This window comes from Podarcis muralis, chromosome 7 (genome assembly GCF_964188315.1).
Source record: "Podarcis muralis chromosome 7, rPodMur119.hap1.1, whole genome shotgun sequence".
NCBI lineage: Eukaryota > Metazoa > Chordata > Lepidosauria > Squamata > Lacertidae > Podarcis > Podarcis muralis.
In genome coordinates this window covers 75,009,315-75,079,250 of record NC_135661.1, presented here as the reverse complement: position 1 = coordinate 75,079,250, position 69,936 = coordinate 75,009,315, and the positions used below count along the sequence as shown (strand labels likewise).

The window sequence follows — 69,936 nt, the reverse complement described above, 5'->3', positions numbered from 1 at the left end:
CAACCCATTTTCACATCACATTGTAAATTATCTATTTTAAAATAAAACGTAACAAGAACTAACATGTATCCACAACATACATATATAAACACATATCTTAGGTCAACATATGCATTGCTAAAATACATATTTTGATGTATATGTGCTGATTTTTAAAACAAGAGGCTTCTATTGATGTCCTCCATGGGCACATGGAATCCTAAAACTATTGGGGTAGTATTGGATTTGATCGTAGGAAGCAGCCATGCAGATCACCTTGCCAACAAAGGTCCATATAGTTAAAGCTATGGTTTTCTCAGTAGTGATGTATGGAAGTGAGAGCTGAACCATAAAAAAGGCTGATTGTCGGAAGAATTGATGCTTTTGAATTATGGTGCTGGAGGAGACTCTTGAGAGTCCCATAGACTGCAAGAAGAAGAAGAAGAAGAAGAAGAAGAAGAAGAAGAAGAAGAAGAAGAAGAAGAGGAGGAGGAGGAGGAGTAGTAGTAGTAGTAGTTTGGATTTGATATCCCGCTTTATCACTACCCGAAGGAATCTCAAAGCGGCTAACATTCTCCTTTCCCTTCCTCCCCCACAACAAACACTCTGTGAGGTGAGTGGGGCTGAGAGACTTCAGAGATGTGTGACTGGCCCAAGGTCACCCAGCAGCTGCATGTGGAGGAGCGGAGACGCGAACCCGGTTCCCCAGATAACGAGTCTATCGCTCTTAACCACTACACCACACTGGCTCTCTCCATTCCGAAGGAAATCAGCCCTGAGTGCTCACTAGAAAGACAGATCCTGAAGCTGAGGCTACAATACTTTGGCCACCTCGTGATAAGAAAAGACCTCGTGGTTTTTTCCTACCTCATAGCAATCATCACAACTTTAGTGGTCTAGGCCAGGGGTTGGCAACCTAAGGCCCATGGACCACAAGCCACCCTCGGGGGTCATTTAACTGGCCCATGAGCCACCCCCGAACTAAGCCGCCCACTCGGTGAGTCCCCACGCACTGTGCAAAACTGGCACAGCACGGTGTGGGGACTCACTTCCGCAGTGCCAGAAATTGTATCTGCACAGGCTCAGATGCTGAAAATCACCTGAAATAGCGGCCGCACACACTCATACATGCACCTAATCTGGCCCACAGATGGATCTCCACTGGAATGAACCGGCCCAAGCGAGTTAAACCTTGCCGACCCCTGGTCTAGGTATTGGATGCTCCTCAATCTTGGCCGGGCAGGGGAAAGGTTGTAGTCTTGGCCTACCCCTCCCCAAATGTAGGGTATCCCATTAAAGGGGTCCAGGAGGAGTTGCTTCTGGCTGTATGCCCAGGCGGGGGCTTGGACCTCAGCACTCCTCAAGGTGGTGACCCCCATGGGAGTCCCCCTATTTGATGTAAGTCATAGGAACCCCTGCTGCTGCGTTGACCCTTGGTGTCTCTTCCGGCAGGCGGGTTGGAAGTAAATGGTTGACTGATGCCTATGCCAAACCTCTTGCCTCTGATGTCAATAAAGTTGTGGCCTGGATTGATCCCATTCAAGCTGTGCCATGTCCTTCATACTGTTATTCAGAGAGTTGGGGGAAGTGCAGAGCCTGGTCGTGCAAGTCAGGCATTATGGAGTCCTTCTGGCATAGTGGGGAAGAGAGGGTGCTGATTTGCAATAGGTCCTTTCATTGCTGTTAAGGGAGATGCAGGATGTGGTCCTATGAGATAAGTGTTCTACCCCACGGGGATTGATTTTGGACCCCCTCAGATATGGGGGGTCCTTATCCTTCATGCTATTTAACACCTATGTATATACTAACCCCATAGGGAGCACACACAAAAATCATTTTTCTTAACCCACAATCATTTGTGCTCATCCTCAACATGCTGCTTTCAATCTAAATTAATTCTAGATCCTGGCATCCCACCCACAAGGGTGGGTGTGGTGACATAAAACCTTTCACCTAATTAGGGTATCCATATTTTTGCTTCCCTGCCCATGCCTCAGATAACTGAAGAAGGAAGCGCTCTTGGTATATACCAACCCACAATGTCATTGGCAGGTATGGATGCGCACACACACACCTGCTTTCATCTGTGTTCAAATGGACACACTGTAGAGCAGCCCCAGACTTAAATAATGCAGCTGACAATGCTACGCGAAGGCAAACTTTTAAATAAAGACGTGCATTTTCAGCATTTCCCATTTGACACATACTCACCAGTAATAAGGAAGAGAGGAAAGGAGGCCCAGCCCAAGCCGAAAGACCATCCATAAGACAATTCAGGACCAAACACTGTTCCCTCACACCCTGTGAAAGTGGCCATGGCAATCAGGACACAACCAGCTAGGAAGAAAAAATACATCAGGATATCAGGTTACTTGTAAATTAAATCCTTGATGCTGAGCTGGAAGCGGCAGCTAGTGCAAAATGGAGAGGATCAACTATTCACTTGGGGTGAAATATGACCAACATATATCCTTCTGCTGAAAGAAATGCACTGGCTGCCAATCCGCCGCTGTGCAAGGTTCAAAATTAGTGTACAAAGCCCTATATAGCTATGAACCAGTGTGACTAAAACATCATCTCACCCCTTACATCCCAAGCTGACCACTGTGCGCTGCAAGAAATGGCATCCTGCAGGTCCCAGCCTATGAGGAGGTCTGTTCCACATGATGTCAAAATCGGGTCTTTGAGGTGTTGGCACCTACACTTTGGAACTTCCTCCCTTTATATATCAGACAGGCACCTTCTCTATTGTCTTTCTGGTGCATGCTAAAGATGTCCTGCTTTCAACGAACGTGCTAAAATCTTTATCCCAGCTGGTATCTGTTCTGAATCTGAGTTGATTGTAGATTATTGGCTGCTGTTCTGAACAGTTTTTCTATATTTATGGTTACTATATTTCAAATTGTTTTCAAATGGAATTGTTTGGCTGTTTTTATATATGTATCAGTTACATATAATGAAAAAGTAAAAGTGTCATCACCCTGCAGTTCACTTAAACACAGACAGGTGGCGATGTGAAATAAAGTGTGATGAGCAGTGGTGGATGGGTGGCTCAGGCAAGGGACTGCCACAACATGCGGCAGCCGTTTCTGAGCAGCAGCCCTTCTCTGCTGGCCACCTTTCAGCCTTGCTCCTCCTGCCAGCCAAGCTGTTCATTCTACTGCCAGTGCAGGCAAAGGTAGAAAAAGGAAGATTTTAGGAGCATGCCTTGCTAAATAAGGGGGACATAGTTTTTGTTGGATGAACTCCACTTCTACTTGCAGTGCTGCTTTTGAAGCTGCTCTATACAGATCTTTTCCATCTCCACCATTGCAGTTGGAAAAGAGCCATTTCTGGGGAGGCTTTGAAGAGCCTTTGTGATCCTCTTCTTCTCCTTTGCACCATAATATTGGAAGTGCAAATAAGAAGGGGGAGGAGGATCATGAAGGGTTTTACGAACTGGCCCTTCTCCTTTGCATTGATGGAAATGGAAGCGGAAAGATGTATTTAGGGAGATCGCTAAGCCCTTTTCTAGGCTCCTACTTTCAACTTCTGATGTTGCAGGTGTTGCAGAAAGAAGCATCAGAAGTTCACCCTCCTGAGAGGCCTACAGCAGATTCATACCTTCCAGATGAACTGGGTATGCAGTAGTGGCTCCACCACACTCTAAATACCTGGGATGGAGAGTAAGGGTTTGAATTGTACCTTTTATCATGGTAATACATTTCAGTGGGTCTACTCTGAATATGACTTAGTTGGAGTCCACCAATAGGATTCCGTGTGGACTTTTCCTTTCAGCTCAAGTTTTCTTGGCGTAGGATCTGTGGGATTTGTTCAGGCACAGTCTACAGCTCTGAGTTTGGGGGCTTGAGGAGACTGTGGAATCAGATGCATATGACCCCAAGGATACCTGCAACAAGGCTGGCTATGGCTGAGGTCCTGGCCCGGGAGAGGAAGCCAAACTGGAAGTCAAAAAATGTTCCACAAAGAATAATGCAAGAGACGACTCCAGCGATCATCCCGAGGAACATGAACGCTCGGGTGGCATGGATGAAATCTTGAAGGAAGGAAGAGAAATGAAGAAGGGGGTTAAATGCCCAGAACAGCCAGGGAGACCAACAGTAGGCAGTGCCAGAGGCCATGTCAGGCAGAGCCAACCCCTGGCAGGTGGGAGTTGGCAGTGCCCCATTTGCCCTATTGACCAGGCTCCTATTACTCAGCAGCATGATTATTTTACAGTCATACCTCAGGTTAAAGATGCTTCAGGTTAAATCTTTTCAGGTTGCGTCCTACGGTGACCCGGAAGTACCGGAAAGGGTTACTTCTGGGTTTCGCCACTTGTGCATGCACAGACGCTCAAAATGACATCACGTGCATGCGCAGAAGTGGCGAATCGCGACCCGTGCGTGTGCGGACGCACAGACGTGGGTTGCGTTCTGCTCAGGTTGCGAACAGGGCTCCAGAACAGATCCCGTTCGCAACCAGAGGTACCACTGTATTTATTTATGAATATCCATACCCCGCCTACTAACCAAAGTTCTTGAGGCAGCTTACAATAAAACATTTAAAATATTTTTAAAAAGCAGCAGCACAATCATCAAAACAGCACAGAGTCTCCCCTAACCCCTGTTCTTCAGCATTCCAAGAAATGCCAGCCTGCAGCTGCATCGCTTGTCTGTTGAAGCAGCTAGGCGTTATTTCCAAACAGGTCAATATGTCCTCACTCAGTGGCTGCTGTTGTCTCTTACAGCCCCAGCCCTCCTGGCAGATGCAGGAGTTGCTGGTTCATGTACTTGACATTTCAAGCACTGCAGTAGTTCATTTGACGGTTCCTTTTCCTTCCTTTCTGTGCAAGGAATGAGTTTTTGACTGGAAGGAGCAGTGCAGTGTCTTTTGGCTAAATCTCGGGCAACCCCTTGGGCAGCATTCGCCACAAATTTCAAACTCTAAATCAGGGAAGGAAAACACTTCCTGGCAGAGAAACAGCTGTGTTCCAAAGGAGATGTGGGAACTCGCATCCTCATGCCCTCACCAGCTCCTTGTTTACACTCCAAACATGGCCAGAAGCTCATTGCGACTGCGCCAAGTCTACCCATAACCCTCCCCATAGCAGTGAAGGCATCCTGTCATTGGTGATGTTTCAGGTGTGACGCAGCAATGCTGGTGTAACTTGCAGGTGGCAGCTACCGCAAGCAGGAAGCTACAGAAGAAGAATCACTTTCTGTTTTGCCTCAAGTGCCAAAACTTCTCAGTCCAGCCCTACATATATTATACCAGGCATAGGCAAATTCGGCCCTCCAGATGTTTTGAGACTACAACTACAATAATCCCAACTAACAGGACTAGTGGTCAGGGATGATGGGAACTGTAGTCCCAAAACATCTGGAGGGCCGAGTTTGCCTATGCCTGTATTGTTGTTGTTTAGTTGTTTAGTCATGTCCCATGGACCAGAGCACGCCAGGCACTCCTGTCTTCCACTGCCTCCCACAGTTTGGTCAAACTCATGTTGGTAGCTTCGAGAACACTGTCCAACTATCTCATCCTCTGTCGTCCCCTTCTCCTTGTGCCCTCAATCTTTCCCAACATCAGGGTCTTTTCCAGGGAGTCTTCTCTTCTCATGAGGTGGCCAAAGTACTGGAGCTTCAGCTTCAGGATCTGTCCTTCCAGTGAGCACTCAGGGCTGATTTCCTGAAGAATGGATACGTTTGATCTTCTTGCAGTCCATGGGACTCTCAAGAATCTACCATAGCAAAGGCAGCAATTGGACTCACTGTTGCAGATTACTGTCACCTATTTCTTTGCTTCCCACAGCAGCCATTTCATGCTGGCCCCCACGGCACCTTTATTAAAATATGATTCCCAGCACCTAACACAGAGTAAATGTGTTATCCCTAGTCACACCAGACTTTCAGGGAGTTGAAGTATGATCAAGTGCCCCACACACTGCTGCATGCCTTAGAAGTGAAGATCGGCCCAGTATACCTGAAGGAGCGTCTCCACCCCCATTGTTCTGCCCGGACGCTGAGGTCCAGCGCCGAGGGCCTTCTGGCGGTTCCCTCATTGCGAGAAGCAAAGCTACAGGGAACCAGGCAGAGGGCCTTCTCGGTAGTGGCGCCCGCCCTGTGGAACGCCCTCCCATCAAAGCGATAAATAACTACCTGACATTCAGAAGACATCTTAAGGCAGCCCTGTTCAGGGAAGTTTTTAATCTGTGATATTTTACTGTATCTTTGGTTTTTATGGAAGCCGCCCAGAGTGGGTGGGGAAACCCAGCCAGATGGGCAGGGTACAAATAATAAATTATTATTATTATTATTATTATTATTATTATTATTATTATTATTATTAGTTCAGTCTGCTGTTGAATGCCTTAAGTACTCCTAGCAGAAGACAGAGAAGATCTTACCTGACACAACCATCTCCAAAGCTTGGCAATTAGGTATGCACATATTACAGAGGCCCAAGATGTAATTGTTGGTGACCACCCAGTAGTCTGAACCCAGGGCAATGAACTACCATCACCTTTTAATTTTTTTGCTGCCCACAGCTGCCATTTTGTGCTGCACCCAGGGCACCTTTATCATAGCATGAGTCCCAGCACCTAATATTTTACCCTACCCCCCCCCCCACAAAAGAGGACAGGGTAAATGTGTTATCTCTAGTCACACTGGACTTTCAGGGAGTTTCAGAAGGATCAAATGTCCTGCCACACTGCTGCATAACTTAGAAATGAAGATCGGTTCAGTCTGCTTTAGAATACCGCACCTTAAGTACTCCTAGCACAAGACAGAGAAGATCTTACCTGGTTCAGAACCCATCGGATATGAAATACAAGAATAGCTTGAACCGAAATGGCTGCAAACTTTCCAGAGGCCATAGTTCGCATTGCTGCCTACCATCCAGTAGTCTGAGCCCAGGGCAATGAGGAGGAGTAGAAGGCTGATGAAAGCACAAATCACAGCGCAGATCTGCAGTATACGCATTGTGAGAACGGTCAGATCTGAGACTGAGGAGCACAATAGGGATGATGAACCTGGGGAAAGGAGACATCCACATTATTCCACATCAGTTGCAGGCTATGATTAGTTTTTTCTGTAAAGTTGCACACGTCCTGAGAGGCCTACAGCAGATTCATACCTTCCAACATTTCTCCGATGAAAATAGGGATGTCATATGCAATAGTACTATTATTATTATTATTATTATTATTATTATTATTACTACTACTACTACCACTACTAATAATGTTTATACCTAGCCCATTTGACTGTTTTCTCCCAGTCACTCTGGGTGGCTTCTGACATATATACAGGGCTGTCTTCAGATGTCTTATAAAGGTTATAGTTACTTATCTCCTCGGCTCGGGTTCATACCCTCCAACATCTCTCCAGTGAAAATAGAACATCCTACCATACCCTTCAACATTTCTCTGATGAAAATAAGGATATCCTAAGGGAAAGCAGGACATTCCAGGTTTGGGTACAATTCTTTGTGTTTGGATAAGTGAATTTGTGGATAATGAGCAGACGGATAGCATAATGTAGTTCAGTGAATTCCTTCAAATATCTCTGAGTTAGACCTGAAAGTAGTTTTCAGGTTTGCTGAGTGAACTAAAGATAAATTAAGTTTATTTTGGGGTAGAACTTTGTGCAATTTATAGTTCATCATCACTTTCATCCTCCCACACAGCAGGAGGCCCAGACTTTTAACTTCCTTTAAACAAAACAAAAAAAGTCAATGGGATAGCTATAAAGAAAGTTGAAAATCAAATGTGGAGGCAATGTTCTTATTATAACCTATTTATCCTAGTGCCGATGACCACATCTCATTGATAAGATTTTTCATGCATTTTTGTACCACAGAGTGGACACCTTTGCCCAACTCAACATTCAAAGCAGAAAATCTAAACCTCCCTCCAACCTTCCTCTCTTGAAAATCGGGATGCCTGTCTTTTGGTGCCATGCTCTTGTGATAGAGGGACAACACTGCAAGTGTCAGCACTGGCTTCAAGCACCGGCTCATCCTCCGCTCTGAGTTCAGCAGTGGTGGTGCTGGAGGGGCAAACAGGGCATTCTGGGATCAAATCAGAAGCTGAATTGGCTTCTTTAATTCCAGGATGTCCCGGGAAAATTGGGACAATTGAAGTGTATGTCATTGCAATCAATCAACCTACTCTGACAAGGACTAGTGTTGGATACAACCCTATCCTACCAGTTTTCATATCTCCCATTTTAAAATAAATATGCAAAGTGACTCAGAACAAAACAATGCCGCCCCCCCCCCAAAAAAATGAATTTTCACAGCAAAATAGGCATCATAGGAATATCGACGAACCCAGAAATATGGGACTCCCAACAGAGCTATGCCAAAGTTTTGTGATCATTTTGCAGCACCAACCCCTCCCTTTCATGGCCTCTCAAATTGAGTATCTGATGCATCAAACCAGGCTTCATAGTTAACACCCCAAAACCTAGCATTGTCCATTTCAATACGAATCATTTTGCAGTAGAATCCCTGTGTTTCGCGGTGCCCACAAAACTGAGTAATGGATACAATGGCAAAACTTTGGAGTGAATTAAAGCAACGTTGAATTTGGGGTGACCAGTAAGGCCCACCCACTGGGCAAGTCAGCCACACAATTTTGGGCGCTGCCAAACGTGGGGGTTTGTGCTGCAAAACAAATTACAAAATTTTGGCTAAGACAATGGGCTTATCCACACTTCCTCTTGTCCTGTTACTCCCCCCCCCCCCGGGAAAACCGCTCTCATGTTTCCCCCGGATTGCCATTGGTTCAGATCTACTTCTAGAGAGCAGGTTTTCCCTTGGGAAGGAGTGGGGCAGGGAGGAAACTGCTCGGACCCTTGCCTAGAAAGCCGTTAGGACCTGTACTTTCTAGGCACGGCACAAGCAGAAGTATGGATGGGCCCAATGTTGAATTTTGTGTGGTTAATACACAAAATAGGTTAATACACAAAATAGGAAGCCCAGTTTGATATATCAGTTACTTTGTATGGGTATTGGGGGGTTGCAAAATGTTGCAAAATGATTGTAAACCAGTGGCTCAGGTTTGGAGTGAATCAGGCAATGTTGGATTTTGGGGTGTTAACTAGGAACCCAGGTTCAATATATTAGCTACTCTGTTTTGCCCCTTTCTCCCACAGAAACCTAGAGATTTGTCATCTCACCTGGCTCAGAATCACTTCCTCCTTTCTCCAGGTGAAGCCAGCACTCTGGAACAAGTCCCTGGCATGCTCTGACTTCACCACCCCTTAAAAGGGGTAGGAAGAGATTGGCACCGCCTCTCAAAGGAACTGCCCCTCTGTGGTTGGCCCCCATCTCTCTCAGCTGAGCTTTGTGTACTTTTCCTCCTTCATATATTCTCTGAATGGCTGAGCTTCACCTGCTGGTTTCTGCAGACCAAACCACCGCTAAAGACAAAGGAGGATGTCAGGCTATGAATTAGCACCACCCCTCGCCATCCACCTGGCAACCCTATGCCCTCCAGGTTTCCCCTGCCAGCACCACCCCATTGTTGAATATCGCTTTTCTGCCAGAATCATTGGTCTCAACTTACTAGTAGACACGGGTGGCGCTGTGGTCTAAACCACTGAGCCTCTTGGGCTTGCCAATCGGAAGGTCAGTGGTTCAAATCCCCACAACAGGGTAAGCTCCCTTTGCTTTGTCCCAGCTCCTGCCAACCTAGCAGTTTGAAAGCATGCCAGTGCAAGTAGATAAATAGGTACCACTATGGTGGGAAGGTAAATGGCATTTCCATGCACTTTGGTTTCTGTCACAGTGTTCCGTTGCACCAGAATCAGTTTAGTCATGCTGGCCACATGACCCGGAAAGCTGTCTGTGGACAAACGCCAGCTCCCTCAGCCTGAAAGTGAGATGAGCGCCGCAACCCCATAGACGCCTTTGACTGGACTCAACTGTCCAGGGGTCCTTTACCTTTTACCTTTACTTATTAGGGCCTTTGGGATGCGGGTGGCGCTGTAGGTTAAACCACAGAGCCTAGAACTTGCCGATCAGAAGGTCAGTGATTCGAATCCCCATGATGGGGTGAGCTCCTGTTGCTCGGCCCCTGCTCCTGCCAACCTAGCAGTTCGAAAGCATGTCAAAGTGCAAGTAGATAAATAGGTACCACTCCGGTGGGAAGGTAAACGGCATTTCCATGCACTGCTCTGGTTCTCCAGAAGCGGCTTAGTCATGCTGGCCACATGACCTGGAAGCTGTACGCTGGCTCCCTCGGCCTGTAAAGCAAGATGAGCACCGCAACCCCAGAGTTGGTCACGACTGGACCTAATGGTCAGGGGTCCCTTTACCTTTACCTTTATTAGGGCCTTTAAATGGTGGGAAACTGCAAAGTTGAATATGACAAGAAAGTGGTGCATCCAGCATTGGTCCATAGCCCTAATGGAAAAATTGACAAAACGTGTTAGAAAAAATATATACAGAAATGTGAGAGATAGGTTCCATGAATGGTGGCTTAGATTTCTCCCAGAGAAAACTTGATTCAGCCCTCAAGTCTCAGAAGGGCTTTTGCTATGGAGTGGGAACCTCTACCGAACCTATTTATATCACCATTTGGGGTTTTTTGGGTTGTTGTTTTTTTAAAAAAAAATGTTTTAAATACCACTTAATTATTCACATTTCTAAAAGCAACTAACTGGAAATGAGATAATCATATACAAGGATACCTCGGGTTAAGTACTTAATTCGTTCCAGAGGTCCGTTCTTAACCTGAAACTGTTCTTAACCTGAAGCACCACTTTAGCTAATGGGGCCTCCTGCTGCCACTGTGCCGCTGGAGCACAATTTCTGTTCTCATCCTGAAGCAAAGTTCTTAACCTGAAGCACTATTTCTGGGTTAGCGGAGTCTGTAACCTGAAGTGTATGTAACCTGAAGCGTATGTAACCTGAGGTACCACTGTAATAATAAAATATACCCTCAGGCAATTGGAAATTCCAGGGACCACCTTTTAACAAGGAGTCTGTTTCCTTGTCCGGTGAAAGTATAGAGAGATCTGGTGACCTTGGTCCAAAGGTGCCAACGTTCTTTTAAACAGCGTAAGATTTTCTGGAAAGGGGATTAATTTGCAGGAGTGGTGTGGAGACAGCAAACACTTGTGCAAGAAATGGGTGTGTCGTCTTTGAATGAGGAGCTTGAAACATTTCCTTTATTTTCCCTATCACTTTTCTCTTCTTTATGCTACTGCCTTTCCTTTCCAGCTATGTAAACTGCTTGGGTGAGGCTTTACAAAACTCTGTATGCATTCCTTTCACCTGCTTTCCAGCGTTGTGTTTGTACAGTATTTAATTAACCCTGCGTCACATCACATATTCTATGAACCAAACATTCGCTTGGGTCTTTGTCTGAACATGCAAAGGCTCTGAATGTGCCCAAGGCAGGGTCACACACACAAGCCCAACCTTCAGCATCATTGCATGTGTTGCATTTCCTGCTCCCTGCCAACCTGCCTGATTTCCAACTTGATGTGCTGTGAAGATCTGCAGGGAGCATTCTGCTTGCATTCACGTGACTATGGGAAGGCTCCTTTGTAGAAATGGACTCCTTGCTTTATTGGAGTCCCTGCTGGTAGAGGAGGGTCAGGGTTTCCCAAACTTGCTAGCTAGGGGTGATGGGCGTTGTAGTCCAAAAACAGCTAAACCGAGGAATTTTGCTCCAATTGGTGGTCATTCATTACGTATATGACAGGCCAATAATGAGAATGGCAAGCCTTGATAAAATGTGCCTTTCTTTAGTATTCGTAACATTTGTTTTGCATTCTCTGTGTTTCAGGTTGGTTTTTGCTGTAACATCTAAGTTATTGTCTAGTCCAGTGTTTCCCAAACATGGGTCTCCAGCTGTTTTTGGACTACAATTCCCATCATCCCTGACCACAGGTTCTGCTAGCTAGGGATGATGGGAGTTGTAGTCCAAAAGCAGCTGGAGACCCAAGTTTGGATAACCGTGTAGAGGGTTCTACTTCGCCGAATAACACGGGGAAGCTTGAGGTCTGGGGAGGGAGCATTAAACCTAAGAACATTGAGGGTGGGACTTGCGTGTCTTCCGTGTAGGCCTTCCCCACAGAGTTTTGGATGGAGATACCAAGTCCCAAGAGTAACTTAAAGAGTTGTTTTGGAAAGAGTAAGTTCTGTAGTTGTTAGTGGTCCCAACACCCACTGAGAAGTTGAAGAATGGACAGCATATTAATGAACATTGCTTGGAATGGGGGGGGGGGGGCAAAAAAGAAAATTGTCAGAAAATGTTGCTGAAAACCCTCATTTGATGCTGAACGAAAGTCTGTTTGTAGTCCATATTACTAGACAAAGGAAGCCATGGACCAAGAGTCGAGTGCTGGAAGGTGGAAGGGAACAAGCACTTTAATTTCTTCCAGGAACCTAAATGCAAGTAGAGAAGAAAGGGTAGGGGTTCTCTTGCAGCCAGTGTGGTGTAGTAGTTAAGAGCAGTGGACTCGTAATCTGGTGAACCGGGTTCGATTCCCCACTCCTCCACATGTAGCTGGTGGGTGACCTTGGGCTAGTCACACTTCTCTGAAGTCTCTCAGCCCCACTCACTTCACAGAGTGTTTGTTGTGGGGGAGGAAGGGAAAGGAGAATGTTAGCTGCTTTGAGACTCCTTCGGGTAGTGATAAAGCGGGATATCAAATCCAAACTCCTCCTCCTCCTCCTCTTCTTCTTCTTCTTCTTCTTCTTCGAGTGAGGCAGAATGTTTTGCAACTGTTTGAGGGAAGGAGGAGAGCTGAGGAAGGAAATTCTCAAAGAATTGCTCAGAATATTCTTTCTTGAGGATTTTATTTTTCAGCCCTGTCCTAAAACCCTTCTCTGTCAACAGCCATCTGGCTCAGTTCTGAAGACACCCCTTCCCTGAAATTTCAAGAGAAATGCCATTTCTCAACTGCTTGCTTCGAAGTGAGAATTTATTTGAAGATTGTGGTGGATCGGTGTTTAAAAGCACGAGCTGGAAAAGGAACAATCCGTTACAGGACGCAGGTGCATTCTGCCAAATGGGATTTGCCAATTTGCTCAGCATGTGAATTAGTGGATTCTTGTGATGTCTTGTTTGTTTGTTTGTTTGATTGATTGATTTCTACTTTCCTTCATCCGAGGATCACAAGGTTACTTATTTTATTTATTTATTTATTTATTTATTTATTTATTTATTTATTTATTTATTCCCTGCCCATCTGTCTGAGTTTCCCCAGCCACTCTGGGCGGCTTCCAATCAAGTGTTAAAAACAATACAGCATTAAATATTAAAAACTTCCCTAAACAGGGCTGCCTTCAGATGTCTTTTAAAAAGAAGATAGCTGCTTATTTCCTTCACATCTGAAGGGAGGGCGTTCCACAGGGCGGGCGCCACTACCGAGAAGGCCCTATGTCTGGTTCCCTGTAACCTCACTTCTCGCAATGAGGAAACCGCCAGAAGGCCCTCGGTGCTGGATCTCATGTGCGGCTGAACGATGGGGGTGGAGACGCTCCTTCAGGTATACAGGACTTACAATATAAAAACACAATAATACAAAGCATAGCAACAAATGGAAGAAAAAAAAACAATAAGCCCCCAACACACACACACACACACAGAGAGAGAGAGAGAGAGAGAGAGAGAGAGAGAGAGAGAGAGAGAGAGTTTAAAAGTCCTGAGAGAAGAGGAAAATCTCTGCCTGTTGCCTAAAGATATGTAATGACTGTGCCAGGCAAGCCTCCCTGGGGAGAGCATTCCACAAGCAGTGAGCCACTGCAAAAAAGGTCCGCTCTCGGGTTGCTCCCCGCCAGACCTCACGTGAAGGAGGCACATGAAGAAGGGCCTTGGATGGCGATTGCAGGGTCTGTCAGAATCGGACCCCGTCTCTCCCCCCCCCCCAATTTTTTTTTATTCATTTTATAACACAAATAAAGAACACAGAAAAACAAACAATACAAACAAATTCTTGTCATATCCTTATTTTCCTAAACATTGTTAAGTGGGTTTCCCCAGGTCCCACCTATCTGATTTTCATTTTACTTCATCTTTAGCAGTTTACATATATCATAGTTTCTAACCATCTTTTTTTAATCACACTTAAGATAACTTCACATTTTATCGCTTACAAATATTATTTTAAAATACACTATCTTCTGCTTCTAACCCTACAGCCTATATCCACTTCCAAAGCTATTCTAAGATTTAAATATTAACATATTTTTTCCAATATTCCTTAAACTTCTTCCAGTCTTCTTCCACCGTCTCTTCTCTCTGGTCTCGGAGTCTCCCGGTCAGTTCGGCAAGTTCCATATACTCCATCATCTTCATCTGCCATTCTCCAATAGTTGGTAAATCTTGTTTCTTCCAATTTTTCACTAGCGATATTCTCGCAACTGTTGTGGCATACAGAAAAAAAGTACCCAGAATCGGACCCCGTCTCTACTGGCATCTAGTAGCAGCAAGCAAAAGATGGCAGTCCCAGAAAGGAAAAAGTCTAGAATGGAAGCAAGCGAAAAATGGTTCCTAGGGCTGTGTGCCACTAGGTAAACGTCCTGGTTGCTTGTTTTAGTATGAATTGAAAACTACAGATAGGGAATAGACGAATCGGTCCATTTCAGTTTCTTGACATTTCTCATTTTTCTGATCTCCCCTTCAGCTCACCACATTCCCATATCCCATTTATGATTTCTTAAAGAATAGTCCTATCAAAAACTCATTCACATTTTAGTGTTTCTCCCAATAAGCACACTTTTCTAGGCAATTTTGCTTCATATACATATCCTTGCAAGCAGTTCCCGTTAATATACTGTAATGCCTTTTAATGTTATTTTCATGAATACTTGTCGTTTTATATACTGGATATGCTCAGTTTTGTACACCTTTTCAGGGCAGGCGAATTGCATCATGAAACCGAGAGAAGTGCAGATTTTGAAGGACAGCTTTCTTTCCAGACGTGCTAATTATAGAACCTAATATTAAAATGAGCTGAAACAACTTCTTTCCCCCACCCACTGACTAGGTGACATTAGCCTTTAAGCTTTGGAGGTTTATTTTGCGCAAGATGAGAAACCAGACACAAAAACCACACTTGGAGCCAACAGGTTAACCTCACCCATGGGAGGGATTTTCGTTTTCGTCGCATTTTAAGCTACCCTTTGTCAGGGCTGTCTTTAGCAGATGCGGCACTGGGGTGCAAATATCCGCCCAGCGCTCCCAAATTACCACAGATAGTGTTTTGTTTTTTAAAAAATAATATTTATTGCTTTTACAACAATTTAAACACTTACAAAAGAAAAAACAATACACAATACATTACAATACACAAACACTACATAAAAATCAACAAAACAAAACAAAAACAATTTAAAAACACATCAAAAGATAGAAGAAAAAAAAAGAAGAAAAAAGAAAAAACTTCCAATATCTTATCTTTCTTTCCCATATTTCCACGGCCTCCTCACACCTCCCTTTTTGTATTCCACTTCTATTAATTATTTCAGCAATTCCTTACCATCTTCCCCTGTTTTCTATCCTATAATTATCTTAACATCTTTTAACCTTATTTTCCTTTAATACTCTATTAATCTATTTATACTTAATTCCTTATAACATTTCTACTAAAGCCATATAATTTCATTCCAACATTCTTCTAACATTCATCAATTTTACAATATTTCTATAAATAGTCTTTAAACTTTTCCCAGTCTTCTTCCACCGACTCTTCTCCCTGGTCTCGGATCTTGCCAGTCTTTTCCGCCAATTCAATCTAGTCCATCAACTTCATCTGCCATTATCCAACACTTCAATGCTTTTAAAAGAGAGCCATTCTCTCAGCCAGCAAAGGCAGATGATTCACAACAAAGTTTAGGTGTCTGGCAGGGCAGGTCCACCTCCTTCTTTAACATCCGTCAATATCTTAAGTTTTACTCGAGGCTTCCTGCCCTGCCAAACCAATCCAGGAACATCCCTCTGCCACCTCCTGAAACAATCCCTCCCATCCAAAACTTGCACTTTTTGATACAAAAGCAACATCCCCGACAACACAGCAACCCTCATCCCCACCACAGCAGCTCGGCCCGACCATAACAACTTCAGATTTATCCATATTTCCCAATCCCCCTTCTCTTCAATCCAACGTCCTTCACAGTTAAGGTAAAGGTAAAGGTACCCCTGCCCGTACGGGCCAGTCTTGCCAGACTCTGGGGTTGTGCGCCCATCTCACTCAAGAGGCCGGGGGCCAGCGCTGTCCGCAGACACTTCCGGGTCACGTGGCCAGCGTGACATCGCTGCTCTGGCAAGCCAGAGCCGCACACGGAAACGCCGTTTACCTTCCCGCCAGTAAGCGGTCCCTATTTATCTACTTGCACTTTGACATGCTTTCGAACTGCTAGGTTGGCAGGCGCTGGGACTGAGCAGCGGGAGCGCACCCCGCCGCGGGGATTCGAACCGCCGACCTTTCGATCGGCAAGTCCTAGGCACTGAGGCTTTTACCCACAGCGCCACCCGTGTCCCCCTTCACAGTTACCCTTAAGTAAATTCACATTTTTGGCGGTCCTACTGACCCCCAAAAATCTTTCTTTCTCAGCCGATGTTGATCCTGTCTCCTCCTGAAGCTCTGTCAAACTTTCCTTTCCCAGTTCTGGTGGAGTCAGCTTATATTCGTCAAGTTGCTTTTGAATGTGTGGGGCTCTTACCACAGATAGTGTTGGGGTGGCCGTAGCTGCACACTGCCAGTCATGGCGGGGCAACTCTCCCCCATGCCGCTGCAGGAGAACGATCCCCGCAGAGGCTTGGGGGTGAAGTTGGGCACCTACCAAGCCTCCTCGGGAGGAGAGTGATCCTTGCAGAGGCTTGGGAGGGAAGCTGCATGCCCGCAAGTCTTATGGTTAGTGGGGCGCAGCTGGTGGATGTGCAGGGAAAGGGGGAGGCCGCCGGCAAAGCTGCACAGCTCCCCCACTCGCTGGGGCACCCCTGAAAGGTGGTCATCGCCCTGGTGTGATGCACCACTAAGCCCTATGGGAAAGATGGCTCTGCCCTTTGTTCTGGAGTGTCTCCAATACCTAGAAGCAACAAGCAAAGAAATGCAATGCAATGCGAGGAAAGGGCCAAACTGGAGGCAAGCCAAGAAAAGTTTATTATTTCATAAAACTCATACACTGCTTGATTGTAAAAACAAACAAACAAACCTCAAAGCGGTTTACAAAAGTTAAAACAATAACGTGAAGGGAAAAATTACAACCCTGCTTTAAAACATACAAAATTTAAAATACTAAACCAGATTAAAATTACCTCAACTTTCTAAGCATTGGGGTAGGGCTGTCTAAACAGGAGTGATTTTAGCAAGTGCCAGAAGAAATACTGAAAGCACCGGTTTGATCTCAGTAGGCAGGGCAAAAAATACCAGCTACAAAGACTTACAGAATATTTTATTGTTTATTCACCACCCATCTGGTTTGGTTTCGCCAGCCACTCTGGGCGGCTTCCAGCAAATTATAAAAAATAATAATTTTATTATTATAAAAATAATAAATAATAATAAAATGTCAGACATTAAAAACTTCAGATGTTTTCTAAAAGTTGTACAGTCGTACCTCAGGTTAAGAACTTAATTTGTTCCAGAGGTCCGTTCTTAACCTGAAACGGTTCTTAACCTGAGGCGCGCTTTCGCTAATGGGGCCTTCTGTTGCCGCTGCGCTGCTGGCATGCAATTTCCGTTCTTATCCTGGGGCAAAGTTCTTATCCTGGAGCAACCACTTCCTGGTTAGCGGAGTTTGTAACCTGAAGCATCTGTAACCCGAGGTACCACTTTATAATTCTTTATCTCCCCAATATCTGATGGGAGGGTGTTCCACAGGGAGGGCACCACTGCCAAGAAGGCCATTCCTTGTTAAGCCCAACTACGGTTTCTTTGCAATGTAGCCCTGACAGCTAACTTAGGTTGTGGCTAGCCTTGCATTAAAAAGCAGAGACATCACCTTGCCAACAAAGGTCCGTATAGTTAAAGCTATGGTTTTCCCAGTAGTGATGTATGGAAGTGAGAGCTGGACCATCAAGAAGGCTGATCGCCGAAGAATGGATGCTTTTGAATTATGGTGCTGGAGGAGACTCTTGAGAGTCCCATGGACTGCAAGAAGATCAAACCTATCCATTCTTAAGGAAATTGGCCCTGAGTGCTCACTGGAAGGACAGATCCTGAAGCTGAGGCTCCAGTACTTTGGCCACCTCATGAGAAGAGAAGACTCCCTGGAAACGACCCTGATGTTGGGAAAGATTGAGGGCACAAGGAGAAGGGGACGACAGAGGACGAGATGGTTGGACAGTGTTCTCGAAACTACCAGCATGAGTTTGACCAAACTGTGGGAGGCAGTGGAGGACAGGAGTGCCTGCTGTGCTCTGGTCCATGGGGTCACGAACAGTCGGACACGACTAAACAACTAAACAGCAACAAGCCTTGCATTGCAATGCTTAGCTTTAAGAGGCGGCATTTGCCCTACGTTTAAATTGATGAAGATGTTGCCTTCCAAGCATTTGGGGCTGGCCCATGACATGCTGCTGTCTGAGGCTGAACAGCAAATGGTGGCCCTCCCCACATGGCACATGCAGGTCTTGCTATCTGACCACAATGCATTCTCAGGAAATCATTTGTTAAGCGAGCGTTCACATAACAAGTCAACAATTTCCATTGAGTCCTATGGGAAATTTTCCAATGCGGTCCCGGCCATGGAATTTTGAGTCCCAAATGACAAAAAACAAACCTCCCAGAAAATGCTCTGAAACCTCTGAAATGCTCCCTTATTTGTCCACTCTCTCCAGCCCACCTCCCCCACATGGTGTCTGGCAAAACAGCTGCCACAAACCAGCAAAACATCAAAAAGTAAGGCTGGTTTAAGGCTGCTCATTTGTTTATTGTACTACATGCAGGTCCAGCTATTTGGATATCTGAATCTGCGCTGTGTATAGCGAGGTTAGGGTACATGTTTGGATAAGTGAATTTTTGTATAACAGGCATTTGGATAGCAGGACCTGCATGTAATATAAGGGGATTTTTGCCAGCTGAAAGCAGAATACCAACTTTAGCCTTCCGAACTCTTATTTTCTGCACCTGGAGAACACCAGTCTTTTGAGAAGCTTGAAAACTGAGACAGCTCCCGGAGACCTTGACTATAGCTGTTTGCAGGGAGAAACCTATTTATTTGGAGGCTGCTGTTGCCTCAGTATTGCCCCTGCCTGACACCTGGAATTATCAAGGGAAGTAACAGTGCTACATGTCAGAACTGTTGCTTCACAGGTAAGCTACTTTGGTCCTCTTTCTTTCAGTGGTGCATTTCCTCCTTTGGGGCAAGGCATAAGGGGCACCGTGCCTCTTAACACCCAGTGATAGTGTGAAAGTGAGATTAAATCACAAGACAGCACAGGCAATAGCCAATAGACTCCCTCCATGGTCAGTGTTTTACCGGGTCCTTGCAGATTGCGTGTGTAGGTCCCCAGGCCACCCCTCAAATAACTTCACACATAACATGTAATTTTTGTTTTGGTTTTTGGGCACTATTTTGGCCACAACTTTATTAAAATACAAAATCAGTGAGTGGTTGTTTAGACATTGGTTATGACTATCTGTCCCCCCGCCTGGGACAGAACTGACATCACGAGGTCCGATCGGTAGCCAGTAGAAGAGAAAGTCAAACTGGGGGTCATTTGAGCTAAGCGTCGGACCCACGCCGCTCACCCCAGCAGCTCCCCGAAAGCTTGCCGGCCCTGGTCCCATGACAGGGATTCCTATGACAGGGATTGGCCTGCCCTGGTCCCATGACAGGGATTGGACGAAATCGTGGCAAGCCCCAGGATTCCTTTAACAGAATTCCCTTCAGCGCAATTGGAGGGGCAGGCACAGCCTATCCTGACCCCTCCACCACCAGCATATTATAACCAATGCCTAACCACAACCTTACAAGTTGTGACGAATTGCTGAGTAGTAGGCAAAACCAAATGGCACAGCCAATCACCAAATGGCAAATTCCTACTAGGCCCCTGCTCCAAAGCAGACGACCCCATGACAGGCAAAGCAAGGTCAACCGGAAAGAGGGCGGGTGGGCGGGTGGTCCGATGCACTCTGCAAAGAGAAAGAGAAACCAGAGTGCACCAATATTTAAAGACTATGGTCCCACCCACCCAATTTGCAACATACAATTTGCCCCAGCAATCCGGTTACCCAATCATAGTGCCAGGCAACAACTATTAACCTGCCTGGCAACAAGAGGCCTGGCCTGGCGGCCCACACCGCAACACGTGCTCTCATTTATTGGAGAACACGCTTTACCAAAACTTACTCCAGTACAGAAAACAGTGCAGTTGTACTGAATGCAGTGAGAACGTTTTTCATACCATCACTAAAGCTCCAAAAATGTTCACATTTCTTCAGTCCATCTTCTGCAGTGTAGACATGCCAAAAAGGAAGCAAACCAAATGAGGGGTGAAGCAATGCACTTTATTTATCACGTCGGTTTTGTTGGTTTGTTTTGTTTATCTGGGTCATTCTCTACGGAGGCGTGTTTCTCCTCCCTGCTTTTTCGGCCCATACAACCATCTTGCGAGGTAGGTCAGGCTGAGAGATGGTGGCTGAACCCATGCCGCCCAGCAGCCAAGCATCTGAATTTGGGTCTCCCCAGACAAAGTCCAACACTCTGTTTATATAGCATTATACTTGCAGGGGAAATCATCACAATGAGTTAGCACTGAAAATAGCCTTTTTAATCTCAAGAGTGGATAAGTCAAGGTCTAGTAAGATATGCAGGACAACTAGCAGGTTCACACAAGCAGGTCAGCCCCTGGCTTCCAGCTGAATTGTGGAGGCAAACCATCCTTTGAGTAAGTCACAGTTTGCCAAAGTGTTATGTCATGGCAAGCCATGGTTTGTTCATGGGAACTGGGGCAAACCAGAAGCCCACTGATGTAAGTCAAACCATGGTCCGGCCATTACATTTGCACTGAGACAAGAAAGGCACTTTCTATCATTGTGTCCTACTCCATCGTGGTACCAAGAATATGGCTATACTTAACCCAGAGAAATATCCCACATCTGAGATTTCATGACAGGAGAGCAGCCATGCTCTTATTGGCAGTTCTTCTGGTCCCGGTGGCAGAGCTGGGCCCCCAGACCTAGTAGGTAGATGTTTTGTGACTCAATATTTGTAGTACAGCTAGGTGGAAGAAAACAGGAGGGGGGGGGAGAGAGAGAGAGAGAGAGAGAGAGAGAGAGAGAGAGAGAGAGAGAGAGAGAGATTTTAGCTCCTAAAATACAAAACACCTCAGGTCCTGATAGGAATCCAATTCCTCATGCTTCTCTGGTCATCAGATCATTTGATGAGCAGAGAGGAGTGGGGGGAAACCCTCCTCAGCTAGTCTGCACAGCTCGTTTCTTAAAGTCCCCCCCCCCCCATTCCCCAGACATGCTGCAAAACAAATTATGCATTTCCTGGGCAATCAGAAAGTCCAGGAGAAGCAAATTATCAACCTGAGTGGGAGCGAATTCTGGATTTCATCCCTTAGTTTGGTGTTATGAGTTCACATGGTGTGCGCTTTTCTGAGCTCTCTCTCCCCACCCTCATTTTTACCACTAGAAAATTAGAATTTTCTCTTTTAGGATTATAGCTGAATTGCTGGGTTTTTTTGCTAGCTTTTGAAATACTGTCTCAGCTGCCCCTTTCTTTACTCCTTCCAGTATAAATATAGATATAACAATCTACATATTTGGCAATCCCTATTCCTCTTCACTGCAAAGACATGTAAGACTCAGATCCTCTCACCTGCTCTTGACTCCTCCATTCTCTGCAGCGTGAGAAAGAACCTCAGAGTGTGAAACTCTGAGCAATGTCTGGCAAATGTTCACACCCAATAAATAAATAAAAACTAACACGTGAAAGAAAGGAGTTTGTATAAGCCCATCGGTTCTCTGAGATCCCTGAGCAAGGGCCAGACTTAGTCAATTTTAAATTCAGTTCTCTACATTTCTGCAGCAATCTGAATTTTTCTTTTTTTAAAAAAACCTCATTAAAACCATTCAGCTTTTTAGTGCAATTTTTCACAACTAAATAAATTGTTGTGCCCACTTTGGGCTAATGTACACAATTTTGCAAACACTTTCCCCCCAATACAGTGGTACCTTGGTTCTCAAACACCTTGGTACTCAAACACTGCAAACCCAGAAGTAAGTGTTCCGGTTTTCAAACATTTTTTGGAAGCCGAACGTGCTCCATTTTGAGTGTAACGCTTCTCTTTTGAGTGCCACACTTCCATTTTGAGTGTTATGCTGAGGTCTGTCTGGTTTTTGCTATTTATTTTGTGATTTTGTTTTTGCGGCTCTTTTTGTTTTTGTTTTTTGTGACTGTGTGGAACCCAGTTCAGCTACTGATTGATTGTGTGACTGCAGTACATTGTTTATTGCTTTCATTTTATGAATCAATGGTCTCGTTAGATAGTAAAATTCATGTTGAATTGGTGTTTTAGGTGTTGTTTTTAAAAGTCTGGAATGGACCAATCCATTTTGCATTACTTTCTATGGGATAGTGCACCTTGGTTTTGGAACGATTGGTTTTGGAACAGACCTCCGGAACGAATTAAGTTTGAGAACCAAGGTACTACTGGAAAGTGAATTTTGTATGTTCCTTTCACTAATATAGTCGTTTTGATGCACCTTTTCCCTTAACATATGCATATATATTTTTTGCAAACATTGGTTGTAGAACTGCAACACAAAATTTGGAGAAGTGCGAATTTTGAAGGATGGCCGGGTTTCCGTTTTCATATTAGTTTGGAAAGTGTGATATTGGTAGTTTTGCCTTTAATGTGAACTGAATCAAATTTATCCCCTGTCCCAACTTGCAGGGAGGTTTTCTTTAAATTACAGTGGTACCTCAGGTTAAGTACTTAATTCGTTCCGGAGGTCTGTATTTAACCTGAAACTGTTCTTAATCTGAAGCACCACTTTAGCTTATGGGGCCTCCTGCTGCTGCCGCACCACCGGAGCAAGATTTCTGTTCTCATCCTGAAGCAAAGTTCTTAACCTGAAGCATTATTTCTGGGTTAGTGGAGTCTGTAACCTGAAGCGTATGTAACCTGAAGCGTATGTAACCTGAAGCGTATGTAACCAGAGATACTACTGTAAAAATAGAGAGGGATTCATCCAAAAATGGTACTGTTCCCTTGCAGTCTGAACCAAAACCACCCAGAATGTCTGCCATCTGATTCTCCTCCATTTCTAGGCTCAACTCTAGCCTTTCCCCCTCTCATCATTAAGAAGTGACAAGGCTAAGGCCACACCTGCAGATGTTTGGGGCCCATGTGCAAAGCTCGACTCACCTGTAATGAGGTGCATAGGAACGGAAGCCCAGCCCAAGCCATAGGACGAACCGAATGCGAGTGAATAATTGGTGTAAGGTTGCGAGTGCCTCTGCACGTATGTAAATATCGCCATACCAATCAAGATTAAGAGAGCTGGGGGCAAAAAAAGGAGATTTTAAAAATGAGGATATATAAATTAAAAGCAAAACAACATAATTGCATAGGAAGAAAATAATATAAAACACTAACATACAAAAAAACAACAACAACCTAACCCCAACACACATGCCCAATAGTCACAGCTCACAGTCCATCAAAGGCCTGGAAATAAAGGTAAGAATTTACCTGAAGAAGATTCTGGCGAGGGGTGTATAAATAAAACAACAACAACAACAACAACAACAACTTATGCCCCGCCCATCTGGCTGGGCCTCCCCAGCCACTCTGGGCAGTTTCCAACAGAATATTAAAAATACAATAAAACATCAAACATTGAAAAGTTCCCTAAACAGGGCTGCCTTCAGATGTTTTCTAAAAGTCAAGTAGTTGTTTATTTCCTTGACATCTGATGGGAGGGCATTTCACAGGGCGGGCGCCACTACCAAGAAGGCCCTCTGCCTAGTGTAGCCAGAACTGGCACACACCAGGGCAAGCTGGGGATGTGGAAGGTGAGGTTGGTGCAGGAAGCACTCCTGGGGTGACAGAGGATGACGAAGAGATGGAGGGCAGTGGACAGGAACCGGAACAACAGAACCCATCACCAGAGCCAAAGGGGACCCTGTCTCCACAAACATGGCAGGCTCTGAGGCATAGGGAGCAGCGAGTGGGGCACTCCAGGAGACTGAAGAAGGCAAGGGCCCACAGCCCAGCTCCCTAGCTGGCCAGGTGGGGCTCGCTAGCTCTGGGAGGAGGTGGGCGATTCCTCAGCTGGCGTAGGCTTGGAACAGGTGAGGATCCCATGCCTTGCCAAACCCAAATGCCGCAATCAGCATGCAAGGCATAAAATGGCAGTGGAGCTGAGGTGCTGTGTCTACTCCACTGTCCATTGTTGATGGACCACAGCTTGGGTGCTCCAGGATCTCTGTGGGACTGTGCTTCGGTTTGGACTTTGGACCTGTGGGGACTGGGGATTTGACATATTTGCCACCAGGTAGGCCAGGGTTTCAGGACAGGAGTCTTCATTCTTGGGTCCCCAGGTATTGTTGGCCTACAACAAATCCTGTCCTACCCAGGCAGCTTTGTCAATGGTCAATGATGGATCTAGGGACTCAAGGTTGAAGAATCCTGACTAGCTAACAGCAGCTCTTTGGGATTCCCAGGAAAGGAGTCTTCTTTCTCAACTCTAATGGAGATGGTGGGGATTGAACCTGGGAGCTTCTGTATGCAAAGCAGGTGCTCTACCAGTGAGCCACATGGGCCCTTCTGGGAAAAGAACCCGCATTGGGGTTACCTGAAACGAGGCTGAAGGTGACGGCGGCTCTCAGCACGGATATGTTGAATAGCAGGTCACGTTCAAACGAGATGCAGACGCACAACAGAGAAAAGAAGCTGCAGAAACATGCAATCACCAGGAAGGCTCGGGTGAAGTGGATATGTATGGCTGCGGTTCAGAAAAGGAAGTGTTAGGAAGGGCAAGGATTCCAGGTAGAGTGACTGGGTGGTCGCCGACAAAGTAGTGCCACCGAAATCAGCGCACCTGAGTTAGTCATGTCCATGAATTTTAGTGGGTCTACTCTGAGTAGGCTAGCGGTCGAGGCAACCCATTCTTGCTCCCAGCTTAAAGAAGAAAATTAACGTAAGAATTTAAGAGGAGTCTTGTTGGATCAAACCAATGGCCTATCTAGACCAGCATCCTCTTTGCCGCAGTCCCTATGGACACTGGCGGAGAAAGGGGGGTGCAGTGGATGCGGTCCGCCCTGGGTGTTATCCCTGAGGGGGGGGGTAACATCACTGCCCCGCCCTCCTGGGACGCTTGCCCTGCCCGCACGGGTGCCTAGTGTTAGGATTCTTTTCCCGTGCTGCAGTCATGGGATTGTTCTTATCAAATGACTGTGTATGTTTTCATTCCACATTGTGGGAAGTCATGGAGACAGGATGTTTGTATTACCGAATTTCCGTGATGTAGGACGTTTGTCCTTTGTCCTTTCTCTTTGCTGTCTGATGCTGAAGAGGAAGCAGCTGAGTTACGATGCTCCGAGTGTGTATATGTAAATAAACGCTACTGCGCTACTGAGTCTGTATGCTGACTGCCTATACTCTGCTGATCCTGAAGTGTGCTAATGCCTCTAAGGTATCAGTTGCTGTGATGTTCGGGCTGGAGAAAGATTTTGAATCTCCCAAACGAATGACCAGGAGGGAGAGAACATGCTGGTCAGGCATGTGTCTCTGCCAGACTCCTACTCGTGTGTAGGACCGCCCCGGGGTGTCATCCCTGAGGGAGGTGACATCACCCCCCCACCCCCCTGGGATGCTCACCCCGCCCCCGTGGGTGGCTAGCCCTGCTCCCGGGTGCACAGCATAGGAAGTCCGTAGTCAGGATGTGAGCACAATGACCCTGTCCAACTGCTGTTCCCCAGGGACTGGTATTCAAAGACATGCACCTTCTGATCTTGGAGGTTTGAATGCCGTCATCATGACGCGTAGCTCTTGTCAGCTACACCCTCCACAAATGTGTCTTACCCCCCCCCCCTTTAAAGTCAAACGTTTTGACAAACTTGATGTCACTTCTGTAACATTAACTGGTAGAAGCAGCACTTTGGGGGTACATGGCTTCCTCCAAAGAATTCTGGGAACTGTAGTTTTACCGCTCACTACAGTTCCCAGGATTCTTTAGAGGAAGCCATGCTCTTTAAACATATGGTGTGGGTGTCATCCATGACTCACAACATGGTCGTTCTGTTCGTAGAATCCTAGCGCTGGTGGGATTTCGGAGGCCATCAAGGCTGGGTACACGCCACATATTTCAAGCCCATGACTTTCCCCAAAGAATTCTGGGCACTGTAGTTTAAGTGCCACAGAACTACGGCTCCCAGAAAGTACCCTTAACTAACTATATCTTTTGCACAAAGGTGGAAGATGCGGCAGCTATCAGTATGGTACGAGAACATTTGGAATCCATAGGTACTGGCTCCCTGCATACCCGAGAACCCACAAAATTCCCCATGAAGGGGCCGGGCATCCACAAATTTTGGTGCCAGGGCCATGCACACTGCATGGCACCCACGGCCCCAGACAGCCACAGTCATGGGGCCAAGCTGGCACTCCTGTTGGAATCTGGCAATTGCTGGAGAGAAATGATGTATAATTTGAGGGTCTCCGATCAACTGGAAAATCCATTTCTATGTCATATGGTGGAGGCCTTTATTTCTTACACTATTTCAAAATATCTTCATAACACTCTGCCTCTTTTAATGTGTGAAATATGGGCATCTTTAAGACTCTTTTTTTGAGTTCTACTCCCCATTGCTGCAGCTAGGGGTACTAGACCTCTAGGGTTGAGCTGGAGTCTTCAGGTTTGCTTTCCCTCCTCCAAGTCACAGGTGGAGAGCACAAGTCACCAGGTCAGTGAAAGCAAAGAAGAAGAAGAAGAAGAAGAAGAAGAAGAAGAAGAAGAAGAAGAAGAAGAAGAAGAAGGACACTGCATCCTGCCCCCCTCCCTTCCCTCCTTCCCTCTCGCAATTAAGCTTCATCTTTGCAAATGGTCTCAGTGACTGTGGTTAATGTTTAATGACATCATAGGGATCACCCCATGACATCACCAATGGGACACCTCTGCAAATAGAATGTTTTATGTGCATTGTACAAATGTGACACTAGATGGTGATGGTGAGCTTATGGGAAATTCAATATATATATATTTAAACATTTTTTTAAAAAAGCATTTTCACAGTGCGTATATATATATATATATATATATATATATATATATATATGCAGGTTTTGGTGTCCTCGGGTATCTTCCCGTGTAAAAGTTGGGGTGTCTAGGCGACGTTTCGACGAGGTCTCACTCGTCATCTTCAGGCTGGTGCTTTCGGCTTCTTGTTACTGGAACAGAGCAGGATCTCAGTGTTTGAGTTCCTATAAATACTGTTGAGGAGGTGTGGCCTCCTATGTTCTGGGCAGAGAGGAAGTTCCCAGGCTAGTGTGCCTTTTCTTCTTTTGTTCCTTAATTGCTTGAGGGATATCTTGAGTGATTTCTTGAGTGATATCCTGAGTACCACTTAGGTGGGTCATTAGGTGTGGATTAGTTGCTAAAGCCTTTGTGTCTTGACCTCTTGAACTTTGTGAAGAGTTTTTCTGAGAAGATGGGTGTACTACATTTAGTTGTGCTCTGGCTTGGCTTCGTGTATAGGGGCGAGCTGTGGTTTTGTGGCCTGTGCCAGCCAGATCTGTGTAGGGATTGCAGGGGGGTGCAGCATCCGGAGGTGCCACCATGGTTTGGCTACTGGATGGTGTCTGTAATTTATCTGTGGAGAGGGTCTGGGTTTGGGTCTGGTGTGGTTGATTGGTGATGGCGTTCTGTGTGTCTATATATATATATATTCAGACTAGGTCTCAGGTTTGAGCTCTGAAATCTCAGGGTTTAGGACGTTCCTGACCTGGTAAACCCTGCCATAGCCCTATGTGTTGATACTACCTGAGCAATCATACATGCCATTATTTCTTGTCCATTGTTGTGTTGTACTGCTTATATATAGCAGAATCTGGAGGCCTGTACATTGAGTGGAAACGTCGCTGTCTATTCCTAACTTAAAGGCAGGTCCAGATACTTGGAAACCCAGTTTTGACATGCTTACATTTTATAGAAAGATACAGAAGTGGGAAAGACCTTACCGAGTAGATTGAACCAATACATGGTGCAATCTGGACCTACGCAGATAGTCCAGAGGCCACTGTGTACCAGGCCTTTTTTGGTACTTTGCAGTACCCAGTAGGGAGTACTCAGGGAAATAAACTCCAACAGCAAGCTTCCAGCAGAGCAGATGGCGCTGCTGATCCTCAGCGGTTCCATCAAGAGATCGAGGCGTGCTAGCACTCTTAAGGACATCGTGGAAGTGGGCCTGCTGCGTGGAGGACAGGAGAGGAAACACTACCATCAGGGATGTGAAAAGGTGCAAGGCAAAAGAAAGGGGCAGTCGGACATGGTTGGGGCAGAAGGTAGATAAGGAGTGATGGATACATTTCTGGGTGAGTTTGAGTAGATCAGTAGGGATTTCCCTTTCCCAACACAGCAAGGGCTATAGAACTCCACCCACCCTGCAATTTAGGTTGCTGAAAAAAGAACTCTTGGGGGAAAACCAGGGACTCAGCTACATTAGTCAGAAAACAGCGATTTCATTGTGTTATAAACATGCAACACCAGATGGCGCTGGAGAGCACAAAACGTTTCTACAGTTGGTACCTTGGTTCTCAAGCGCTTTGGTACTCAAACAACTTGGAAACCAAACACTGCAAACCCGGACGTATGTGTTTCGGTTTGCGAACTTTTTCTGGAAGCTGAATGCGGTCCATTTTGAGTGCCACACGTTTTGAGTGTTACGCTGAGGTCTGTCTGTGTTCGCTGTTTATTTTGCGTTTTTGCTGCTCTTTTTGTTTTGTTTTTGTGACGGTGGAACCCAGTTCAGCTACTAATGGATTAACTGATTGTGTGTCTGCAGTACATTGATTATTGCTTTCATTTTATGGATCAATGGTTTTGTTAGATAATAAAATCCATGTTAAATTGCTGTTTTAGGGGTCGTTTTTAAAAGTCTGGAACAGATGAATCCATTTTGCATTACTTTCTATGGGAGAGCATGCCTTGGTTTTGGAACGCTTTGGTTTTGGAGCGGACTTCCGGAATGGATTAAGTTTGAGAACCAAAGGGACCACTGTATAGTGTTTCTATAGGCTGTTTTTCTTTTGTTATAATGATTTAATGTCTCAGTTATTTATAGTGCCCCCCCCCCCCCCCGTGTGTAGATCAGGCACACCCAAACTCAGCCCTCCAGATGTTTTGGGACTACAACTCCCATCATCCCTAGCTAACAGGACCAGTGGTCAGGGATGATGGGAATTGTAGTCCCAAAACATTTGGGGGATGGAGTTTGGGGGTGCCTGGTGTAGATCCACCCCAGGACCTTGCTCTTGTCTTTCAATTTCCTCATGCCTTTCAAATGAAATTGGGCAACACTTGTTGGGGGCACAATATCTCACCCGTATGGCACCCTCTGCACAATAGGATCTCAGCCTCACCTTTGTGCCATTTTTCGCTGTCCTTCGTGATGAGGATGAGATGGAGAAACATCTACTTCTTCTGAAATTCATCTGGTTGCCTAGGCGACTCTGGTGCTCCAGATGCTTCCAATCCATGTGAATTCTGACCAATCAGATTCTTGGGGCTTTCCATACTCAAAGATTCTAGCCAATTGGTTCCATATTGTCCAGCAACAGGAAAGGTTGTTGCTGTTGTTTTGTAATTTTGTGGAGAAAACCTTACATCTTTCCATGCAATTTTGCATCCTTACATGAAGCAGAATCCAGCCTAATTCATGGTGCTGCTAAAATAGGCCAGCATTATAAGTTTCACCTGACTTTTGTTTTAATCCATGGGTTTAATCCAGGTTCCAATTTATCCAGGTGGGCATTTAGGCATCACCCAAAAAGAGGACAATTGAGACGACAGATTTGCATGACATTTGCTTACCCTGGCAGGAGGCCCTGTTGCTGGACACTGAAGCGTCTGTTGACCTCCTGTGCAGGGTTTGTCCCAAGGCACTTAAGCACTTGCAGAAGTATAGCGTGGACCCTTCTCTCCACATGCCAGAATAGTTTGTGTTCCTCATTGCCCACACCCTGACCTTCTCAGTGGGGCTGAAGGTCCAGGATACCTTCCTCAGTGAGTGGGGGTGTCGAGGTGCTGTTTTGTGTGGGGCTGCTGTTGATACAATTGGCTCTGGGCTCCATGGGATAAAAAAACCTATGCAACTGTACAGAACTAGTAGAGACCCTGGAGAAGCATCTCAGTACCCCGGCTCACCTCCTGTGAAGAATACGCATTCATGGATTAGGTGCTTGATGTGCCCATCTCAGGCCGTAACTTGGAAGGTGAATGCAGAGCCCAGCTGAATGAGCAGTAGGCCCCACAGCATGGATTTCAGTACGGACCAGAGCTTCCATCGCAAAGGCCATCTCTGATGCACTGGAGGGTATACGTGGAATGTTGATGAGGATCCCAGAAGCAATACACCTACATTTACCACCACCCCCAGATCACAGCTGAGCCACCCCTCCATCCACCCCACCCCACGGAGAAGGTGAAGCAAGAGAAGGTCCCCATTCATATATGGGAGCGGCACTCTGAGCATGCGCAGCTTTGGCTGGAAGTGTCAATAAAAAGGGGAATTATCGTTTTTGCAAATGGCAGACCCCTGACCAATGAATGCTGCCTGAAAATCTGCCAGGACTGCAGATGGACTGTGTCTGTGACCACGCCATTGAGAGAGAGAGAGAGAGAGAGAGACTAACTTAAAGTGTGCCATTACAGCTGCTGCTTTAACGATTGTATATAGTTGCTACCATAATGCTTTTGTGACTGGTCAAGTAATAAAACCCTTGGCCAAGATTTCACAGCGTTGGTGAGTGTTTCATCTCTAAGAGTAACTTCAGTTGCAGAGCCCTGCTAAACAGTTGAAAGCATTTAACGAGGTACCTTCACATGAGTATTTCCGAGCAGAGAAAGTGTGATGGGCAGTGGCCTTTTAATACAGACTCTGTAAAAAGGAAGTCTTCCTTCTGTGTAGAAATGTGGTTCTGAACAAGGGCACAGGGGAGCCAAGCCTCACATGATCAAACATGGTACACAATGCCAGGGCTCGATACTTCCTCATCTGGAAACCCTTCTCCTTAAGCCCTGGTGTGTGGCAGTGCATGAGTTAATAGCAGACAGGGCCGGACCACCCTTTAGACAAGGTCAGGCAACTGCCTTGGGTGGCACGATTCACAGGGGCACCAGATCCCAATGTAGATCTTTATTCTCCACTTGTTCCTGATGTAGAGCTCCACTTACCGCTCCTTCCCTGGCCAGGAAGGTGGCTGTCATTCTGTGGTGTGCTTCAGGTGCCAAAATGTATTGAGCAGGCAATAGCAGCAGGGAAGGAGATCCCATCCTCCCTACTTTCTCATCCAAGGTAGCTGGTCAGTTGCAGAATACCAGCAGAGAGTTGGGCAAAACCAAAGCTATGGTTTAATGCTGGGATGCTGATTTGGAGTCTACTAACATTCTCTGGTCCATGGGGTCACGAAGAGTCGGACATGACTAAACAACTAAACAACAACAATAACATTCTGAGGGCCACAACTCATATCATCCATGATGGTTGGCAGTGCTGACTGAGGATGATGGAAACTGGAGTCCAAGGGCATCTGCAGAGCTCCAGGTTAGCCACCCCTAGTTTAACATGGTAGGCTAACCAACACCATAGTTCATGAATAACCACCAAACCAGGATATGAAACTATGCTTCGCAGTTGGTTTGCAAATCATAGTTTGGGCAAACTGTTGTTTCGTTTCTGAACCAATAAACCATGGTTTGGAAGCATTTCTTCACTTACAAATTCTTTTGTTTAGGAGAGCATTCAGGGACTCTCAGGGAAGGCAGGTGATGGAAGCCATACAAGCTATTGCAACCCTGTACATATGCAACAGGGACAGGTGGCGCTGTGGGTTAAACCACAGAGCCTAGGACTTGCCGATCAGAAGGTCAGCGGTTCGAATCCCCGCGACGGGGTGAGCTCCCGTTGCTCGGTCCCAGCTCCTGCCAACCTAGCAGTTCGAAAGCACGTCAAAGTGCAAGTAGATAAATAGGTACCACTCTGGCGGGAAGGTAAACGGTGTTTCCGTGTGCTGCTCTGGTTCGCCAGAAGCGGCTTAGTCATGCTGGCCTCATGACCCGGAAGCTGTATTTCAGCTCCCTCAGCCACTAAAGCGAGATGAGCGCCGCAATCCCAGAGTCGGTCACGACTGGACCTAATGGTCAGGGGTCCCTTTATCTTTACCTTTACATATGCAACAGAAATAATGGTTTGTGATCGAAATCATGGTTAGTGGGAATGATGGTTTGGCAATATCACTTAAACCTGAGGCTCTGAAAGTAGCAGGACCAACACTTCCTCACTTCTGCTATATGACATGGCATCACCAAGCTAGGAAGCTGAAGACAATAATGACAACAGTTTGGACCAGAGTTACCAGTGGTTTTTTTTAATGGATCAAGGCTTTCAGCAGCTCCACAATGTGCACTGAAGCTCTTCTTTGACTGCTTTGCTTCCTTCCCAGGAAAAGCCCCTTCTCCAAACATTTCTTGTGCATCACCATACAGTAAGCCTTACAACAACCCTGTAAGGTAGGCCAGTGTCATTATTACCGTATTGCAGGCAATGAGGTTGAGTCACCCAGGGAGTGCATGGCTGGGCTGAAATCTGAACCATGGGATTCCAGCTGAGCTTCTTTGCCTCAAATGATGATCATTTCTTAAAGAGCCATTGCTCTTTTTTTCACACAACACCATTCTCTACCTCTCACACGTCAGTTCTTTAAACATTGCAGAGCCATGGTGGGTGCCGAAATCCTAGCGGTTCACAGCCAGTTGCTGGCATTTGTGCATCTTGTAGGCACACATGTAAAATATACCTGCACATTGGAGGAGAGAGAAAAGAAGATGCAATATATAATATAATATAATATAATATAATATAATATAATATAATATAATAATAATATAGCAGTTGGTTAGAGCATGGTGCTGATTATGCCAAGGTTGCAGGTTTGATCCCCGTACGGGGAAGCAGCATATTTCTGTAACGCAGGGAGTTGATAATCTTCAAGGTCCCTTCCAACTCTACAATTTTATAATTCTGTAATGCATTTCCCATTGGACGCAACATAGCAGAATCCTAGCAAAAGTCAATGCAAACCTAGCATGACAAAGTGAACTGAACTTTATTTATTTATCCATCAAATTTATATCCCGTCTTTCTCCTGCAAGCGCTCCCCAAAGTATATTGATTCAAACAGATGCACATAAAGCAAATCAAGTGATAAAAATATAGAAACAGTGCAATGCTAATAGGTTCCACTGGATTTAAAAAGTGAGAGCTCCACCCCCACAACCCAGGGAGTCCTGGGAACCAACCAGGACCCTGTGATCATCTTCTGAGGCCCTTCTTTATGTGCCTCCTCCACAAAAGGTCCAGAGGGGAGCAACACAAGAACGGGGCCTTTTCTGCAGTGGCTCCCTGATTGTGGAACGTTCTCCCCGGGGAGGCTCACCTGGCACCTTCATTACATACCTTTAGGAGCCAGGCAAAAATGTTTCTCCTTAACCAGGCCTTTGGCTAATTGAATAACCTATGGCCTTTTAAAGTGTGTGTGTGTGTGTGTGTGTGTGTGTGTGTGTGTGTGTGTTGGGAGTTATTGTTTTCATTTGTGTCTATGTAATGTTCTATGTTTTTAATATTGTGAACCACCCTGTGATCCTCAGAATGGGCCATTCCTTTCGTACTCACCCATTTTTCTCCCCCCCCCCCCCCCGCAAGAATCATCACCTGCAAAGAAAGTCATCAGGAGGGCAACCCAGCCCAAGATGTAAGACCAGGAGAAACGCCACTCGCCAAATCGCTTGCCAAGGAAGTTGACCGTGACCCCGGTGTAGATCCCCATCGCCAGAAGGACAAAGAGCGCTGCGACATGAGAGGGAGAGAGGAGGAGGGAGGGAGGGAAGAAGAATTAACATGATGAACAGATGAGCCAACAAGAAGAATGTGAAAAGAGTCCTGTTGGATCATGCCAAAGGTCCATCTAGTCCACAGAGGGGCCAGCCAGATACTCAATGGAATTTCGTAAGCAGGATCTTAGTGCAACTGAGTGCAAGTCTAACTTGCAGTTCCCAGTGACTGGCAATCATTCATTCATTCATTCATTCATTCATTCATTCATTCCCCAGCTTTCTTCCAAGGAGCTCAAGGTGACATAACATACTTCTCCTCCCCTCCCTCAATTTTATCCTCACAACAACCCTGCGAGGTTGGTTAAGGTGAGAGCAAGTGACTGTCCCAAGTTCACCCAGTGGGTTTCATGGCTGAGCAGGGATTGGCACCCTGGTTTACCCAGGTCCCAGTCCAGCGCACTCCAACCATGACACTATGCTGGCTCTTAAAGAGGCATTTCCTGTTTCGGGTCCTATCAATATTAGACATACAGACATATAGGCAATGTATGTCTATATGAGCTATCTGTTCACGTCTTGCAAGAGTTGCCGTATCTTCTATCCATTGATTAGAGGGTGGGGCATAGATTGATCTTTCCCGTGGATCAATATGAGTCTTTCAGCTGTAGTTTGGGCACAAAGAATGCATTTACGTAGACCAGTTCCAGTGCATTTATTTTTAAAACATAGTAGATTATAAAGAAATGTATATATATATTTACAACATATATTTCACTTGATATACCGTTGTTTTAGGCAAACATGTGTGGAATTATGGTGGCTGGTTTTAAATCTTATTCTTTTTGTATTTTTTATGCATTTTGTTTCCTTTTGCATTTTTGTTTCCTGTTTTTCGCATTTTGGTTCCCTTTTTTATTTTTTCACTTAATGTTGTTTAATTGAAATATTTTCATTCATTAATAGATATATATACACAAACACACACACACACACAGAGAGAGAGAGAGAGAGAGAGAGAGAGAGAAGGAGGGCTTTTTCTAGGGGTATGCAGGGGTACACGTACCCCTAAACATTCTGTGAATCTAAGTTTGGCCTCATTGAGGGGTAGTATTTCAATATGAGCAGGAAAATGAGAGTACCCCTAAACATTTTTTTTAGGAAAAAAAGCACTGTGTGTGTATACACACATCTACATACATAATGTGTGTGCATATATCTTTGTTTGAAATTCCCCGCTTTCCTCCTTCTCCACCCCCACCCCATCCCATCTTGGGAGCCCAGGTGTGGCACCTGGGCCCTCACCTGAATACTCCTGTGTTTTTGCATCTGAAATCACAGCATCTGCCTCTAGGCATCTGCGCTGCTTCGAGTTGTGCAGCTTTGAGAAAGAGCTCAACCTGTGCGAGAATCATAGAATCATAGAGTTGGAATAGACCACAAGGGCCATCGAGTCCAACCCCCTGCCAAGCAGGAAACACCATCAGAGCACTCCTGACATATGGTTGTCAAGCCTCTGCTTTAAGACCTCCAAAGAAGGAGACTCCACCACACTCCTTGGCAGCAAATTCCACTGAGAGAAGAGGTACTTACTGGAAACGAAGAACAGGACGCCGGCCGCAAAGGATCTGTTGAAGCGCTGGAAAGCGGAGAACTGGGCGAAGGAAAAGATGCCAGTGATGATGCCAGCGAAACAAGAGAGGGCAGAGAGGATCATGAAGGCCCGGGTGGCATTCCAGTAGGCTGCAGGGAATAAGACTAAGAGAAGAGAGAGCTACTGAATACTATGCCTAGCTAAATGCAGAATAGGGTGAGCAGAATAGGAATGGCCCACAGAAATATTTTGAATAATTATTTAATTTCTATACCATCCTTTCATTTGAGGATCACAGGGCAGTTTATAATACAAAAACACACAAATACATTACATAGTAACAAACAAACAAAAACCCAACACAGAGAGTTTAAAAGGCCATAGATTATTCAATTAGCCAAAGGTCTGGGAGAAGAGGAATGTTTTTGTTGCCTGGCACATATATGTGAAGAAGGCACCAGGCAAGCCTCCCTGGGGAGCGCATTCCTCAAATAGGGAGCCACCACAGAAAAGGCCTGTTCTTGTGTGGTCACCCTCCACACCTGTCGTGGAGAAGGCACCCAGAGAAGTGCCTCCATTTATGATTGCAGGGTCCGGGTAGGTTCATACAGAGAGAGGCAGTCCTTGTGTTACTGCAGTCCTGAGCCATTTATGGCTTTATAGGTCAAAGCCACTGCTTTGAACTGGGTCCAGAAACCAATAGGCAGCCAGTGCAGTTGGGGCAGAATCCGCATTATATGCTCAAACCATCTTGCCCCAGGGAGCACCCTGGCCAGTGAATTCTGCAGCTGAAGATCCCAAACTGTCTTCAGGGGCAGCCCCATGCATTGCAGCAATCTAGCCTAGAGGTTAATGGTGCACTGAATGGCCATGGCTGGACCCCTCAAGTACAAATTTTACACCCCCCAAGTACTAGTACGTTTAACACCCCCAAGTGCTAGGAGAGGGGGTGCCACCATCTGGGGCTGCCTCGTTGGTGTTGACCCATGACACAGCCTTTTCCCCTGCCAGCTCCCCAGTTGTGGAATTCCCTCCCTAGCATTCCCTCCCATCATTAAATTTCAGGAGGAATTTGAACACGTTCTTGTTCACCCAGGGCATTTAGTGTCTAATTTGTCTAATCCTCTTTCAAAGCCGTCCAAATCGGGGGCCACCACTGCATCCAGTGGCGGTGAGTTCCACCGTTTAACTATGCACTGCCTGGTTAACGTAGGTCCAACCCTGAGCAGAGCTTAGCTTGTGAAATAATCAGATCATCGCCACTGAGCTTCTTCACTGTGCGACGGAGGTCCATGTGGGATGTGAAACACAAGAGCAGTCAAGTACAACATTCCTAGAGTTATACACATGGGGAGGAATGTTTGTCCAGCAAGCAGGTAAACTTCCTGTTTCCTTCTGGGCTGGGACAGACTTCCTCTGCATGTGACTAGAGGTGAGTGTGGCCTCACCTGTGCAGGTAACGACAAAAGCACAGGGCAGGGCAGCCACCTCTCTCTCTATGACTATTTTCGTCGAAGAAGCAACATCTGCTTAGCCAAAGATGCTCTCTTGGTCTCCAGCCAAGAGAGGACAAAGGGACTGTCTCCTTATGAGATAGTTTCCAGGTGTATGTAACTTTCCTAAGCTAAGTCTGCCTTCTGGGATCCGATTGTGAACAGAATGTGAGTGAGTAAACTCTTTTTATACTTTTATAGAAGACTGTGTTGTGCCTTATCTTTTATAAGGGAATAAGGGGGAAATACCAGGACAGTTATTATAGAGGCTTTAGTGAGCCTGAAATAACACATCCGCTGTCAATTTAAAAGGGGGAATGTTACTCTGCTAAATTGTGAACTTGTTTACACAAGTTGGAAAGGCTATAATCAAACAATATATCCTCTCCTGCATCCCTGAACATTCCCAGTCCACACACACACAGGCTCCAAGCTGTCTCTTACCAATGCTCTCCAGCTGCATGTAGCACTTGCCAGGAAAGCAGTATCTCCAGAGTCCCTGGTGAGCAAAGGCACCTGCCAATCGGTATTGCATCCAGTAGTCTGTCACCGTCGACACCACCAGGAGGATGTTCCCCAGAGAGGCACAGAACAAGCCCCCACCCATGAAACTGTACATCCTCGTCCAATTCTGAGAGCAGCAGCTGGAAGGAATAAGAGTGTGGCTTAGCGATTAGAAGGCGGCAAAATCTGGGTTGCTGTTGGAAAGGCCAATGTGGTGTAGCGGTTAGAGCAGGCATACCCAAACTCGGCCCTTCAGATGTTTTGGGATTACAATTCCCATCATCCCTGACCACTGGTCCTGTTAACTAGGGATGATGGGAGTTGTAGTCCCAAAACATCTGGAGGGCCGAGTTTGGGGGTGCCTGGGTTAGATTGCTGGGCTAGGACCCGGGAGACCAGGGTTCAAATCCCAGCTTAGCCATGAACCCTTGGGAAAATTGAGATAGAAATGCAGAAAATATATAAGCAAGGGGGCAGGGGTGAGAAATTGCAGCTAGGAATGATGCAAGAGATGTGCGGGGGGGGGAGGTGGAAGATGTAGAATTGTAGCGTTGGAAGGGACCCCAAGGGCCATCTAGTCCAAACTCACCCCCCCTCCCAAAAAAATGCAAGACTCTCAGCTAAAGCATCCATGACCGATGGCCATCCAACTTCTGCTTTAAAATCTTCAGGAAATGAAAGTCAACCACCTCTAGAGGGAGATTGTTCCACTGCCGAACAGCTCTTATTGTCAGGAAGTTTTTCCTGATGTTTACTTGGAATCTCCTTTCTTGTCGATTGAAGCCATCGGTTCCAGTCCTACCTTCCAGAGCAAAAGAAAACAAGCGTGTTCCTTCTTCTATGCGACAGCCCTTGAGATATTTGAAGATGGCTATCACATCTCCCAGTCTCCTCTTGATCACCTTGGTTGCCCTCCTCTGCATGTTTGTCAACATCCTTCTTAAATTCTGGTGCCCAGAATGGGACATAGTACCCCAGGTGTGGTCTGACCAAGGCAGAATAGAGTGGGACTCTTACTTCCCTTGAACAGGACACTATATTTCTGCTGATGCAGCCTAGAATAGTGTTAGCTTTCTTTGCTGCTGCATCACACTGTTGGCGCATGGCGTGCTCTGGTCCATAGGGTCACGAAGAGTCAGACACAACTAAACAACAACAAATGACTCATGTTGACTTGAGGGGTTGACAATCACAGCATCAACACAACTGGGAACTGAGGACTGGGGGAAATTGTGGAAAGTAGATTTGAAATTTACAGATTGTTCTCTTTTGAAAGAAAACTATATGAAAATGATGTACAGACGGTATATCACACCAGTACAGAGAGCAAAAATGTATAAAACCGGTTACAGATAGGTAGCCGTGTTGGTCTGCCATAGTCAAAACAAAAAAATTCCTTCCAGTAGCACCTTAAAGACCAACTAAGTTAGTTCTTGGTATGAGCTTTCGTGTGCATGCACGGTATAAAACCGGGTCAAACATATGTTGGAAACTACCCTAAGGAGTCTCAAAGCGGCTAACATTCTCCTTTCCCTTCCTCCCCCACAACAAACACTCTGAGGTGAGTGGGGCTGAGAGACTTCAAAGACTAGCCCAAGGTCACCCAGCAGCTGCATGTGGAGGAGCGGAGACGCGAACCCGGTTCCCCAGATTACGAGTCCACCACTCTTAACCACTACACCACACTGGTTCCCTACATGAGGTTGCAAAGTTCCCCATTTGGGGTAGGTTGCGTTCTGTATATTCAACAACCCCACACCTCTGCCCCAGCCACACGTATCCTGTGGGTGGTCTCAGCATCCACCCCTTTTGCCTACCTGCAGACCCCAGGAGCCTCTTCCCTTGCTGCTCTTCTCTCTCGTCTTAGCTGAGCCGAGCCCCTTTTTTCAAAACACCTCCGACAGCTACATGTGGCTGACTCGGCCCAAACGTCTCCAGCGCCTTACTGAAAATGACCAATGATGGGGAGCCGGGGTGGGAGCGGAGGATACAGATGACGAGAGACGCTGTTGGTTCGAGAAGGGAAATGTGCACAGGCAGCAAACTCCTTTCTGGTACTCTGAATGCAGTGAAACCTGCTGACTCTCCAGCTCTGGGACCAGGGCAGGAGCTGCAGGAAGGCCTCAGGGTCAGAGACCCCGTGAGGATTGCCTTGCAGAGTGGAAATAAAAGGGGATTTAAGCCACCAGCCTGCATTTGATCCCCTTACATTTAGGAACTGCACAGCGGAAGATGAAGAGGCGCTCACACATTATTTCCTTCAGCCTGCTAGCAGTTTCTTTTCACATCGGGGCTGTATAGCGTCCGTGGTATTTTTCTGAGCAGAAGACAATGCTAGTCCCACTCAGAAAAGACCTATCGAAATGAATAAACACAGTCCATCTCGGTCCATTAATTTCAACATGTTTGCTTCAAGTAGAACTTAGCTGGCTACAACCAACGGTCCCCTGATGAATGAAAAGCTGAAATTAAGACTGGGAAAGAGGAGAAAACAAATTTGACAAGAGCTACCAAGCCCTAGAGCTGCATCATAGGGTGAGGTAGTAGGTCCCCGTTTTCCCCTCATGAATTCAAGGTGCCAAATGGGCTACAGGAACGTCCACCAAACAGAATATACAGTGGTACCTCTGGTTACAGATGCTTCAGGTTACAGATGCTTCAGGTTACAGACTCTGCTAACCCAGAAATAGTACCTCGGGTTAAGAACTTTGCTTCAGGATGAGAACAGAAATCACGCAGTGGCAGCAGGAGGCCCCATTAGCTAAAGTGGTACCTCAGGTTAAGAACAGTTTCAGGTTAAGAACGGACCTCCAGAACAAATTAAGTTCTTAACCCGAGGTACCGCTGTATCTTCCATGTAAAATATCAATTTTAGTTATTTTACTGATTCCCCCACTCCTCCGGCTAGCACATTAACTATCATCTTTAATGTGTTTCCTGCTGCTATTTTTTTTACACTTTTTGTTAAGACTGCCTGTTGGGTGTATTGAATTTCAAAATTTGCTTTGTAACAGCTTAATTTGATGAAGATGATAATTTTATTATTTATATGCTGCTCATCTGACTGGGTTGCCCCAGCCATTCTGGGCGGCTTTCAACAAAATTGTAAAAGCATGCACACAAAAACACCCTCAGACATAAAAAACTTTCCTGCACGGGGCTGCCTTCAGGCGTCTCCTAAAAGCCAGCTGTTTATTTCCTTGACACCTGATGGGAGGACCATGCTAAGCTTTTGTTAGGTTGCTGGAGCATAGGAATACTGAATATAAACAAAGTAGAGGCCTGTCATGGATGCTTTAGTTGAGATTCTTGCATTGCAGGGGTTGGACTCCACAATTCTATCATTCTGAGACTTAATTTTTTCAAGATGTAGTGCTGCGATGGTTCACAAGGGGGAACTAGCGGGTTATATTTCACGGGAACAGGCACTGCAAACAAACCCTCTCAAATCAGGGCAGAGTATGCAATACCTTTCAGTCTGGCTCCTGTGTGCTCCTGCTGCTGCCTGTTGAATCCCGTGTACGTGTGACTTTGCCTATGATGCAGAGCCAACCTGTCCTTGAGAAATTCTGCCATTTCCCTCAAAGCAAGCTTCAATCCAAAAGGAAAACTTAAGCCACATTCACTTTACACTTAAGATGAATTGTATACATTTGAAACAGCCATTTCCCATGATTGATATTTTGTGTGTGCATGTGTGCACAGGGGCAGGAAAGTCAAGCAGGTAACACACATTGGTAAAGACATCTGGTGTGTGTGCAACAGCGTGGAAATGTGACTTGAAAAACGGCAGAGAGCAACCTGTGTTTTAAGCTGCTAATGCGTACGTAGCCCAAGATTATGAGACGCGGGTGGCGCTGTGGTCTAAACCACTGAGCCTTTGGGGCTTGCTGATCAGAAGGTCGCGGTTCGAATCCCATTGCTCTGTCCCAGCTTCTGCCAACCTAGCAGTTTGAAAGCATGCCAGTGCAAGTAGATAAATAGGTACTGCTGCGGCGGTAAGGTAAACGGTGTTTCCGTCACGGTGTTTCATTGCGCCAGAAGCTGTTTAGTCATGCTGGCCACATGACCCGAAAAGCTGTCTGCGGACAAATGCCGGCTCCCTCGGCCTGAAAGCGAGATGAGCGCCACAAACCCCATAGTCGCCTTTGACTGGACTTAACTGTCCAGTGGTCCTTTACCTGTTTTTACCTTTAACCCAATAGTCTCTCCATCCCAGCCCCCATTTATAGAGTATGGATGGGGGAGAAATTAATTTCCATTCAGTTAAAATGTGTGTGTGGAAACTGTAGAGAAGCAGATTTTGAGAAACTAGAGCAGCCCGACTGTGGAACTGTCAGGATGCGACTCGGCTTGCATCAAAGACTGATATGTCTGCATGGGAAAGAAAGATCGAGAGGAACCTCCCTGTTTCCTAGACTGCCTTTTAACCTGTGCTAACCTTCCTTCAAGATGCAGGTGGCACCGTGGTCTAAACCACTGAGCCTCTTGGGCTTGCCAATCAGAAGGTCGGCAGTTTGAATCCCCACGACGGGGTGAGCTCCCGTTGCTCGGTCCCTGCTCCTGCCCACCTAGCAGTTCAAAAGCACGTTGAAGTACAAATAGATAAATAGGTACCGGTCCGGCGGGAAGCCAAAATGTTTTGCTGCAAGCATTTCAAATTTCTGTTTTGTAAAGCTACTGTAATAACATACTGCTTTAGTGATTAATTGCACTCTACCGGGGTGCAAAACAAAGTTGTCCCAACTGCTGTCTGATGCTGTCATGACTATCCACTTGGTGGCTCATTTTTGTTTTAAGTGAGAGAAACGTGGGAAGCTGCACCCAACTTAAAGTGATGTGCAAGTCTGCCTAAAACAAAGGTCAAGATACACAAAATAGAGAACATTTTGTGCAAAAAGGAAAATGAATTCATCTACTTCAGTCAGAAGATTGGGAAAAAAATTGCCTAACATAAAGCAGCTCAGTTGGATGTCATTCTAGAGTGAATGTTTTGAATAATGTATTTTATGTAACTGTTTGGTAGAAAATCCGAAGTCCTTTTTATTTTTATTTTCTTCTCTTTTTTGTGGTTTTCCTTTGGTGTTTTCTCTTTTTCTTCCTCTGGTTTTTTTAAAAGATCAGTTTCTTTTATCTTATTGCATTATGAAAAAGCTTTAGTAAAATCTTATTTTTTAAAAAAACAAAAACCTTTTGAAAGTGTTGTCTAGCCACCCACAGCCTAAGTCAAGAGTGTGCCATGTATAAACATAAATCAACCTAATGTTGCTTTTGGAGAGAACTGTACAGAATAAAAAAGCATGGCTGACCTCATCTAAACTCTGGTTCTCTTTAAAAAAACAAACAAACAAAACTTGCCTTCCACTCCTGATCTTCTCAAATGAGGAATCCCTGATTATCTTCCCAGATGCCTCAGAACTCATGTTAAGAAAGCAACTGGTTTAACCAAGTAACTACTCAGAAATAAATCCAAGATTTCAACGGGCTCAACTCCTAAGTCAGTGTGTATCTGGATATAGCCCTGGTATTCTCACTCATGTGTTTCCATTCCAATGTTTTAAAAATGGTATCCCTTGCCAAGCTCACTTATGGAGGGAGGCGAGTGATAGAACGACACCTGCTTTACTGAAAAAACGACAACAGACATGTTGCTCTAAAGTGTGTTAACTTCCTCTTTATTGCAACGAATTCAGGAAAAACCTCATGCAACTGAAACAAACATAGTAATCTATGCAGCTTGAAAAGGTGAGAAGGCTGAACCAACAGAAATTGAACTATTTGGAAGCAATGATGGGATTTAAATCACAAACTCGCATTTATCTCAGGCTTTCCAAAGTAACCCAGGTTCACTATACAAGATATATAAGGATTTTTCAAAACAAAACCTTCCTAGAAAACCCCAACATAACCCTTAAGTGTTTTTAGATTGCTAGTTTAATGCACCTAGCCATGGTACTAAGTTAGCTTCACCATCCTAGAGCAGATACACTTGTGCAGAGAAATTGGGCAACGTAGAATTCTTGAGATGATACTGAGAAGGCAGGTGAGGAACTGCATGTTTGAATGCTTCTTCTGCATTAAATAAACCTCCCTACCTGTTAAAAACTGGCACATTAGAGAGAAAGACTGGATTAGACTCTTCTATTTAATATGCAGGACTTGTTTTCCGACAGGAAGGGTTTTAGTTTTTACACAGGGAAGCTATTCGCGCATAGGATCCCCCTATCTGGAGTCTGGAATGGCAGTCTCAGAATCATGAGATTGACCTGCACGCAGACTCGCCCTCTGATTTTTTCCCCCATTCTGGATTTCTAAATCAAAACTTTGCAATGCTGATTGTCTGCAAAACAGCAGATTCCCTTCAATATAACAGTTACTAAATGAGCAAAGTTCCCTTTGCTTTCTTCTTTCTTTGTAGCTTGCTCTTAAGTTAAATGCAAACAGAACCAAAACCTTAACGCTTTGTAGTTAAGATGAACTGAACAGCTGCAACCCAGTCAAAAATGTAAAGTTGTGGCAAAATTCCGCCCTGGACCGCTGACGCTCCCATTGCAATTCTTTAGTCTTCAATGGGATGCAAATTGTGCTGTCCATTAGCTGCATTGGTGGGCTTTTCCTAACAGAATCTGACTACAATGTCAGAGTTGCAGTTCATGTTACAACTGCAAGGGGAATTGCAACGCAAAATGGTACCTCTGCTGCAAGTCACACCCACGCAATGGGCAGATCCTCATCATATATATATATGATGCACACCCAACTCAAGTTTTGGGTCAGTGTTTCACAAACTTGGGTCTTCAGCTGTTTTTGGACTACAACTCCCATCATCCCTGACCCCAAGCAAGAGATGATGGGAGTTGTAGTCCAAAAGTAGCTGGAGACCCAAGTTTGGCCAACACTGTTTTAGGCAATGAGTTTCCCCCCAAAGAATCATGGGAACTGTAGTTTAAAGACGGTGCAGACTATAGCTCCGTGAAGGAAAAACTGCTATTCCCATTATTCTTTGGAGGGGGGCGTCATATGCTTTAAATGTGCACTGGGTGTACTTCAGATGCAGTGGTGCAGACCTGCCCAAGCTGTTAATGTTTAGAATGGCTGGACACATTTGCCCTGTGAATTCCACAAATGGGGCAGGAGGACAAGCTCACTAGGGTCTGTCCACCTCCAACAGCTCTCTGGGAGTTTTGGGGGGCTACTGTGTGAAGTGGGGCTCACTCCAATAGGGTCCCTGCACAAATACGAAAGTCTGATTTCCCAGGGTTCTTGCCAGGAGGTTTTGCCACTTCAGGCAGCTGCCTTTGAACTTAAAGCGGGCAATAATGGATCTAGGGAACAGATCGCCTGTGCTCATCCAGCACTCCAATGCATCCAACCCAAGTCATACCCAACAGTGGACTCACCGAAATTAACAGACGTGGCCACCTTAGGCTCATTAATTCCAGTGTGTCCACTTTTGAGTACAAGTTTGAGTACAACACCCATGATGGGTGTGGAATTCCCAGTTTGCAGTACCAGCTGAATTAAGGCCACTGGTGGCCGCCATGCTGTCAATCAGGATTTCTGGCACTCAATCTCTTCCTCTGCCCCTTTCCCCAGAGTACTGTGTGCTTTGCTCAGTTCCCTCAAGGAGAGCCAGCTGCATTCTCTCGGGACTGCTCCTCCTCATCCAGCGTCAGGGGATCAACAGCTATGCCGACGGCGAGATCTGCGTCGCCTTCGGAGCTGGGCTTCTCCGGCACATCAGAATAAAGGTTCTTCAGGTAGGTGGCAAACCTGTCTTCCTTGCTGCTCCAATCCGCAGCACATTCCTTCCCCCTGGCATCTGATGTTCCCTGGTTCATCACATCAGACCTTGGAAGGGGAGAAACAGAGAGCTCTGGTTTGGGTGGATGGGCAGATGTAACACATTCACCTCCCGCATCATCGCTTACTTTGCAAGAGTCGGACTTGTCATCCTGGTGGGAAGCATCCGGAGCACCCTCTGTAGCAGCAGGGACTGCTGGCTCACTCTCATACTCAGCCTCCCAGTCTTCCCCATCCTCCAGAGCTACGGATTTGGCCGGTCCAGCATCCACAGCCTTGCCTACGAAGCCAGCAGAATCCCCAGTGCCTTGGGTCTTCTGCCACTCACGGGCGCCAAACATACATCTTTTCGCTTCTGGGGCATCCTGCGCATTCTGCCAGCGGCTCCCTTCCTGGTTCCTTTTCATGCTGCTAGCGCTGGACCCAAAAGAAGACCCTCCTCTCCTCCACCCTTGCGGCCCTGAGTTCCAAGAGCCTGATTCGACAGCGCCTTGCCTCCGGTTGCCCCAAGCCCTGTCAAAATCCTGCCGCTTGTCTTGCCAACGACCCCCATTCCCATGCTCTCCTTCTCCTCTTTGGCTCCCCCTCCAGCCTGTGTGGGGCAGGGCTCTGTTCCAACCCCCTGCTGCGTGTGGCTGGCTGTAGTCAGACCTGCTGCTCCCACCATTTCTTTCGGCAGCGCTGTTCCAATGGCGCCCATCGTTTTGTCGCTCTAGGACTCCACCATTTGGCCCTCTGTGGCTGCCGTATCCTCCAGGAGCCGCTCCGCACTGCTGGGCTCCGTTAGGCTGGTGCTGCCCACTGGCGCAGCCTGGCACACAACAGCAAGCCGGTCGGTGGCAGCAGTTCATGGCGCACTGAGCAGGTGCCTCGTGACATGTGGAGAAAGAGGCCTGAGCGCCGTCATGAATGGGTGCTGGAGGAGGGAGGCACTGTGCCCCTCTGGCAGCGTTAATGAGGACATAGAGGATGTCCAAGCGCACGGGCACCGTGAGGGAAAGGAGGTTGCTTGGTGCGCAAGTGCGGCCCAGGAAGAAAGGCTGGAGGCTGCCGGAGAGCCCCGAAGAGGTGGGCTCATTGGAGGATGAAGTAGATGAGACCAGAACTGGCCTTCTCTCTGGCGAGCGGCTAGTCACTCTGTCGTCAGCCATGAGGTCTGCCTGTGTGATCCCAGCAATGGTTGCAGGTAGGTAGAAACTGCAAAGGATGAAACAAGAAGCCAAGTTTAGAGACCTCCCCTTATTTGCTAGAGCAAGTAATTTTAACAGCAGGAATCCCGATTCTCTGGCCTCTATTCTCTGAAGGGCAGAGACCATGAGACAGAGGTTGCTAACCCCCCGTTTGGGGTCTGATTCAGGTCCATGAAGCAAATTCTTCTGCCCACCTCATGCTGAAGATGGTGGGAGAATAGTTTTGGTGGTGGGAGGATAAGAAGAAAAAGAAGAAGAGTTTGGATTTGATATCCCGCTTTATCACTACCTGAAGGAGTCTCAAAGCGGCTAACATTCTCCTTTCCCTTCCTCCCCCACAACAAACACTCTGTGAGGTGAGTAGGACTGAGAGACTTCAGAGAAGTGTGACTGGCCCAAGGTCACCCAGCAGCTGCATGTGGAGGAGCAGAGACGCGAACCTGGTTCACCAGATTACGAGTCTACCGCTCTTAACCACTACACCACACTGGGTAAAGAAGTACTGGACAGGAGCCTGTCATCTTAATGGGGAAACAAATCTTCGTCCTGCCAGTCCTCACATTAACCAGAAATAGGATGATAGCCTCTCAGTCCCCAAATAGGTTAGACGCCCATCCTGCAAAGACAACTTGAGAGTAAGTCCCAAAGAGCTCAATGGGACTTATTACTGAGTAAACATATCAAGGAGTTCAGTGTAAATGTCGCTCTACCTCCAAAGACAACTCACCCCAATATGAAGCTCAGGTTGCTAGGAAATTATGTTTAATTCCCCTGCATGCAGATAATAAAAATAAGCAGACCACCAGGCTCTCCTACTCCACAATATCTGTGTTGAAGGAGGCAAAAGATTGAGTTGGCAAAGATGGGAAAGTGTTTGATTTTTTTCTTTGGAATACATTCAGATACCACCAAGTTAATTTTTTAAAAAACTGTATTTTATCATTTATTTCAACCATTTGTATGCTGCTGAATCACAGTAGCCTCTAAGTGGTGTATGTAGCAAGAGACACACTTGCATATGAGGTGCGTGTGTCCACAAAACATTTTTATCCCGTTGGAACTAATGGCATAGAAACCAACCCATGCAATCATTAATAAAGAAAACGCCTTTAGGCATGCACTGAGCGTCTTTCCTCTTGGGTTTGTCTTTGCACGCAGCCCACGCAGAAGAGGGGGTTGGGGAAGGAGAGGGTCCTAGAGAACAGTAACTTTGCAAGCTACTTTGAACCTTAGCAGCCCCACCTGCCTTCCTTACAGTGCATTCCCACGCCTGCGACTATTCCCAAAATGCCTTTGTGCAAAAGGCATTTATTGCCTTACAAGCAGCCGCTGGGCCGCTGGAGCAAAGTGTCTGGGAAGAGCCGTGAAGGCATCAAATTTGCTGGCTTGCAGAGGAAAGGAGCCCGGGTGTCACTCTGCCTATTTCGATAAAAGGTTTTCATAACGGATGTTTTCCTCCCCCCGAAGAGCCTCTGCTTGGGGACACAAACCCACCCAGGGCGCCTTCCTCCCATGCACCCGGCTGCGACCAGTTCCCGCGCTTTACCTGCAATCCGCTTCGCTGTCTCGCGCCCAACAGCAACTCCTGCTGCACGAGGACCCGGGCAAAAGAACGCCCAGGCATGCGCAGTTGCTCCCGCTGAAGGGCGGCTCCCGGAGACTTCGTTTCTATACATAGAGGGGGAGGACCAATTGGAGCGCTGGAATTAGCCTACGGGGGAGGGGCCTAGAAACTTAGGAGAAGGGGCGGGGCTTCAAGAAGCACATCGCGAAAACGCGGGAAGAGCGCGAAAAGGGGGAAGGTAGCATACTTATTATTATCATCATTGATAATCTAGTGGTGCTAATAATGTTTATCATTGGTATTAACAATGCTGCTAGGGTAGTGTTACTACTAGTATAGGGGTATAGTAGCATTAATAATATACTAGCAGTACTTCTAGTATAGTACTACTTGCAATGCATAATGTATTAACATTTGTAATACTCGGTGCTTTTTTTCTTAAAAAAATGTTTAGGGGTACTCTTATTTTGACTCAAGAAAAGCACCATTTTATAGCTCAAATCGGGAAAAAGAAATACAGTAAATGGACAAAAGTACAGAGATTCACAAAATGTTTAGGGGCATGCATTTCCCTAGAAAAAAAGTACAGGTTTCCAAATAAATGGTTGAGAGTGTAAATAACTTTCTGTGGACAGCTAGTGCAGGGGTTAGAGAGTTCAAACCCTGCATCTCCACATAACTTGGTTAATTATGCATATATATGCATATATATTTAGGAGTCTGATCCATTAAATTCAGTGGTTCTTACTCCAAAGTGCGTAGAGGATTGCTCGGAAGTAAGCCCCATTGAGCTCCTCAGCCCCAATTAAGCATGTCCTTGGGATTGAATCCTGTGAAATCCTGTATCAATTTATCTAGAAGTCCCATTGAACTGAATGGGACTTGCTTCTGAGTAGACAAGCATAGGATGATGCTGTAAGTCACCATCTTTTTGCACTCTTATGTGTACATTGGGGGTGGGGAGTTAATATGGGAGTGTAAGTGGGGTTTATTCTAAGCTCTGACCCATCCCCCACAAGCAGCCAGCATACTGCTCATCCCCAAAATGAATGAAAGGAAATGAAAGAGGGAAGAGAAAATAAGAATTGCAGTAACACAGAAAGAGGCAGGGAAGAAGAAGAAAAACATCAGAGGAAGAAGACTTGAAATTTGGGGAAATGGCAAAGACAATGAGGGAGCAAGAAAAAGCAAGCTTTCATTGAAAAGAATGCGGTAGTAAGGGGATTCACCCTACCTCAGTTTCTTTCTTACCTTTTTCTTTCTTAACCTGCAGTTTGGCACCAAGACTCCCTTCCTGCTCAAAACATAACTATAAAGCTGAGCCCCCACCCCCAATCCTATTTTTTTGTGACTAGGATTTGTAGTCTGTTACAAAACGACTATTCTCCCTGTAAAATACATTGGGAAACCCGGAGGGGGGGCCACAGAGATCTTTGCACCACGGCCCTGATCCTTTTAATTCATTGCATTAGGGTCGGGAGGGTTTGCTTCATGCCTTTGACGAGAGGGGAGGGAACTACTGTACTTACTCGAATCTAATGTTCACTCCCCCCCCCCTTTTTTCTTTTTTGCCAAATCACATTGCGAAAATTAAGGCGGCCATTAGATTCGATGGCACATTTACATTTGCCAGCAACTACTGTTGGCGCTGTGGGTTAAACCACAGAGCCTAGGACTTGCCGATCAGAGGGTCGGCGGTTCGAATCCCCGTGACGGGGTGAGCTCCCGTTGCTCGGTCCCAGCTCCTGCCAACCTAGCAGTTCAAAAGCACTTAAAAGTGCAAGTAGATAAATAGGTACTGCTCCGGCGGGAAGGTAAACGGCATTTCTGTGCGCTGTTCTGGTTTGCCAGAAGCGGCTTAGTCATGCTGGCCACATGACCCGGAAGCTGTACACCAGTAAAGCGAGATGAGCGCCGCAACCCCAGAGTCGTTCACGACCGGACCTAATGGTCAGGGGTCCCTTTACCTTTACCTTTACTGTTTTTGGTTTCAAGGTTCTGAAAACTGAGCTGTGTATTAGATTTGATGGTGCATTAGACTCGAGAAAATCCTGTAATTTGCACAAGCAAACACGGACACAGTTTGCACAGCGAGGAGGTCTGACGTGCGTAAAGTATTACCGTATACCAAGTTAATACCAGTGATATCCTCCGCTCTCCCGCTTTAGCCAGCTCCCCACCCGGCTCCCACCTGCCTTGTTACTTATCATCCAGTCCAGGAGGTGGCACTGCCCACCAAGCTTCCTAGAATTAGCTGTTTCTGCCTACATACAGTGCATTCAAAGCATGTCCAAGGCACGTTTAAGGCACATGTCTTCCCCCAAAGAAAGCTGGGAACTGTAGTTTAAGGGTGCTGGGAATGGTAGCTCTGTGAGGAGGAAAATACAGTTCCCAGGAAATTCATGTATTGAGTGTATGGAGTGGATCCCCATATAGTTCCATCTCCACTTTCTGTTGAGCACCCCCTCCACCCTACTAGTCCTACACATCACTGGTTGTTGAGTGTATTCTGTAGACATGTTTAAGACTTTGTGCATCTGATTATGTGGAATCTAGGCCATAAAAGCAACATGCCAAAATTAATCCCTTATGCTTTAAAACTTTCTCCTGCGACAGACTATCTGTCCAGAAACTGATGCGGAGGAGGCTATTTATGCACAGGCTTTGCCCAAACCAATGCTGTTCTGCCCCCAAAGGGTTCAGTTATTTCATGATAGCAAATCTGTGTGCAGTCATACCTCAGGTTACAGCCGCTTCAGGTTGCGGTTTTTTGGGTTGCGGATCGCCAAAACCCAGAAGTACCGGAACGGGTTACTTCCAGGTTTCGGCGGTCATGCATGCGCAGAAGCGCTAAATCGTGGGTTGCGAACACTGCGGGTTGCGAACGTGCATCCTACACGGATCACGTTCGCAACCTGAGCGTCCACTGTATTAGTATTAGGTGGGAGGAATAACAATGCTGTGCCTTTAAGAAAAGATAGTGCCTTTCCCCACCCTTTTAGCCTGGATGGAGCACAGGGAAGCTTACATGTGTTGCTCCACCCACTTTTGCCCCTGGCTCCACCCACCACTGCCCTGTGACTCTTGGGTGGTTGATCAGAAGGGGATGTGGTTGTGGTGTTCGTACAGAGCCCCCGGTCGTTTCACGGACTATTGACCTGTACACCACTACTTTATTCTTCCGCTGCCACCAATTTTGTGGGGGGAAACCCAAGGCTCCCCAGTGAAGTACAGTGGTACCTCGGGTTACATACGCTTCAGGTTACAGACTCCGCTAACCCAGAAATAGTACCTCGGGTTAAGAACTTTGCTTCAGGATGAGAACAGAAATCGTGCTCCGGCGCCGCGGCAGCAGTGGGAGGCGCCATTAGCTAAAGTGGTGCTTCAGGTTAAGAACAGTTTCAGGTTAAGAACGGAGCTTCGGAACGAATTAAGTACTTAACCCGAGGTATCGCTGTACTGAGTCTCAGTCAGGTAGAATTAACAATGAAGATTAAAGTTTATTTCAAACACAAACAAGTTTTAAAATATTCGAAACGCTGCCACTCTATTCCCTCTCAGTCTTGTCCCTGTCTCTAACTCACTTTGACTCCTCTATCTCCCCTCCCAAAAGAACCAACCGAACTAACTGTCAAAACCTCTGGGCTGAGCCTCAAAATCAGGTAGGCTCCGCCCCTGTGCTTTCTTATTGGTCAACCTATTAACCGTTTCTCTCTCCCCAATACAAACATATCCCCGAAGAATGAACTAACACCACAGTGGTCCTCAGGGTGAAAGAAGCTCCCAGCCCCTGCTTGGGCTGAAGGATGGGGTCACAACGTCCTTCCGCCTTTGCTTCTGCAGTGTTTTCTCAGGAAGCAAGCTCCTTTTCGCAGCTTCCCCTTCTCCCTTTGATCAATAGGACCAATGAGGTCTCCCCCTTGCCTTAAATGTTATTCCTGGGTAGTCAAATGGGTAGTCAAATTGTGCGAGTACTTGGAGCTCGCAAAGCTGACAGATGCAATAAGAGATAAGCATAAAAAGCTGGTGAAAGAAGAATGGGAATGTTTAAATAATTATTTGGGGGACAAGGGCTCAGCAAGAAAGATCTGGCTATGTTTAGAATGATACCGCATAGAGAAATGCTCCCTGATACCAAGATGAGGGATTCCTTTGGAATGCAGATAGAGTTAATTGATAAGAATAATGATCTGTTGTGAGCTTGACATGTACAATTGGTTGCGAAGTGTACAATTGATGAGCTTTCCTGCTTTGGCTCATCTTTTTTTTCTTTCCTTTTTTCCCCCTTTTCTTTTATATTTCCCATAGTTGCTTATGTTCTGTGTCATGTACTTCGATACTTTTTGTAGTTTTTGTAGTTTTTTCCCATTACCATTAAGGAATTTTCCTTTGTAATTTTTGGTTGTTTATATTTATATGTACCTGTTTAATAGCAAAATAAAAGCTATTTAAACAAAAAACAAAAAATGTTATTCCTGAGAGGCAGTGGGGCCGGCTCCCAGTGGCCCTTGGTCCCCTCTCTGACCGCAGAGGCCCAGATGTGCCCATCCATGGTGATGCAAGAGACGTCTTCCCAAGAGCAGCTGCTAGCACAGAGCACAAACAAATAAATTGACCTAGTATAAAGCCAGCTTCCTGTGTCCGAGGGGCTGAGTAGGGTAGGGAGATTCCCCATGCAGAAAAAGCTGTGGGTAGGCTGAGGTGCCCATCAAAAGGTCCTTTATATTGTGCATCCACAGATGCGCAGTTGGCATCCGTCTGTCTCCGGGAGACAATGGAAGATTGCGCCTTCAGGGGTGAAGTCAAACCGTTGGAGAATTACAGCGCCTGCTGTGGCTGTAGATACAGGAGAGACACGTTCTATTGCAGGTAGGGCAGACAAAGGCACCCACAAGGATTTGTGCTAATGTTGGGGCACATGATCCTGATCTCAGGACTGTTTGCACCTTCAAACATTTCAGGGCTACATTTCTAATCGCTTACACGCCCTGTAGTAGCTTCCTGTTGGAAGTTCAGTAACTTTTCATACCTAACAACCCCTGGGGGAATGTTGCGCTATAGAGCAAGAACAAGGTAACACTAATGAGGCATCGCAGAACAACGGCAGAATGATGTGCGGACGGTCTAGTACAAATCTACCACTAACGCCCTAATTTTGCATCCGCAACCTGTTGCAGAATACACCTGTTGAGATGGTGTCCTTTGGCCTCCCAGTAGATGCCTCCATTTGCAGGACAGGTGAAGCCAAGTAGACATCACGGGGCCCCATTTTCTCTTGTTTTCTCCTCCCCCAGGAGGACAGTGATCTGTTTCTTCAGTAGCTCCGCTCTTTCCCGAGCTTCCTGGCTGGCTCCCGGATCTTCTGTTTCCTCCAGAACTTCCAGAACAGAACGCAAGGCGTCAGCATTCTTGACTGACTCCATCTGTTCCTGGTCCGCTTTGATCTCTTCCACCCAGTCCAGATATGCCTGCAGCAGCCCCATGTCGGACAGGAAACTGCTTATGATCTTGAGCTCCGGCTTCCTGCGACTCAATTCGGAGAGGACTTCTCTCCCAGCTTTGCTCAGGCGGTTCCCCACAATGCTGAGAAAAGAAGACAGATATTATAAAGGTACCCTAGGGGAAAATGTGGATAGACATGGGGTTGGGTCCAAGCTATGTTAGGCGACATGTGCACTATACACTGAAAGCGTTATGATGCCACTTTAAACAGTCACGACTCCCCTTGCACCAAAGAATCATGGGAACTGTAGTTTGTTGAGGGAGCTAAGAGTTGTTAGGCGCCCCCTTTCCTCCCACAGAGCTACAATTCCCAGAATAGGTTAACAATCAATCCTTCTTCCTAAGGAACTCTGGGAATAGTAGCTCTGTGAGGGCATTGGGGTCTCCTAACAACTAATTTAGTGTAATTAACTCAGCCAGCATGCAACCCATGATAGACATAGACCTTGTAATAGGAGAGCATGCAGATCGATTTCTCTCTCTCTCTCTCTCTCTCTCTCACACACACACACACACACACACACTCGAGAAACAAGTGAGGAGGGTTTCAGGGTGAAACACTCAAGGGGAGCACTCCCTCAGAACTACACAGCCAGAATATGTACTACCTCAGCAAAGGTCATGCCATTCTGACTGGTTGCTAAAGCAACACCTCCACCAGTCTCCCTCTTGGATAGCTGACTTTAACAGAATTAACCCTTAAGCTCCAAACTGAATGATCCCTGCTGTTTCACTTCCAACAGCTCGACTCCCATCCAAACCCCCAGGAAGCATGGCCAGTGGTCAGGGATTATTTGAGTCATAGTCCAGCAAACATCTGGAAGGCCACAAGTGTCCCACCCACCTCTGACTTAATGGCTTTCCCTTCCTCCTCACTGCAGCTCAACTGAGGAAATTCATTCCCCATATTTAAAATTATATAGTTATTTTATTTACAAATACAGTGGAAAGGAAAACCAAATCTGATAAGTATATCTATGCATGCACACTTTAAATATTTAAATTTTGGGGAGGAAAAAACTATACTCATGATTACATATTCTGCAAAACACACTATAGAAACTGCAACACTTGTTTGATTAAGAAAATAAAAATTGTAGAAATTTATGAAGGTATTCTCTCTCTCTCTCTCTCTCTCTCTCTGTGTGTGTGTGTGCCTCCTGCCAAAATTCTATTCTGGTAGGCTTGTGATTTCATTTCCAGAAGTTTGCAAAATATTATAATGCAATATCATCAGAGCATACTTACGTCAAAAGCCTGAGCGTTCTGTTGCCCATCAAGGAATCCATAATATTATCCAAGCCGCTATCTGTGATTCCTGTGATATCCAGATAGAGCTCTTCGAGGGTGGCGTTCTCCTGGAGGGCATCCCATAAACCCCTCACCCCTTCAGAGCCCAGGCAGTTCCCACAAAACCTTAAGAAATTGGGGGTGGGGGTAGAGAGAGAAGTTTAACTTAAAGCAAAGAGGTACTCCCATAATCAGTGGAATTCAAATGAACACATTGCGAATTCCTGTATAGGAAAAACCCAGTCCCAAATTATCCCATCAGAATGAATGAATCAAAACACACCCCTCCTGGGAAATATGATATTACTTCCATAGAGCTGAAACTGGCTAGAGGGTCCCGCAGTCCCAGTTAAAGGCAGAATCCTATGGAATCTAGGCAGTGGGCCATCTCAAGGAGGAGGCAGGGATATTATACAAAAGCAAAGAGCTTTAGAGAACTAAAGCTCTTTAGAGAACTTGAGCAAATAAATATGCTGCAGGTGAGCTGTCTGAATTTACGGACATAGGATTCTATGGACTAGAACCACAATGATAAGAGATATAGATGAAACCTTTGCCATACATTGGAAGCACACAGCTTTCTGCAAAGAATCCTGGGAACTGTAGCTTACTCCTCAATTCCCAGCACCTTAAACAAACTATGCTTCCCATGACTCTTTGGGGAAGGTCATGTCCTTTAAATGTGTGATGTAGATATGACCATAAATCAAGGATCACCTGATCCCATATGAACTGACTCTGTAATTGTGATCTGAGGCCCTTCTTCATTTGCCTCCTCCACGGGAGGTCCAGAGGGTGGCAACACCACAATGGGCCTTTTCAGTGGTGGCTCCCTGTTTGAGGAATGCTCCCCCCAGGAAGGCTCACCAGGCACCATCGTTACTTATCTTTAGGTACCAGGCAAAATCATTTATTTCCCACCAGGCTTTTAATTATCTGTGGCCTCCTTCAGTGTGATGCATTATTGTTCTTAAGTAGAGTTGCCATACATCCCGGACATTTTGCGGGTTTCCCCCCCAAAAAAACTCAACAGCTTGGGATAATTCCCCAAAAAAGCAGCTTTGGGATTTTTTTTTAAAGAGGGTCAACAATTTGTTTGTGTCCAGATTTTCGCTTCTTGAAATATGGCAACCCTATCCTAAGTCACTTTGAGTCACTTTAAAAAAAAAAAAAAAGCACCAAAGTTGTAATAATAATAATAATAATAATAAATATTAATGTTAATACCATACTTTTCTGTGTATAAGACAAGGGTTTTTTCTTTAAAAATTATGGTAAAAAGTGGGGGTTGTCTTATACATGGATAGTGCATAGGGAGGACGTTTCATTGGTTGCTGCCGCTGCTGTCAGCGGCTGTTGTGCATGTTATTGGTTGCTGCGTCAATGGCTGGTGTTGATTTGCTGACACTGTGTCAGTTGGATGGGTGACTGGTCAATCCTCCACAAAAAAAGCTCAACAACTCTGTGCCATCTGCCCCCATTTTCTTAAATTTGAGCCCCCCAAAATAGGGGTTGTATTATACATGGAGGCATCTTATACATGGAAAAATACAGTAATTGTCTCACTGGTGGGAGTGATGTCAAGACTTCCGTAGGTTATATCACACACATACACAGAAGGTGACTCACAGAAGTCTTTTCACCTGGCATCTTGGGGACCTGAGTATTTCAGCTTCTATGGCTGCCGCCTCACAGTCCAGAGAATTGTACCGCAACCTGGAAAACAGGAGATTGCAGGTGAGAGCTGAGCACATGGTACAGACCAAAGGTGGACAACTACCCCAGAAGGAGCACCAAACGTCCTACCCCTCCCCTAACACTCCAAAGAGATCTGAATACGTAGCACGGACTAATTTTACTGTTTTCCTCCTCTTGTAAACCGCTTTGAGTTTGCAAGCTGTGCACGGAATTTATCTAAATAACTAAATTCAACAATATCCAAATCTTCCCTGCTCCTTTAAACACTAAGGGCATGTGTATGATGCATATTTAAAATGCAAGCCCAGTTCAGGGAAGTTTTTAGTATTTGATGTTGTATTCTGTTTTTATTTTTTAAAAAATTGTTGGGAGCCACGCAGAGTGGCTGGGGCAACCCAGGCAGATGAGTTGCATATAAATATGTTATTATTAGTTATTACCATTATTCCCTCTGCATACAGAGCACTGTGGGAGTTGAAGCTCTGTGGCTTGGCCTTGGGGTCTCTTACAGGCTATTCACAGTACCCTTGCCAAACTATTCCGAAAATTCCTGGGAGAGACATTACAATTAAATTGATGCAAGTTTGCACTGGATGCCTGACCTGAATGCCACTGCTTGCCCATATTCATAGCAGGGCATAGGATGCTGGCGTCCTGCAGCCACTGCCTACAGCATATGGCCAAGGCCTAGGACACTGCCAACCAGGTACTCACTGGAGAGTCTCACACCGATGGAGAAGCCCCCGGAGTCGCCTCAGCCCCCCGATGCCCATGTTGCTGTAGCTCAAGTTGAGGTTCCGTAGCCTCTTATGCTCCGAGCAGCCCAAGACGTAGGCCAGGGCTGCACAGTCAGCTGGGTTCAAGGTCACCTTGAACAGATCCACTTCATCCAGGTTGGAAGCCACCTTCTGCGTCACCCAGTCCTGGTGGAGCTCTGCCACGCAATGCAGCAAGGAGAGCAGCTTCCGGTCTGATTCGTACTGAGCTTTCTTTCCCAGCCACTCTGCCAAAGGCACAAGGGGGTCCCCTGTTAGGCCCTCAGCCAAGCTCTCCAGCTTCCCCTGCATCCTGGAGCTCAAGAGGCCCATGAAGAACCTGGAGAACATCTGCAGGTTATCCCACTGTTGGCCTTCGCTCAGGAACTCTCTAGTGTAGCCGAGAAGTCCAGCTGCAGCACGTCCATCTGGTGGGGGCAGAAGTCTCTCAGCCTGTCCACCTTCTGGAGCTTCTCCATCCCACCAGAGATCCAGGCAAGAAGTTAACTCCTCAGTACTGGGGTCTAGGATAGCCACCGAGTACAACGCAGCTAAGAACTCCTGTATGGTCAAGTGGAAGAAGCCGTAAACCTCATCTTTCTCCTTGAAGAAGATCCGGTTCAAGAAAGTGCCGGGCAGGTTCTCCGGGTCAAAGCCAAAACCCCGCAGCTCGTCTGCGTAGAAGACAACCTTCCCCCTCAGCAGACCAGCATAGGCCAGCTTGCCAAGCTGCAACACCAAGTCTTTGGCTTTTTCCAAGGCGCCACCAACTCCTCCTGCTCGTCGCAGCCGGAGGATGGTGCTCAAATACTGGCGGTAGACCTCGGTGATGGTGCTTGGTGGGGAGGCCTCCATCTCCCCTGTCCATGGGAAGAATTCCCCCAGCGCTGTGCAGAGAATGAAGCAGTAGAGAGGAATGAAGCTGAGGCTGGCTAAGCCCTCGTGGGCAGATACATAACCAAGCACATCTGCAGCTTGCGCCGGGTTACGGAAGAAGCGGAAGAAGTAGTCCTTTACCTGCTGCTCTTGGAAGCCAAGGATAATGACATGGCGGTCAAAGAGGTCCTCTGGAAGGGCAGCAGAAGGCCTCGATGTGACCAAAATGGTGGCCTCGGGTAGCAAAGTCCCATAGAGGAGGCCGTGCACCAGATCTTTGATGTGAGCCGGCTGGTCCGATTGGAAACAGGGATTCTTGCTCTTGAGGGAGTGCCGGAACTCATCCAGCCCATCTAAAATCACCAGAAGTTCCCCAGGCCGATCTAGCAACTCGGGGAGAACCCCGCTCAGGTGGACGTGCTTGCTGCGGATCAGGTCCTCGAGGCTCTGGGGTGTCCTGATGAGGCTGAGCTCCCGGAACGAGAAGTCTAGCATGCAAAGGGCCTTTTGGAAGGCCGCGCCCAACGCCCAGTCGTGGATGATCTTCTGGGCCGCAACGCTCTTGCCAATGCCAGCAGCCCCGCTCAGCATCACCTGGCGAGGTGGGGAGCTCTCCTTGGGGAGTGGGGAGAAAAGCTGGCTCAGAGCCAGGCGGCGGGGGGCGTGGAGGGAGTAGAGGCGGGCACGGCGGGAGGCCAGGTGCAAGTAGTCGTGGCTGCTGGAAGCGGAGCGAGGGTTGTCGGACAGCAGCAGGTCGGTGTAGCGGATCTCAATGTGGCCGCAGGTTTCGGTGTCGTCCACGTTGGTGCAAAGCTTCTCTGTGCGAGTCAGCAGGGAACGGCGGTGGTTCTGCAAAGCAGCTGGCATTGGCAGTTGGAGCAAAAGGTAAGGAGGAGACCCAGAAAAGTACAGCAGATAATCCTGCTGGAATGTACAGGGCCGACTATTGTAGGGCAAGGAGATCCATCCCTTGAGTTTGCAGCTCCCATTAAAAAAAAAAAATCTATCTAGACCCACATCCACGTGAACCCATCTTTTGCATGCATTTTCACAGACGTATTACTTTGGGGATCTTTACTGGAGACGCAGAGATTGTTTCAATGGGCAGGATTGCTTTGAGTCAGACATCTGTGTCGGAATCTTAGGCACCATACAGTTAAAGACTCCTGGGAACTGTAGTTGGCTAAGGGTGCTGAGGGAAACCCCTATTCTCTATTCCCCACTCCCGGAGCTACAATTCCCAGAGTTCCCTGGGAAGAAGAAGAAGAAGAAGAGTTTGGATTTGATATCCCGCTTTATCACTACCCGAAGGAGTCTCAAAGCGGCTAACATTCCCCTTTCCCTTCCTCCCCCACAACAAACACTCTGTGAGGTGAGTGAGGCTGAGAGACTTCAGAAAAGTATGACTTGCCCAAGGTCACCCAGCAGCTGCATGTGGAGGAGCGGAGACGCGAACCCGGTTCCCCAGATTATGAGTCTGCCACTCTTAACCACTACACCACACTGGCTTGAATGTTAAACCACAGTGGGAGTTGTAATTCTGGGAGGGTGATAAGGGTTTCCTAACAACTCTCAGCTCCCCTGAACAAACTAAACTTCTGAGGATTCCTTGGGAGTGGTATGATACTGCTTTAGATGTATGTGGCCATAAAAACATAGAATTTTTAAAGCTGGAAGGGACCCCTGCTCAGTGTAGGAAACTTGCACCTAAAGTTTCCTTGGCAGCTGGAAGATTCATGTGCTGAGCAATCCATCTTTATCCTTGCTGCCTTCCTTAGCATTCATATATGTATTAATTATATTATATTAAGATTTAAATACTGCTTAATCAAGTGTGAGAATGCCAATGCCTCTTGCCTGCCTGGACAGAGGATGGAAAGGCTGAGTGGGTAAATCTCTGACCTCTGTAAGGCTGGACTGTAACCTGCCTTGCGAAGTTACGAGTTGCATCTGTTGCCTAGCCCAGTTTTTGCCTCTGGCACCCAAAAGGTTGCCCACAAAGGAATGCAACCCTCAGTCTGAAAACAATTCCCCACCCCCTTCTGCACTGAAGCCCCTCTTTGTCCTGGATTCTGCTTGCACATCCTTTCATTGCTGTTTCTGCTCCTCCTCCTCTGTTACCTTTGAGTTGTCGGCTCAGGGCTCTTCGAAACGTCAGGTCGTTGCTCTTTCCCTCATCTGCCACGACAAGAGAACATTTAATGCATAGGAAACAGGCGCCCTGTAGAGACCTCCAAGCCCAAGAGATTTTGCTGCCCGAGGCAAAGGACAAGATGGCTCCCACATTTCCCATACGGAAGCTGATTGAACTGGCAGGGGAATCTTATTTTGACACTGGGGACTGGACAGTGTCCTCCTGAGGGCAGCAGGGGCAATTTGGGGGCACAGGCAGCCTGGTGTCCAGCTCTTAGCCACGGTTCCCTAGCTCCCATCACTTGCTGCCTGAGGCGATCGTCTCACTCTGCCTAACATTAGGGCAGGCCCCAAACATGCACCAGCCCTGCCTGTCACAAAAAAACACAAACCAGCAGACTGATGCACTGCTCTTTCTGCAATCATTTCTGAGAGCGCATAAAACTGGAACCATTTCTCCCACTTCAGCCCCTTTCCCCATACTGTCAATAGATCTGAGCATCGTTACAAGTGCCACATAATGTTCATCCCACACATGCAAGGAATTGATCCTTCCATGTAGCAGTAACTACACTTTGGAACTCCTAGCCCATTGATAATAGGCGGGTGTCTTCACTGTACTGTTTTTGGAACCTGCTACTAATTTTGTCTAAGCAGAGCTATCCAGGCATGTAAATCTGACACGCCTTTTAACATGTCGGCATTCACCACTGTTGTTTTTAGCCTGCAAATGATATGCAATTGAGGATGCTCTCCACAGTGGTGTTTCCTTTGCACTGAAGTGAACATTGTGGGAATAATTACGTTATGATAAATTTGTAACTTAACATAAATAAGTACATAAATTACAGTGAACGACAGATAGCCAACAGATAACATTGTATTTGGCAGAAACCAAACTGAAGCAGAAAGGAAACGGCACAGATTGTGACAAAGGCAGGTCAGAATGAAAATTGCTGCCACCTTAATATCCCTACTGAAGAGTCGGAACAATGTGCTTTTTGCAATGTTCATTTCAGTAGAGCATCAGGAAAGGCAAGCAATGCGTACTGCTGTTAAGCAACAGCTAGGCTTCCCCACACCAGATCCTCAGAAAGAGAGAGAGATACCCCAGCCTGCAACCCACACCACGTCTTCAACCTTCATGATATTCTCTCTCACCCCAACTCACACTCCACACACACAGATACACAAACATCTCTTACATCAGCCTCCTCACTCTAACAGGGGCAGGAATTTGCCAACTCTATAATCCTCTGATGGTTTTCCTACTCCAAAATGTTCAGAGAGCCGGACCAACTTCTCTCAAACCAGGGGTAGCCAATGTGGTGCCTTCCAGACGGTCAGGACTACAACTCCCATCATCCCTGATCATAAGCCACATTGACTGGGGGCAATGGGAGTTGTAGTCCCAACAACATTTGTGGGGCATTCCACAGGCTATCCCTATCCCAAATGCTACTTCTCCTTAAGAGGCCTCAACTACCCATCTTGGGCTATGAACCAGCAACCTATCGGACAACAGAAACTGTTCTTATGTTGAGCCTTCGTGGCACCGAACCTTTTACACATGTTAAAGATAACCAGCTTTGAAATCGTGGCCAAAGAAAGTGTGGCGCCAGCACCAGTGGACAGCTTGGTGGGGCGATGATGTTCACCTGACCTCCTGGTTGAAACATTGCTGCTTACAAGGAGGTAAAGGAGCAAAGAGCAAGATGGCGGCAAGGCCCATGCTATGCGCAGATGCACCAGTGGGGATGCCAGATTGGCTTTGCTGATTCGTTTACATCATACTGACCACACCACGGTCTCGTCCCTCCTTCTCTGTCACCTGGTAAGCAGCGGCAAAGCTACCTGCTGGACGCCAAGTGAGCCCTACTGCTCCACCATCCGCTCAAAGATACAAATATATACACCGAAGCAAGCCCTCCTATGGAGCAAGGTGGGAGAGATGACTTGCCTGCAGGCACTGCTGGGAGCTTGTATTTCTTCGAATTCCAGAATTTCAGCAAAGTTCGTTTGGGAGTTTTGGGAGGAGGCTCTAGATTGAAACGGGAAAGAGAAGGATTGTGAAGAAGAAGAAGAGGAGGAGGAGTTTGGATTTGATATCCCGCTTTATCACTACCCAAAGGAGTCTCAAAGTGGCTAACATTCTCCTTTCCCTTCCTCCCCCACAACAAACACTCTGTGAGGTGAGTGGGGCTGAGAGACTTCAGAGAAGTGTGACTAGCTCAAGGTCACTCAGCAGCTGCATGTGGAGGAGCGGGGAAGCGAACCTGGTTCACCAGATTATGAGTCTACCGCTCTTAACCACTACACCACACTGGCTCTCACTGTGAAGGCAAAGCAGTGTGAGAGTAGATGCCCACCGGCAGGTCTACAAACCAGGATACCTTGTGTGTGGAGTGGGGAAACTAGCCCACTATACAGAGGCAAATATTTACACCTGACCCCATCCACCACTGGACTGTGGCCCCCAGAAGCTTGCCAAGAAAGGAATGTGGCCCTTCCCTCCTGCCCTCGAGGCTAGTTGTGTTACTGCGTGCCTGGCTGCCTTGGAGAAGGTTCTCCTTTTCCTTTCTCCGGGCAGCTCTTTTCCAGCCAGTGCTGGAGCTCAGGACAGTAGGCCTCCTGCAATTCCCGCAGTGCGTCCAAGAACTTCTGGCTGTTTTCTGGCTTGCTGCAGACCCTGTCCAGAAGCGCAATGACTTGGTTGCTCTTGGGGATGGTCTCCAGCAGGGAAAAGTACTCCGGCTGGGTCAAGAGCCCGCTGTCATGGAGTAGGCGGAGCAGAGGAGCTGGGTTGGGCTCCACCCAGCGCAGGAGAAGTTCCCTGTGCTCCCGGATGAGCCGAGTGAAGTCCAAGGGAGCAGCCATCTGCAGGGAGGGAAAGAAGAGGGTGAACAGAAGGGCAGTAGGCCAATCTCATTTTGTCGCTTGGTTGGAAGAGTGTTCCCTGATTATAGGGGGCAGAAATCCCCCCCCCCCAAAAAAGTTAATGTATGTAACAACAGCAGCTCGGATTCTTTATGTGCAGAAATGGAAGGAAGAAGTTCCTACCAAAGAAGAATGGATAATGGACTCTGCAGAACTGGCAAAAAATCAACAGCAAAATTAAGATCACCTAACGGTGAGTGTTTTAATGGAAGAATGGATGCCTTTTTTCAGAAATACTATAGTATGATGAACTCGCGAGCAAGATTTGAACTATGAGCAACAGACGTTATTAGGCCTATAATATTGTAGTTACGATTTAATAGATAGGGTGCAGCAGAGGGGAGAAACAACTCCATGGGAAACGGGATGGGAAGTTGACAAAAATAAGAGCAAAGACTAAATTGTGTTTTGATTGCATATGTTAAAAATGCTGAAACTTAATGATATATAATTAGAGGGAAAGAAAGAACCTTTACATATCTGCCGACATGTCTAAACATGCATATACGTGAATTTATCTCAGATGGGCAACTCCAGGCCAGCTCACTCTTAACGTTCTCAGAGACAAGCTGTTTAACCCCAGCAATGCCTTCAGCAGTACGTTACTTTGCTTCTGTGGCAAAAGATGGGGCGCCGTGACAAGTCCACCTGATGTTTTCGGACTACAACTCCCATCATCCTTGACGATTGGCCCCTCTGGCTGCTGGGAGTTGGAGTCCAGTAGGTTTTTGTTGGCATAAGCCACAGCTGGATTAAGAACTATGCCACTGCTTGCGTGTACAGCTAGAGAGACAACCACTGCTGTCTTGAGCATAACTGCAAAGCAGGGCCAGATTTAGGTTTGAGAGGCCCATAGCTACTGAAGGTAATGGGGCCCTTTATATGTCCAGCTGTCCTTTGTCAACAACAAATTGTCGCTGTTTTGTGTGTGGAATATATGCCATATGGTATCTAAAGCCATTTGCACATGCAGAATGTAGGCACCCTGTTAAGTTGTGGGTGAACATATCAGACAACACAGCAATTCTTCAAACAGCTCTTGTTTATTCACAAGCCAGAACAGAACTGAACTGAAGGGTTCAGCCAGCCTGCTTATATAGAGCTCCACTAGAATGCAACAGTAACAACTTTCTGTAACTATCTAATCACTGAACGTCACTTTCAATTCCTTATTTGCATATGTGGACCTGAGTGAAAACTATCTACAGTATCCCTCTGCTGGCCCAGGGTGAGAACTTCAGTACATAACACACCCTATATATAGAAATGAGCAAACCAGTGATATTTTAGGGAGCAGGCTTTTAGGGAGCAGTGATATTTTAGGGAGCAGGCTAGCATAATAGGAGCCTACACAACACAAAACACTGCTGCTGTATGTAGGTTTTATTTTGTTTTTTATCTTATATTTTGGAAATCTACATCCAGTTTTTTCCCTTTAATTTTTTGGGGGCCCCCCAAGAGGGTGGGGCCCTAAGCTATAGGTTGTTTAGCTTATACGTAAATCCAGCACTGCTGCAAAGGCACCAGCTGTCCAAACAACATTGGGAAGAAGCATGACGAGACTTCATTGCGGTGGGTTCGACTAGATGATGCTTGTTGGTGCCGATTCTGTGCATTTCCACACACGTAATCGCTGGAGGTTATTGCAGTTGGCACAGTTGCTTTGAGGCAGACAATCGGTCCATCTAGCTCAGCACAGTCTGCACAGACTGGCAGCAGCTCTCCAGGATTTCAGGCAGGGTTCTCTCCCAACCCTATCTGGAGATGCTAGGGATTGAACCCCAGGCCTCCTGCATGCAAGGCAGATGCTCCACCACTGAACTACGAGGTGGCTCTGTCCTCTCTGATGGAAATTACTGCTAGGAAGGGAGGTTTGTGAGCCGCACCGGCATCTGGGGTCCTACTGGTGCTTGGCCAAAGCTGCAAAGGCCAGAAGGAGCTATGGAGTGAGAAGGGGGCTGCTTTGTCCCTATTTGCTGCCAGAGCCTTTTTGCTTCCACCTACTGGCTCAAACACGGACGTGGGTGGCGCTGTGGCTTAAACCACAGAGCCTAGGGCTTGCAGATCAGAAGGTCGGCGGTTCAAATCCCCGCAAGGGGTTGAGCTCCCGTTGTTCGGTCCCAGCTCCTGCCCACCTAGCAGTTCAAAAGCACATTAAAGTGCAAGTAGATAAATAGGTACCGCTCTGGCGGGAAGGTAAACGGCGTTTCCGTGTGCTGCTCTGGTTTGCCAGAAGCGGCTTAGTCATGCTGGCCGCATGACCCAGAAGCTGTATGCTGGCTCCCTCGGCCAGTAAAGCGAGATGAGCGCCGCAACCCCAGAGTCATCCGCGACTGGACCTAACGGTCAGGGGTCCCTTTACCTTTACTGGCTCAAACGCGAATGACACATTTGCAAACGTGCTGTGCTGCCACCTGCTGGAGGGTTTGCATTGCAACATCATGGAACACCAAGCCCCTCTCCCCTCCACCTCACTGATTGTGTCCTTGCAACAGCTGTGACTAAAGCCAGAAAGCATATTCTTCCAAAATGGGGATGAGGAATCTGTGGCCCTGCAGATGTTGTAGGGCTGCAACTCGCCCCAGCCCTAGCCAGCATGGCCATCACAAGCCAGGGTGGAAGGAGTTGCAGCTCAGTGACATCTGTAGGACTGCAGCTTCCCATCCCTTGTTTCAAGGAAGAGGGGAAACGGGGGTGCCGGGAGGTTAAGCTGACAAGGAGAAAAGTGTGGCAGGATAGAGGCAGCTGTAAAGCAGAGGGCAAGAAAGATGGAGGCAAAATTGCAGAGGGGGAGATTGGCGCCAAGGTGCAGCAATGGAGGACGAATGGGGAATTGCACTTTAAAAAGTTGGGGTGAATGAATGATGAGTGGGAAGATGTATAAATAAATTCCTTGCAAGGCCAATGCTCCTTGTTATGCAATCCACCTGCAAAGAATGGGGAATTGCACTTTAAAAAGTTGGGGTGAATGAATGATGAGTGGGAAGATGTATAAATAAATTCCTTGCAAGGCCAATGCTCCTTGTTATGCAATCCACCTGCAAAGAAACCAGAATGGATGTGCAATAAACACCAGAGGTAATTTAACCTCCGCGTAACCTTCATGCAAGCAAATCAAGATGGCTACTCAACAAAACAGGTCATCTGAAAGGGCCCTCCATTGTGCTTTTGCTGCAACAAATTTACACAGCTGGAAAATCTGCATTACAGTGTAGAATCTCCTCCTCTCTCATCTTTGAAAACAACTGTCTTCCTTACTACTATGTTTGGATTAAAATGTCGGTGGGCTAGCAGGGACCAGGGAAAATCATTTTGGGCTCGGATCCAGTTCTTCAGCAGCCAGATAAGCAGCTACTGCTCAAGCTGGGGAAAGGGCCACAACCTGTTAACGCAACAGGATGTAGTTCTCTTTTATCACCTCGTTTCTCAAAGGTAGGTGCTGATAACGGAAGCTATGAACTCGACCTTTCATTTGGGCAGAGTCAGTGATAAGGAGCTGGTTGCTGATCAAGCCCAGAAGTTCAGCGAGGGTGTAGAACGTGATATGAATCTATTGTAAATTAGCGAGTTGAGGTCATGCCTTGTACTCTCCTAGGGCTGCCATCGTTGACCTTGATCCAGTTCAGGAAAATGAACCCCACTGAACACAATAGGGCATAAGAGCAGATGGAGAATCCTTTGGGAAAGGGCCAGTCAGATGTCCATGGGAAACCTGCAAGCGGAACCTCAGCACAACAGTGGCTCTATGGACCTGCAATTCGCAGCAACTAGTATTCAGAGACACATTGTCTCTGACAGTTGAGGGAGAGCACAGCCATTCTGGCTACTAGCTATTAATAGCCTTGTCGTCCCTGAAATTGTCTAATCCCCTTTCAGAGCCATCCAAGTTGGTGCCCATCATGACAGTGAGTTCCATACTTTAACCATGCACTGCGTGAAAAAGCACTTTCATCATTCAGCTTCACTTCCTTATTTCTTTTTTATTTCTTTTTTTATTTTGACAAAGCAGTAATCATAAATAAATAAGAATAAAAATGTGCATCCCACCCCCCCAGACCATTCCATTGTAACTATCCAACCTCTGAAGAAGTGTGCATGCACACGAAAGCTCATACCAAGAACTAACTTAGTTGGTCTTTAAGGTGCTACTGGAAGGAATTTTTTTTGTTTTGACTATGGCAGACCAACACGGCTACCTATCTGTATCCAACCTCCCAAAATTTCAACACCTTTTGCGATGGTTTGACCCCTTTCCGTTATTAACAGTACAAGTTCTACAAACAATTTCCATATCTCAAAATAATTTCTCCTGCATATTTTCCGCCTTACCCTAATAGCACATGTTAATTTATCATTAGTCGCTATATCCCACACCTCTTTATACCATTCTTCCATTTTATATTCACCTTGCCACTTCCACTTCCTAGCTATAATAACTTGTGCAGCTGTCAATAAATTGGTGAGCAAGTCCCTCCTAGCCTGCAAACCTACCGCCCCATTGTAAATTGATAATAATGCTACCTCTGGACTTTTGGTCGGCTTTAACCCAGTGATTTCTGTTATCTCCTTAAACACCTCCTCCCCTGTGCATATTTATACCCCCACCACATGTGAGCATAAGTCCCGGTTTCCCGGCATCCCCTTCCAGCATAACACCGAATATTCCTTGCAGCTTCACTTCTGGGTACAGGTACATGCAGAAGGAGATGTCCCTACTTGCTAGCCATTAGAGGTATTTTGCCATTCTTGCTGTCCTTCCTCCCGCAACAGAGGCTGTATTGGTGTACGCCCCCGGTCTCTCTACCTGGCCTTCAGAACTCTTTGCAGGCCATGCCTCCTCTCACTAGGCCACACCCCCTCACTGTCCCTGCTCCACACATCCCTTGAGTGTGGCTGAAATGTTTCCCTGAACTCTGATTCTAAGCCGCTTGCTTGGCTGGTGGGTAGAGAGGGGTGTGTGTATCAACCAGCCTATTGTACACAACATGAATCAATTGATCTGCCTGCTTTTGCCTCTGGCCCTAACTCACTGGCCCTCTGGCCCCTGGAAAGTTGCCCAGATAGGAATCCTGACCTGAAAGAGCGTTCCTTTGTAATAGTTGTTTGAGAGGCGGGCAGTCCTATCCCACACAAACATCGCTGCATCCTTTGCTGCATACATAAAAGCCATTTCCTCCCAGTGAGTCTTAGGAGCTGTAGTTTACCTCTCACAGAGCTACAATTCCCAGCACCCTTAAACTACAGTTCCCAGAATATATTTATTAAGGAGTAATTTAAATGCATGGTGAGGACGTGAACCAAGCCTGTGGATAAGAGGCACCTGTTGAGCGGCACACAGCCTTTAAAAGGGTATGGAGGGAGCTGTCAGAAAGAAGCGTCCTCTGTATTCTAGCACCACAAACAACAGCGGGGTCGGCAGGGCGGGGGGTGGAGAGAGGAAATTGCTGCCATCTGGGCTTCAGGCGCCTCTGGCTCAAATCCCTTTTCATCCAGGGAGCTCATTGGATGACCTTGACTGGCCTGTATCTCTCCAGCTTAACTACCTCAGGGGGTTATTGGAAGGATAAACAAGATAAGAATTACAAAGCGTGTTGGGACACAAAAAGTGCCAGAGGATTGATTAATAATAATCATAAAACGATAAAAGTTGTGTCAGGAAGAGTAACTGCTTAGCAGACTCTACATTCTTTGGTAGCTTACACTGCAGTTTGTGTGTGCCCGAGAGGCAGGCAAGCTGACAGACAAATCACGCCCTCTAAAATGAAGAAGTAAATTTCAGATTTAAGTAAGGGGCTGTGAAGGCAAAGCTAAGCTCAGCCTCAAAGCCCTCGTGCTCTTCTTGTGGTCAGCAGATTGCATTGTTCAGTCCATCTGAAGGACTAATGTGAGGCACACCCCATCAGGCAGCGGTTCCCAAATTTTCTACGTTCCCAGCCTAACCTTTGTTTCAATCAATTAATTTCACATTGCCATGCACATACGTGTCTCAAGGCGATTTCCAGTTACCCCATGCAAGCAGCTAAAACGCTTTTCAAAACAGTAGAAAAGCAACAACTGGAAATAAATTTAAAACCATAAAAAATGGAAATGGATGTCTACTCAATAACCTGCCTCCCCATCCCAGAATCTAGCAAGCATCTCCTTCTGCATGTACCTGTACCCAGAAGTCCTTACCTGTTAGGCAAAGCCGGACAGCCAAATGTTTGCAACCTTGAGCACGAGGGAAAGCGATATGCAAGCTTTTTTCTCTGCGTGACTGGCATCTTTATCACGTTTGCCAATCAATAGTTACTAAGGAGTGGCTCTAGTCAAATATTTACAACTGGTAACTTGTAGCAATGTCCCATTCACCATCACAGGCGGTGAGAAAAATACCAGGGCAGAGAAGTGGTTGGAGGACCTGGATATGGCAGGATTTCTGCTTCGGAGGACTTTGAGGGTCCCTAAGTATTGGGCAAGGGACGCGGGTGGCGCTGTGGTCTAAACCACAGAGCCTCTTGGGCTTGCCGATCAGAAGGTTGGTGGTTCGAATCCCCGCAACAACGTGAGCTCTGGTTGTTCAGTCCCTGCTCCTGCCAACCTAGCAGTTTGAAAGCACATCAAAGTGC

The 69,936-nt window shown here is 46.5% G+C and overlaps 4 protein-coding genes across 4 annotated transcripts in view; all 4 read right to left on the bottom strand.

Moving 5' to 3' along the window:
* Positions 1-6,996, bottom strand: part of LOC144328479 (lens fiber membrane intrinsic protein-like) — a 7,375-nt gene extending 379 nt beyond the window's left edge. Inside the window, exons 1-3 of the mRNA XM_077932140.1 lie at positions 6,761-6,996; positions 3,869-4,015; positions 2,191-2,316 (exon numbers count right to left, since the gene is read on the bottom strand). Of these exons, the coding sequence (XP_077788266.1) occupies positions 2,191-2,316; positions 3,869-4,015; positions 6,761-6,941 (454 nt within the window). The 5' untranslated portion in view covers positions 6,942-6,996. The remainder of the gene's footprint in view (positions 1-2,190; positions 2,317-3,868; positions 4,016-6,760) is intronic.
* Positions 6,997-20,003: 13,007 nt separating this feature from the next.
* LOC114602353 (protein NKG7-like) lies at positions 20,004-28,346 on the bottom strand. The gene is made up of 4 exons (XM_077932608.1): positions 28,121-28,346; positions 24,738-24,887; positions 23,306-23,440; positions 20,004-21,147 (listed from the first exon to the last, which is right to left on the bottom strand). Exons 1-4 carry the CDS (start codon positions 28,332-28,334, stop codon positions 21,107-21,109), a joined length of 540 nt encoding a protein of 179 aa, XP_077788734.1. The 5' UTR covers positions 28,335-28,346; the 3' UTR covers positions 20,004-21,106.
* A 4,165-nt stretch (positions 28,347-32,511) lies between these two features.
* On the bottom strand, positions 32,512-47,292 carry LOC114602358 (uncharacterized). Its single transcript, XM_077932496.1, has 6 exons — positions 45,205-47,292; positions 39,398-39,521; positions 37,521-37,720; positions 35,583-35,747; positions 33,871-34,005; positions 32,512-32,956 (listed from the first exon to the last, which is right to left on the bottom strand). Exons 1-6 carry the CDS (start codon positions 46,697-46,699, stop codon positions 32,895-32,897), a joined length of 2,181 nt encoding a protein of 726 aa, XP_077788622.1. The 5' UTR covers positions 46,700-47,292; the 3' UTR covers positions 32,512-32,894.
* A 5,104-nt stretch (positions 47,293-52,396) lies between these two features.
* On the bottom strand, positions 52,397-69,583 carry LOC114603500 (NACHT, LRR and PYD domains-containing protein 12-like). Its single transcript, XM_077932495.1, has 8 exons — positions 69,503-69,583; positions 62,930-63,268; positions 62,352-62,604; positions 60,380-60,436; positions 57,342-59,118; positions 56,559-56,645; positions 54,888-55,055; positions 52,397-53,720 (listed from the first exon to the last, which is right to left on the bottom strand). Exons 2-8 carry the CDS (start codon positions 63,266-63,268, stop codon positions 53,393-53,395), a joined length of 3,009 nt encoding a protein of 1,002 aa, XP_077788621.1. The 5' UTR covers positions 69,503-69,583; the 3' UTR covers positions 52,397-53,392.
* Between the last annotated feature and the right edge of the window lie 353 nt (positions 69,584-69,936).

What these genes read in the sequence shown, in the direction of transcription:
- LOC114602353 (XM_077932608.1), bottom strand. Translation starts at nt 28,334, where the DNA reads ATGTCCTTAAGAGTGCTAGCACGCCTCGATCTCTTGATGGAACCGCTG. An exon ending in GTATTGGTTCAATCTACTCG is followed by an intron (nt 24,888 to 28,120) that starts GTAAGGTCTTTC and finishes TCTGAACCGCAG; the next exon opens with CCATACATATCCACTTCACC. An exon ending in TCCTATGCACCTCATTACAG is followed by an intron (nt 21,148 to 23,305) that starts GTGAGTCGAGCT and finishes TCTTCCACCTAG; the next exon opens with CTGTACTACAAATATTGAGT.
- LOC114603500 (XM_077932495.1), bottom strand. Translation starts at nt 63,268, where the DNA reads ATGGCTGCTCCCTTGGACTTCACTCGGCTCATCCGGGAGCACAGGGAA. An exon ending in CAAGGCAGCCAGGCACGCAG is followed by an intron (nt 62,605 to 62,929) that starts TAACACAACTAG and finishes CACACTTCTCTG; the next exon opens with AAGTCTCTCAGCCCCACTCA. An exon ending in AGAACGCTCAGGCTTTTGAC is followed by an intron (nt 53,721 to 54,887) that starts GTAAGTATGCTC and finishes TTCTTTTCTCAG; the next exon opens with CATTGTGGGGAACCGCCTGA.
- LOC114602358 (XM_077932496.1), bottom strand. Translation starts at nt 46,699, where the DNA reads ATGGTCTCTGCCCTTCAGAGAATAGAGGCCAGAGAATCGGGATTCCTG. An exon ending in GAGGCTCCTGGGGTCTGCAG is followed by an intron (nt 37,721 to 39,397) that starts GTAGGCAAAAGG and finishes TATTCCTTCCAG; the next exon opens with CTGCTGCTCTCAGAATTGGA. An exon ending in CGTCCTGTTCTTCGTTTCCA is followed by an intron (nt 34,006 to 35,582) that starts GTAAGTACCTCT and finishes CTCATGTCGCAG; the next exon opens with CGCTCTTTGTCCTTCTGGCG.